At 41.4% G+C, this 72,089-nt stretch overlaps 1 pseudogene; it reads right to left on the reverse strand.

Moving 5' to 3' along the window:
• Positions 1 to 30,495: 30,495 nt before the first annotated feature.
• On the reverse strand, positions 30,496 to 32,540 carry LOC117312770 (rac GTPase-activating protein 1 pseudogene; annotated as a pseudogene).
• Positions 32,541 to 72,089: the final 39,549 nt, after the last annotated feature.

Consider the following 72,089-nt stretch of genomic DNA (forward strand, 5'->3'; position numbering starts at 1 on the left):
TTTATCAATGGATAGTATGTCTGACTGGAAGTCATTTCCCCTACCTAGTATTGTAAAACAGAAGACATAAAACTGTATTAATGGGAAATGCGGAATTGTCTGAGCCCATACAGGTTGTTAATTTGAAACAGTATTGGATGTCTGGTGGACAAAGAGATGACCACTTTAGTGACGTATTAGAAGTTGGAGTCCTGGTACCTAAAAATTCTCTGTACAATAGCCCTGTGTGGCCCATGGAGAAGGAGGATGGCTTGCTTGCTCATGGAGCATTAACACAGACTGGAGCTCATGGCAAAAGCCCATGAGTGCCACCCAGTGGCAACCACTGGGATTTTGGACTGGAAAATTTCCAGGCATGGTGGTACCATGTATTCTGTTTGAGACACAATTACTAGCTTGTGATTTGTTATTAATTGACGCTACCCCTATGAGTGAAGGTATAAAATAATTTTGAAACCTGAAATACCCATAATATGTTGGGTGATATTAGAGACACACTCTAATACAAGAAAGGCAGTGCCCAGAAGAGTTCCAAAATAATACGGAAATGGTTTATACAGGAACGTGCTGTGGGGGAAGGGAAGGAAGTACTCATCATATTCATGGGCAGGTGGCCTTCTTTCCTTTAAGGCAGCTTTGGAACCACCTGAGCACCTGCTGGGTCCACAGCTCTCTATTGACTAATAAAGAGCCATTTAGTTTACAAATGGCAGTGCCAAGGTAGACAGACAGCATAGTGGCTGGAAGGTCAGTGCACTACGATTGACTGATGGAAAAACTCTAGTTGGAGAACAAATCAGCTCAATGGGCTGAACCGCATGCTGTTCTCTTGTTGTAATGAAATAATTGAAACACAAATGATAAAAGCCCTTCAGCGTGGGTTTTTACTGACTCATGGGCAGTGGACAATAAACTTGACATATAACTAGGCAGAAGGGCCATGGAAAATTGGACTATTAAATGTATGTTAATGTAGGGCATGGCCCTATGAAACCACTCTAGGAACTAAAGGGGCACATTAAAGTAGAACATGTTGATGCCCATTTGGAGATCCCACATGCAGCTGTAAGTGGACTATATGAGATCACTGCCAGTATTCTCAGGGGGTATAAATGGGTCCAGGCAGGAATAGACACTGACTCTGGACTGGGCTTTGCTTACCTTTTGGTAGATGCAAATGCTCAAAATACCATAAAGGAACCAAACAGAAGATACTGTATCCATTTTGACTGCCAAGTCACATTTTTCAGACCAAGGAACTCACTTTACGACACACATAAGCAAAGAGACGCCTCAATAAGTGGACATGTAATGTTGCATACAATCCTCAGAACAGCGGTTTAATAGTGAATTGATAGTTCTTTGTTCCTGTAGGAGGGAAAAGCCCTGGTATGTAAAAACACACAAGAGGGATTGGCCAAGATGGCAGAATAGAAAGACGTTGAGCTTACCTCCTCTCATGGGCACACCAAAATTACAACTATTTATAGAACAACAATTGATGAAAAAGACCACCACCTATCAGATAATATATAAAGAAGATATAAGATATAAAGAAGGAACCACAACAAGACAAGTAGGAGGGGCAGAGTTGCTATGTAGTCAGGTCCCATACCCCTGGGTGGGTGACTCACAAACAGGAGAATGATTACAATTGCAAACGTCCTCCCAAAAGAGTGAGAGGGGCCAGCCTGGGGGTCCTGCACTGGGAAGATGAGCCCCCAGAATGTTTGGCTTTGAAGACCAGTGGAGATTACTTTCAAGAGTCCCAGAGAGTTGGGGGAAATAGAGACTCCACACTTAAAGGGTGCACACGAAATCTCATATGCCCCAGGACACAGGGCAGATGCAGTAATTTGAAAGGAGCCTGGGCCAGACCTACCTGCTGATCTGGAGAGTCTCTTAGAGAGGCAGGAGGCAACTGCAGCTCACCCTGAGGACATAGGCACCAGTGGAAGCCCCTTTTTGGAGCTTATTCTGTTGGGACACTGCTGCTGCCAAGTGCCATTTTGGATCTTCCCTCTGGCTTAGCAGCCTCAGACCAAGTCCCACCCTTGCCCTACAGCCTGTAGGCACCAGTACCAGGATGCCTCAGGACAAGCAACTAACTGGTTGGTGACACAGCTCCACCAACCAGCAAACAGGCTGCCTGAAGACTCTCTGAGCCCACAGCTGTCCTTGGACACAGCCTTGGCTACCAGAGGGCCCGGGATCTGGCCCCACCAGTGCACCAGTGCACAGGCATTAGAACTGGGACCTTCAGGGACCTGCAGCCAGAGAACTTAGGACCCAGCTCTACCCACCAGTGGGCAGGTACCAGCTCCAGATCCCTGCCCCCACCAATAAGCCTCTTCTAGCCTCTGAACCAGCCTCATTTAACAGTGGGCAGACACTCACTGCAGGACAAACACGGTCCCGTAACCTGTGGACCAAGCCCACCCACCAGCAGGCCAAATCCTGCTCTGGGACTGTTCTGGGACCAGCTGGGCACAGACTCCACCCAATAAGCAAACCTGTTCTAGTCTCAGGGCCAGCCTCACCCAGCATCAGGCAGACACCAGCCACAGGACAAACATGGTCCCACAACCTATGGACCCAGCGTACTCACCAGCAGGCCAGCACCAGCCCTGGGACTGGCTGAGCCCTGACCCTGCCCACTAGCAGGCCAACACAAGCTTCAGGACACACTGGACCCCACAACCAGCTGTGTCAGAAACCAGCCACACCCACAGCAGTGTGACACCAGCTCTGGGACCCCTGAGCCTTGCAGCCAGATCCCAGGACTTGGCTCTGCCTGCCAGTGGGCAGGCACTAGCTCCAGGCTTCATCCACCAGTGGGTGGGAACCAGCACCAGGATCTCCTGGATCCCAACTCCACCCACCAGTGAGCCAGCACTAGCCCCAGACTCCCCTGGGGTTCTGCAGTCAGCTGCCTTGTGACCTGCCCCTGCCAAACAGCAGCTGGCAGCCTCCACATAAGGCAAGGCCTGGCAACCAACTAGACCAAGGGCCAACAAAGCCTACCAGACTGCCCACAGTAGTCAGCTCACCACAACAAAAGGACCCATGCAGCCCACATAAGGGGCACCTCTAGAACATATGGCTCTGGTGATGAGAGGGGAGTGTGCTGCTGCGATGCATAAGATGTCCCCTACAAGAGGCTACTTCTCCAAGGTCAGGAAACATAACCGACCCTTCCAGATATATAGAAATAAAAACAGCAAGTTAGGCAAAATGTGGTGACAGAGGAACATGCTCTAAACAAAGGAGCAAGATAAAATCACAGAAGAAGAAGTGAAGTGGAGATAGGCAATCTACCCAAGAAAGAGTTCAGGGTAATAATCACAAAGATGATCAAAGAACTCAGGGGAAGAATGGATACACGGAACAAGAAGTTAGAAGTTTTAAACAAAGAGTTAGAAAATATAAAGAACAATCAAACAGAGATGAAGAATACAATAACTGAAATAAAAAATACAGTAGAAGGAGTTAACAGTAGATTAAATGATACAGAGGAACAGACCACTGAGCTGGAAGACAGAGTAGTAGAAATCACTGACACTGAACAGAAAAAGAAATGAGGACAGTTTAAGAGACTTCTGGGACAAGATCAAGCACACTACTATTCACATTATGGAGGTCCCAGAAGGAAAAGAGAGAGGGCAAGGTGCTGAGAACCTACCTGAAGACATAATAGCTGAAAACTTCCCTAACTAGGGACAGGAAACAGACATCCAAGTCCAGGAAGGACAGAGAGTCCCATATAGGATTAACCCAAAGAGGAACATACCAAGACACATTGTAATTAAAATGGCAAAAATTAAAGCTAAAGAGACAATATTAAAAGCAGCAAGGGAAAAGCAATAAGTTACATACAATGGAACTCCCATAAGTCTCTCAGCTGACTTTTCAGCAGAAATTCAACAGGCCAGAAGGGAGTGGGATGATATATTTAAAGTGATGAAAGGGAAGAACGTACCATCAAGAATACTCTACTTGGCAAGGCTCTTGTTTAGGTCTGATGGAGAGATCAAAAGTTTTATAGGCAAGCAAAAGTTAAAAGAATTCAGCATCACTAAATCAGCTTTGCAAGAAAGTTAAAGGGAATTCTCTAAGTGAAAAAGGAGAGGCCACAACTAGAAACGTGAAAACTATGAAAGGGAAAAAACTCATTGGTAAAGGCAAATATACAGTAAAAGGTAGAAAACCATCTATGCACAAAGATAGTAGGAAGAGTAAAAGAAAAAGTAGTAAAACCGTCTTCATCCACAATAAGCACAGATATAGAGAACAAAGTAGCGGTCACCAGTGGGGAGAAGGAAGGGGGAGGGGCAAGATAGATGTAGGGAATTAAGAGCTACAAACGACTATGTGTAAAATAAATATGCTACAAGGATATATTGTACAGCCCAGGGAATATAACCAATATTTTACAAAAACTTAAATAGGGTATAACCTTTAAAAATTGTGAATCACTTTGTTGTACACCTGAAACTTATATAATATTGTAAATCAGGTATACCTCAGTAAGAAGAAAAAGATCACACTAGTCTCAAAAGAAGAAAAGAAGTAATAAAAGCACGCAATGGAAACCAGTCTCAGTCTAGTCTGTCAACGGAGGCAGAGTGACCCACAACATCCTCGTTGATTTGGGACCCAGAAATAATTGAGTCATGGCCAGTTGTAATGACGCCTGTCCATAATGTTATCTGGTATGCGGGCATGGGCCTATTTTGTTGAGAAGGCTTAGTAAATGCCACTGAAATTCTTACTCTGTTTGTTCTTTAGTGAAACTGAATGGTACTACATCCACACTGCAATAAGGTGTCACACTGGCATTGTTGGTAAGATTCAACAACTGTACTCAGATAAATCATGTGATAATCCTCATATTGATGATCAAAAGTATTGGGAAATTGAGTTAAAAACTCCTCAAGATGTAATACCAATGAAAAATGATGGGCTTGAGGAAGAACTGGATTTAGTTAGCTATAAGCTAATTTCTATGCTAAATGTCTATTTCAGATGATCTTAAGGTGCAAATACTGGTGGATCAACAGGAGAAATGTCAGTAAATTAGTACAGAAATTTGAAAATGTATGTAATGGCTTTCTAGAATAAGTTGGTTGTTCTTTCAATCTATCCCTACCCCACACTGACTCCCCCAAATGTTTGGCATATTTGTATTGAGACTTCTGCTATCTGGTTCATAAATGCTATACTAGATACAGATGCTCAGACAAATATGATCATTTTGTTGTAAGAGAATCTAGGCTAAATGTCAGGGGATGGCCTGTGCAGTAAAGGATTAACTCTGAGTATCCCAGAGTTTGGATCAGCCCTGATTCACTCCTGGTTTTGATTCCTAAAACTTTTCTGCATTTATTTATTTAATCTTTGTGGTTTTCTACATATAAGATCATATCATCAACACAGATCATTTTACTTCTTCCTTTCCAATTTGGGTGGCTTTTATTTATTTATTTATTTTTTGGCTTTATTTTTATTTTTTTTTCACACATACACACACACACTGTATTTTATTTTTACAAGAGATAAATAAACAGACACCAAGCATTGTAAATGGATGACCACAACAAAAGCAACAATGATTGCAATTATCAAACACGAAACACACTCACACTATGTCATAATATTGACATTCAGTCCAGTAATCCTCCACTGTAACAGCTTTTCTTTTTCTTTTATTTTTTTCATTTTAACATCTTTATTGGAGTATAATTGCTTTACAATGGTATGTTAGTTTCAGCTTCACAACAAAATGAATCAGTTATATATATACATATGTTCCAATATCTCTTCCCGCTTGTGTCTCCCTCCCTCCCACCCTCCCTATCCCACCCCTCCAGGTGGTCACAAAGCACCGAGATGATCTCCCTGTGCTATGCGGCTGCTTCCCACTAGCTATCTACCTTACGTTTGATAGTGTATATATGTCCATGCCTCTCTCTCACTTTGTCACAGCTCACCCTTCCCCCTCCCCATATCCTCAAGTCCATTCTCTAGTAAGTCTGTGTCTTTATTCCTGTTTCACCCCTAGGTTCTTCATGACATTTTTTTTCTTAAATTCCATATATATGTGTTAGCATACGGTATTTGTCTCTCTCTTTCTGACTTACTTCACTCTGTATGACAGACTCTAGGTCTATCCACCTCATTACAAATAGCTCAATTTTGTTTCTTTTTATGGCTGAGTAATATTCCATTGTATATATGTGCCACATCTTCTTTATCCATTCATCCGATGATGGACACTCAGGTTGTTTCCATCTCCGGGCTATTGTAAATAGAGCTGCAATGAACATTTTGGTACATGACTCTTTTTGAATTATGGTTTTCTCAGGGTATATGCCCAGTAGTGGGATTGCTGGGTCATATGGTAGTTCTATTTGTAGTTTTTTAAGGAACCCCCATACTGTTCTCCACAGTGGCTGTATCAATTTACATTCCCACCAACAGTGTAAGAGTGTTCCCTTTTCTCCGCACCCTCTCCAGCATTTATTGTTTCTAGATTTTTTGATGATGGCCATTCTGACCGGTGTGAGGTGAAATCTCATTGTAGTTTTGATTTGCATTTCTCTAATGATTAGTGATGTTGAGCATTCTTTCATGTGTTTGTTGGCAGTCTGTATATCTTCTTTGGAGAAATGTCTATTTAGGTCTTCTGCCCATTTTTGGATTGGGTTGTTTGTTTTTTTGTTATTAAGCTGCATGAGCTGCTTATAAATTTTGGAGATTAATCCTTTGTCAGTTGCTTCATTTGCAAATATTTTCTCCCATTCTGAGGGTTGTCTTTTGGTCTTGTTTATGGTTTCCTTTGTTGTACAAAAGCTTTTAAGTTTCATTAGGTCCCATTTGTTTATTTTTGTTTTTATTTCCATTTCTCTAGCAGGTGGGTCAAAAAGGACCTTGCTGTGATTTATGTCATAGAGTGTCCTGCCTATGTTTTCCTCTAAGAGTTTTATAGTTTCTAGCCTTATATTTTGATCTTTAATCCACCTTGAGCTTATCTTTGTGCATGGTGTTAGGGAGTGATCCAATCTCATACTTTTACATGTAGCTGTCCAGTTTTCCCAGCACCACTTATTGAAGAGGCTGTCCTTTCTCCACTGTACATTCCTGCCTCCTTTATCAAAGATAAGGTAACCATATGTGCGTGGGTTTATCTCTGAGCTTTCTATCCTGTTCCATTGATCTATATTTCTGTTTTTGTTCCAGTACCATACTGTCTTGATTACTGTAGCTTTGTAGTATAGTCTGAAATCAGGAAGCCTGATTCCTCCAGCTCCGTTTTTCGTTCTCAAGATTGCTTTGGCTATTCGGGGTCTTTGTGTTTCCATACAACTTGTGAAATTTTTTGTTCTAGTTCTGTGAAAAATGCCAGTGGTAGTTTCATAGGGATTGCATTGAATCTGTAGATTGCTTTGGGTAGTAGAGTCATTTTCACAATGTTGATTCTTCCAATCCAAGAACATGGTATATCTCTCCATCTATTTGTATTATCTTTAATTTCTTTCATCAGTGTCTTATAATTTTCTGCATACAGGTCTTTTGTCTCCTTAGGTAGGTTTATTCCTAGATATTTTATTCTTTTTGTTGCAATGGTAAATGGGAATGTTTTCTTGATTTCACTTTCAGATTTTTCATCCTTAGTCTATAGGAATGCCAGAGATTTCTGTGCATTAATTTTGTATCCTGCTACTTTACCAAATTCATTGATTAGCTCTAGTAGTTTTCTGGTAGCATCTTTAGGATTCTCATGTCATCTGCAAATAGTGACAGCTTTACATCTTCTTTTCCGATTTGGATTCCTTTTATTTCCTATTCTTCTCTGATTGCTGTGGCTAAAACTTCCAAAACTATGTTGAATAAGAGTGGTGAGAGTGGGCAACCTTGTCTTGTTCCTGATCTTACTGGAAATGCTTTCAGTTTTTCACCATTGAGGATGATGTTGGCTGTGGGTTTGTCATATACGGCCTTTATTATGTTGAGGAAAGTTCTCTCTATGCCTACTTTCTGCAGGGTTTTTATCATAAATGGGTGTTGAATTTTGTCAAAAGCTTTCTCTGCATCTATTGAGATGATCATGTTGTTTTTCTCCTTCAATTTGTTAATATGGTGTATCACGTTGATTGATTTGCATATATTGAAGAATCCTTGCATTCCTGGAATAAACCCCACTTGATCATGGTGTATGATCCGTTTAATGTGCTGTTGGATTCTGTTTGCTAGTATTTTGTTGAAGATTTTTGCATCTATGTTCATCAGTGATATTGGCCTGTAGTTTTCTTTCTTTGTGACATCCTTGTCTGGTTTTGGTATCAGGGTGATGGTGGCCTCGTAGAATGAGTTGGGGAGTGTTCCTCCCTCTGCTATATTTTGGAAGAGTTTGAGAAGGATAGGTGACAGCTCTTCTCTAAATGTTTGATAGAATTCGCCTGTGAAGCCATCTGGTCCTGGGCTTTTGTTTGTTGGAAGATTTTTAATCACAGTTTCAATTTCAGTGCTTGTGATTGGTCTGTTCATATTTTCTATTTCTTCCTGATTCAGTCTTGGCAGGTTGTGCCTTTCTAAGAATTTGTCCATTTCTTCCAGGTTGTCCATTTTATTGGCATAGAGTTGCTTGTAGTAATCTCTCATGATCTTTTGTATTTCTGCAGTGTCAGTTGTTACTTCTCCTTTTTCATTTGTAATTCTATTGATTTGAGTCCTCTCCCTCTTTTTCTTGATGAGTCTGGCTAATGGTTTATCAATTTTGTTTATCTTCTCAAAGAACCAGCTTTTAGCTTTATTGATCTTTGCTATTGTTTTCTTTGTTTCTATTTCTTTTATTTCTGCTCTGTTCCTTATGATTTCTTTCCTTCTGCTAACTTTGGGTTTTGTTTGTTCTTCTTTTTCTAGCTCCTTTAGGTGTAAAGTTAGATTGTTTATTTGAGATTTTTCTTGTTTCTTGAGGTAGGCTTGTATAACTATAAACTTCCCTCTTAGAACTGCTTTTGCTACATCCCATAGGTTTTGGATCGTCATGTTTTCATTATCATTAGTCTCTAGGTATTGTTTGATTTCCTCTTTGATTTCTTCAGTGATCACTTGGTTATTTAGTAATGTATTGTTTAGCCTCCATGTGTTTGTGTTTACATTATTTTTCCTGTAATTCATTTCTAATCTCATAGCGTTGTGATCAGAAAAGATGCTTGCCATGATTTTAATTTTCTTAAATTTACTGAGGCTTGATTTGTGACCCAAGATGTGATCTATCCTGGAGAATGTTCCATGCGCACTTGAGAAGAATGTGTAATCTGCTGTTTTGGGATGGAATGTCCTATAAATATCAATTTAATCTATCTGGTTTATTGTGTCATTTAAAGGTTCTGTTTCCTTATTTATCTTCATTTTGGATGATCTGTCCATTCGTGTAAGTGAGGTGTTAAAGTCCCCCACTATTATTGTGCTACTGTTGATTTCCTCTTTTATAGCTGTGAGCAGTTGTGTTATGTATTGGGGTGCTCCCATGTTGGGTGCATATATGTTTATAATTGTTATATCCTCTTCTTGGATTGATCCCTTGATCATTATGTAGTGTCCTTCCTTGTCTCTTGTAACATTCTTTATTTTAAAGTCTATTTTATCTGATATGAGTGTTGCTATTCCAGCTCTCTTTTGATTTCCATTTGCATGGAATATCTTTTTCCATCCCCTACTTTCAGTCTGTATGTGTCTCTATGTCTGAAGTGGGTCTCTTGTAGACAGCATATATATGGATCTTGTTTTTGTATCTGTTCAGCAAGCCTGTGTCTTTTGGTTGGAGCATTTAATCCATTCACGTTGAAGGTAATTATTGATATGTATGTTCCTATGACCATTTTCTTAATTGTTTTGGCTTTGTTTTTGTAGATCATTTTCTTCTCTTGTGTTTCCCACTTAGAGAAGTTCCTTTAGCATTTGTTGTAGAGCTGGCTTGGTAGTGCTGAATTCTCTTAGCCTTTGCTTGTCTGTAAAGCTTTGGATTTCTCCATCAAATCTGATTGAGATCCTTGCTGGGTAGAGTAAACTTGGTTGTAGGTTCTTCCCTTTCATCACTTTAAGTATATCATGCCACTCCCTTCTGGCTTGTAGAGTTTCTGCCGAGAAATCAGCTGTTAACCTTATGGGAGTTCCCTTGTATGTTATTTTTCATTTCCCCCTTGCTGCTTTCAATAATTTTTCTTTGTCTTTAATTTTTGCCTACTTGATTACTATGTGTCTTGGGTTTATTCTGTATGGGACTCCCTGCGCTTCCTTGACTTGGGTGGCTATTTCCTTTCTCATGTTAGGGAAGTCTTCAACCATAATGTCTTCAAATATTTTCTCTGGTCCTTTCTCTCTCTCTTCTCCTTCTGGGACCCCTATAATGCGAATGTTGTTGCGTTTAATGTTGTCCCAGAGGTCTCTTAAGCTGTCTTCATTTCTTTTCATTCTTTTTTCTTTAATCTGTTCTGCAGCAGTGAATTCTACCATTCTGTGTTTCAGGTCACTTATCCATTCTTCTGCCTCAGTTATTCTGCTATTGATTCCTTCTAATGTAGTTTTCATTTCAGTTATTGTATTGTTCATCTCTGTTTGTTTGTTCTTTAATTCTTCTAGGTCTTTGTTAAATGTTTCTTGCATCTTCTTGATCTTTGCCTCCATTGTTTTTCCAAGGTCCTGGATCATCTTCACTATCATTATTCTAAATTCTTTTTCTGGAAGATTGCCTATCTCCACTTCATTTAGTTGTTTTTCTGGGGTTTTATCTTGTTCCTTCATCTGGTACATAGCCCTCTGCCTTTACATGTTGTCTATCTTTCTGTGAATGTGGTTTTTGTTCCACAGGCTGCAGGATTGTAGTTCTTCTTGCTTCTGCTCTCTGCCATCTGGTGGATGAGGCTATCTAAGGGCCTTGATATGAGGGACTGGTGATAGATAGAGCTGACTGTTGCTCTGGTAGGCAGAGCTCAGTAAAACTTTAATCCACTTGACTCTTGATGGGTGGGGTTGGTTTCCCTCCCTGTTGGTTGTTTGGCCTGAGGCAACTCAACACTGGAGCCTACCTGGGCTCATTGGTGGGGCTGATGACAGACTCTGGGAGGGCTCATGCCAAGGAGTACTTCCCAGAACTTCTGCTGTCAGTGTCCTTGTCCCCACTGAGAGCTACAGCCCTCCCCCCCGCCCCTGCAGGAGACCCTCCAACACTAGCAGGTAGGTCTGGTTCAGTCTCCCCTGGGGTCACTGCTCCTTCCCCTGGGTCCCGATGTGCACACCACTTTTTGTGTGCCCTCCAAGAGTGAAGTCTGTTTCCCTCAGTCCTGTCGAAGTCCTGCAATCAATTCCCATTAGGCTTCAAAGTCTGATTCTCTAGGAATTCCTCCTCCCATTGCCAGACCCCCAAGTTGGGAAGTCTGAGGTGGGGCTCAGAACCTTCACCCCAGTGGGTGGACTTCTGTGGTATCAGTGTTCTTCAGTCTGTGAGTCACCAACCCAGCAGTTATGGGATTTGATTTTACTGTGATTGTGCCCCTCCTACCATCTCACTGTGGCTTCTCCTTTGTCTTTGGATGTGGGGTATCTTTTTTGGTGAGTTCCAGTGTCTTCCTGTAGATGACTGTCCAGCAGCTAGTTGTGATTCTGGTGTTCTCGCAAGAGGGAGTCTCTTATTTCTTTATATTGCCTAATTGCTCTGGCTGGAAGTTCCAGTACTATGTTGAATAGAACTGGTGAGAATAAGAATCTGTGTCTTGTTCCTGATCTTAGAGGAAAAGCTTTCAGTCTTTCACCATTGTGTATAATGTAGGTTTTTCATGTATGTTGAGGATGTTTCTTTCTAGTTTGTTGAGGGTTTTTTTTTTTAAATCATGAAAGGGTGTTGGATTTTTTTCTATGCTTTTTCTGCATCAATGGAGATGATAAAGTATTTTTTCCTCCCTTCATTCTATTAAAGTGGTGTATTACATTGATTGGGTTTCATGTTTTGATCCACCCTTGCATTCTGGGGATAAACTGCACTTGACATGGTATATAATCCTTTTAAAATGTGACTTGATTTAGGTTTTTTTAATTTTTAATTTTATTTTTGGCTGCATTGGGTTTTGTTGTTGCACACGGGCTTTTCTCTAGTTGCAGCGAGTGGGGGCTACTCTCCCTTGTGGTGTGTGGACTTCTCATTGCAGTGGCTTCTTCTGTTGTGGAGCACAGGCACGAAGCACATGGGCTTCAGTAGTTGTTGCATGCGGGCTCAGTAGTTGTGGCACGTGGGTCTAGAGCACGCAGGATTCAGTAGTTGCAGTGCATGGGCTCAGTAGTTGTGGCTTGCGGGCTCTAGAGCACAGGCTCAGTAGTTGTGGTGCATGGGCGTAGTTGTTCCTTGGCATGTGGGATATTCCTGGACCAGGGATTGAACCCACGTCCCCTGCATTGACAGGCAGATTCTTAACCACTGCGCTACGAGGGAAGTCCGGCTTAATTTAACGTGATAGTATTTTATTGAGGATCTTTGCATCTATATATATTTTTTTCATGAATTATTTTATTTTATTTTATTTTTAACATCTTTATTGGGGTATAATTGCTTTACAATGGTGTGTTAACTTCTGCTTTATAAAAAGTGAATCAGTTATACATATACATATATTCCCATATTTCTTCCCTTGCATTTACATTTATAAAGGATATTGGCCTGTAATTTTCTTGTAGTGTTTTTTCTGGCTTTAATATCAGTGTAATGCTAGACTCATAGAATGAGTTAAGAAGTGTGTCCTCCTTTTTTATTTTTAAGAGTTTGAAAGGGATTGGTATTAGTTCTTCTTTAAGTGTTTGATAGAATTCACCAGTGATACCATTATGTCCAGGGCTTTTCTTTCTGGGAAGTTTTCGATAACTGATTCAATCTCCTTACTAGTTATAGGTCTATTTAGATTTTCTATTTTTTCTTGAGTCAGTTTTCATAGTTCTTTCTAGGAATTTATCCATTTCATCTGGGTTATTCACTTTGTTGTTTGTAAAATTGTTCATAATATTCTCTTATAATACTTTTTATTTCTGTAAGGTCAGTAGTAATGTCCTCACTTTCATTTCTGATTTTAGTAATTTGTCTTCTCTCTTTTTTCTTTGTCAGTCTAGCTAAACATTTGTTGATTCTGTCAATTTGTCAATTCTGTTGATCTTTTAAAGAACCAAATTTCAACTTTGTTGATTTTGTCAGTGGTTTATTCTTTTAGGGCTAACCATATCCTTTCATTTTTAATTTTTTAAATAGTTATTTATTTATTTATTGGCTGCACTGTATCTTAGTTGCTGCATTGGGGATCTTTTGTTGTGGTTCATGGGCTCTTCGTTGTGGCAGGCGGGCTTCTCTCTAGTTGTGGTGCATGGGCTCCAGAGTTCATGGGGTCTGTAGTTGCAGAACTCAGGCTCTGTAGTTGTGGCACGTGGGCTTAGTTGCACTGCAGAATATGGGATCTTAGCTCTCCGATCAGGGATTGAACCAGTGTCCCTTGTATTGCAAAATGGATTCTTAACCACTGGGTCACCAGGGAAGCCCCCTTTTGTTTTTTAAATTGAAGTGTAGTTGATTTACAATGTTGTGTTAGTTTCAGGTGTACAAAAAAGTGATTCATATATATATGTGTATATATATATATATATATATATATTTTCCAGATTCTTTTCTCTTCTAGGTTATTGCAAAATATTGAGTATAGGGCTTCCCTGGTGGCGCAGTGGTTGAGAGTCCGCCTGCCGATGCAGGGGATGCAGGTTTGTGCCCCAGTCCAGGAAGATCTCACACAGTGTGGAACGACTGGACCCGTGAGCCATGACCACTGAGCCTGCACGTCCAAAGCCTGTGCTCCACAACGGGAGAGGCCACAACAGTGAGAGGCCCGTGTACTGCAAAAAAAAAAAAAAAAAAAAAAAAAAAAAAATATATATATATATATATATATATAGAGAGAGAGAGAGAGAGAGTATAGTTCCCTGTGCTATACAGTAGGTCCTTGTTTGTTATTTTATATATAGTAGTGTGTATGTTAATCCCAAACTCCTAATTTGTCCTTCCCCCTCACTCCCCTTTGGTGACCATATGTTTGTTTTCTATGTCTATGGTTCTATTTCTGTTTTGTATATAAGTTCATTTGTATCATTTTTTTAGATTCCACATATAAGCAATATCATATGATATCCTATCATACTCTCTGTTTTGTTTCGCTCCATTCTATTCTTTATTATATCCTTCCTTCTCCTAGCTTTGTGTTTATTCTTTTTCTTTAAAATATACTGTTAGTTTATTGATTTTTTTAGATTATTCTTTTTTAATGTACACATTTAGAGCCATATATTTCCTTTAACACTGCTTTCACTGCATCCCATATGTTTTGTTATGCTGCGTTTTTTGGGTTTTTCACTTGTCTCAAGGTATTTTCTGATTTCCCTTGTGATTTCTTCTTTGATTCACTGTTTATTTACAGGTGTGTTTTATAATTTTCACATGGTTTTGAAAATTTCAGTTTTCTTTATGCTTATTAATTTTTAGTTTTATTTCATTTTGAACAGAAATTATATCTGTATGATTTTAGTCTTTTAAAATTTATTAAGACTTATTTTGTGTTCCTTTGCTGATTTTAATCTGTATCTTCTTGCTGTAATAAACAGTAACCATGAGTATAACAGCTTTCCTGGGTCCTGTGAGTCATTCTAGTGAATCATTAACCTGATCGTGGTCGTGGGGACCCCCCCAACACAAAGACCTATAAAGAAAACTGTTAAGCAGACTTGAAAAAAAGAACAAATACTTGTACAATTGGAAAGTTACTAAGCTCTTGAATAGGGAGATTCAAAATAATAAAAATACTAAACTTCTCTGGTAATTTCCTAGATTAAACTCAACTCAAATAAAAATGTCATTAGGAATATTTGTAGTAGTTGTTGTTTTTAACTATTTAAGGTGATTTTAAAATTTGTATTGTGGGTGGGAAAAATTAATCTGCTAGCTGATAAACTTATTTGTCAGTAAATTATCAGCAAAGCCAATGAGAATATTTTTCAATTTATATCTTTTTGAAAATTAAAAAAAATGATGTTTGAAGTGTGTGGTATATTTATGATGTAAAAACAAGTAAATATATAACTAAAAAATAAGAAGTTAGGATCTAATTTAGTTCAAAGTCCAGGGTCCCCTACATTTAAGAGGTTTCTAAAAAGAAGGATTTGAACTGAGACGTTAAAGGAGATCTTCTAGGAGACATGAAGTTTCTGGTGTCATTCTCTTCTCAGTCACATTTTCCTTTTTTCTGTCTGTCTTTTCTATTGGCTTATTACCTTTCTCCTCCACTTAATAGGTGGGAAGAATAACAGACACTGATATGAAGGGGGGCTCAGTCGTGAGCCATGCAGAGAATTTAGCAGTGGGCATTTTTAATTTTTCGCATAATTTACTGATAAATAAGTTCATCAACTAATAGATTAATTTTGAGAACTCTACTTACAAATAACTCTAGTTTTAATAAATATCTGTTCAATAAATTCTGGTATGCAACTCAAAATAATACTATAATGTGAATCAAATCTTATTTATTTGGGGGAAATGATCAAGAAATTCAGGGATAAATAATTTGTGTAAGTCTGTTTCATTTCCACTTACCTTTTTTTTTTTGTTTGTTTTTGCAGTACATGGGCCTCTCACTGTTGTGGCCTCTCCCGTTGCGGAGCACAGGCTCCGGACGTGCAGGCTCAGTGGCCATGGCTCACGGGCCCAGCCGCTCTGTGGCATGTGGGATCCACCCAGACCGGGGCACGAACTTGTGTCCCCTGCATCAACAGGCAGACTCTCAACCACTGCACCACCAGGGAAGCCCTCTACTTACCTTTTAATGTGTGAAATTTTCATTGGATTGAAATTATAATATTCAGGAAGGCTCAATAAGTGTACTGATTTCTCTATATTGTAGAAAACTTTTGTGATTTTTGAGCATGTATTATTTCTAATACATGTGTCTCAGCTACTGAATTTATTTTTTATTTAAAAAAATTAGTTAGGTTTTTAATCTAGGAGAGATTACCTAGAGAGAATTGATTACTAAAACTGTGGCTAATGTCAAGTGGCTTTATAAGCTATCAAAATAGCAAATTAACACAGATTCTCCAGAATTCTTTGGAAAGAATTCCCTTAAACGTGAATGGATTAAATGCTCCAACCAAAAGACACAGGCTTTCTGAATGGATACAAAAACAAGACCCATATATATGTTGTCTAAAAGAGACCCACTTCAGACATAGGGACACATACAGACTGAAAGTGAGGGGATGGAAAAAGATATTCTATGCAAATGGAAATCAAAAGAGGGCTGGAGTAGCAATACTCATATCAGATAAAATAGACTTTAAATAAAGAATGTTACAAGAAAAAAGAAGGACACTACATAATGGTTGAGGGATCAATCCAAGAAGAAGATATAACAATTATAAATATATATGCACCTCAATACATAAGGCAACTGCTCACAGCTATAAAAGAGGAAATCAACAGTAGCACAATAATAGTGGGGGACTTTAACACCTCACTTACACGAATGGACAGATCATCCAAACAGAAAACTAAAAAGGAAACACAAGCTTTAAATGACACAATAGACCAGAGAGATTTAATTGATATTTATAGGACATTCCAAACCAAAACAGCAGGATACACATTCTTCTCAAGTGCACATGGAACATTCTCCAGGATAGATCACATCTTGGGTCACAAATCAAGCCTCAGTAAATTTAAGAAAATTAAAATCATATCAAGCATCTTTTCTGAACACAATGCTATGAGATTAGAAATGAATTACAGGGAAAATAACGAAAAAAAACACAAACACATGGAGGCTAAACAATACATTACTAAATAAACAAGAGATCACTGAAGAAATCAAAGAGGAAATCAAACAATACCTAGAGACTAATGATAATGAAAACATGACGATCCAAAACCTATGGGATGTAGCAAAAGCAGTTCTAAGAGGGAAGTTTATAGCTATACAAGCCTACCTCAAGAAACAAGAAAAATCTCAAATAAACAACCTAAACTTACACCTAAAGCAATTAGAAAAAGAAGAACAAAAAACCCCCAAAGTTAGCAGAAGGAAAGAAATCATAAGGATCAGAGCAGAAATAAATGAAATAGAAACAAAGAAAACAATAGCAAAGATCAATAAAGCTAAAAGCTGGTTCTTTGAGAAGATAAACAAAATTGATAAACCATTAGCCAGACTCATCAAGAAAAAGAGGGAGAGGACTCAAATCAATAAAATTAGAAATGAAAAAGGAGAAGTTACAACAGACACTGCAGAAATACAAAGAATCCTAAGAGACTACTACAAGTAACTCTGTGCCAATAAAATGGACAACCTGGAAGAAATGGACAAATTCTTAGACAGGTATAACCTTCCCAGACTGAACCAGGAAGAAATAGAAAATGTGAACAGATCACTCACAAGTAATGAAATTGAAACTGTGATTAAAAATCTTCCAACAAACAAAAGTCCAGGATCAGATGGCTTCACAGGCGAATTCTATCAAACATTTAGAGAAGACCTAACACCAACCCTTCTCAAACTCTTCCAAAAAACTGCAGAGGAAGGAACACAGCCAAATTCATTCTATGAGGCCACCATCACCCTGACACCAAAACCAGACAAAGATACTACAAAAAAAGAAAACTACAGACCAATGTCACTGATGAATATGGATGCCAAAATCCTCAACAAGATACTAGCAAACAGAATCCAACAACACATTAAACGGATCATACACCATGATCAAGTGGGATTTATCCCAGGGATGCCAGGATTCTTCAATATACACAAATCAATCAATGTGATACACCATATTAACAAAGCGAAGAATAAAAACCATATGATCATCTGAATACATGCAGAAAAAGATTTGACAAAATTCAACACCCTTTTATGATAAAAACTCTCCAGGAAGTGGGCACAGAGGGAACCTACCTCAACATAATAAAGGCCATATATGACAAACCCACAGCAAACATCATCCTTAATGATGAAAAATTGAAAGCATTTCCTCTAAGATCAGGAACAAGACAAGGATGTCCACTCTTGCCACTATTATTCAACATAGTTTTGGAAGTCCTAGCCACGGCTATCACAGAAGAAAAAGAAAAAAAAAGGAATCCAAATTGGAAAAGAAGAAGTAAAGCTCTCACTGTTTGCAGATGGCATGATACTATACATAGAGAATCCTAAACATGCCACCAGAAAACTACTAGAACTAATCAATGAATTTGGTAAAGTTGCAGTTTACAAAATTAATACACAGAAATCTCTTGCATTCCTATACAATAATGATGGAAAATCTGAAAGAAGAATTAAGGAAACACTCCCATTTACCACTGCAACAAAAAGAATAAAATACCTAGGAATAAACCTACCTAGGGAGACAAAAGAGGTATATGAAGAAAACGATAAGACACTGTTGAAAGAAATTAAAGATGATACCAAAAGATGGAGAGATATATCATGTTCTTGGATTGGAAGAATCAATATTGTGAAAATGACTATACCACCCAAAGCAATCTACAGATTCATTGCAATCCCTATCAAATAACCAATGGCATTTTTTATGGAACTAGAACAAATCATCTCAAAATTTGTATGGAGACAAAAAAGACCCCGAATAGCCAAATCAGTCTTGAGGGAAAAAAATGGAGGTGGAGGAATCAGACTCCCTGATTTCAGACTACACTACAAAGCTACAGCAATCAAGACAATATGGTACTGGTACAAAAAAAGAAATATAGATCAATGGAACATGATAGAAAGCCCAGAGATAAACCCATGCACCTATGGTCACCTAATCTATGACAAAGGAGGCAAGAATATACAATGGAGAAAAGACAGCCTCTTCAATAAGTGTTGCTGGGAAAACTGGACAGCTACATGTAAAAGAATGAAATTAGAACACTCCCTAACACCATACACAAAAATAAACTCAAAATGGATTTGAGACCTAAATGTAAAGCCAGACACTATGAAACTCTTAGAGGAAAACATAGAAAGAACACTCTTTGACATAAATCACAGCAAGATCTTTTTTGATCCACCTCCTAGAGTAATGGAAATAAAAACAAAAATAAACAAATGGGACCTAATGAAACAATAGCTTTTGAAAAGCAAAGGAAACTATAAACAAGATGACAAGACAACCCTCAGAATGGGAAAAATTATTTTCAAATGAATCAACGGACAAAGGATTAGCCTCGAAAATATATTAACAGGTCTTGCAGCTCAATATTAAGAAAACAAACAACCCAATCCAAAAATGAGCAGATGACCTAAGTAGACATTTCTCCAAAGAGGACATTCAGATGGCTAAGAAGCATATGAAATCTGCTAAACATCAGTAATTATTAGAGAAATGAAAATCAAAACTACAGTGAGGTATCACCTCACACCAGTTAGAATGGGCATCATCAGAAAATCTACAAACAACAAATGCTGGAGAGGATGTGGAGAAAAGGGAACCCTCTTGCACTGGTGGTGGGAATGTAAATTGATACAGCCACTATGGAGAACAGTATGAAGGTTCCTTAAAAAACTAAAAATATAATTACCATATGACCCAGCAATCGCACTGCTGGGCATATACCTAGAGAAAACTGTTCAAAAAGACACATGCACCCCAATGTTCATTGCAGCACTATTTACAATAGCCTGGTTATGGAAGCAACCTAAATGCCCATTGACAGACGAATGGATAAAGAAGTTGTGGTACATATATACAATGAAATATTACTCAGCCATAAAAAGGAATGAAATTGGGTCATTTGTAGAGATGTGGATGAATCTAGAGACTGTCATACAGAGTGAAGTAAGTCAGAAAGGGAAAAACAAATATCGTATATTAATGCATATATGTGGAACCTAGAAAAATGGTACAGATGTACCGGTTTGCAGGGCAGAAATTGAGACCCAGATGTAGACAACAAACGTATGAACACAAAGGGGGGAAAGCAGCAGCCGGTGGGGGTGGGAGTGTGATGAATTGGGAGGTTGGTATTGACATATATACACTAATATGCATAAAATGGATAACTGATAAGAACATGCTGTATAAAAAAATAAATAAAATAAAATTCAAAAAGAAATTTTGTTAGGTTTTTGATCTAGGATAGATTACCTAGAGAGATTGATTACTAAAACTGTGGATAATGTCAAGTGGCTTTATAAGCTATCAAGATAGCAAATTAACACAGATTCTCCAGAATTCTTTGGAAAGAAATTTAAAATCACTTATTTTCACTATTGCTCCAGTGTCTTTTAATGAAATGCTAAAGACTCAGCAAGTACGTTTGATTTTTATTCCAACTTAATGGGGAGACAAAGAAAGAAGCCCTACTATTAAATATTACTTTCCTTTTAATTGACTTAAATATCTGTTAGGTAAAATTGACATATTGATAATATTATTTAATTCAATTTTCCACAGACTTCAATTATTTCCTTACACCAACTTTTCTTCAAGTACCTTTATAATTTTGCCATATCCAAGTACTATTTGTACGGAAATGGGATGATTTTTTTAAATGTTTCTCTGTTTTTTACTTCAACATATTTTAAAAAGAAAGTAGGGACTTCCCTGGTGGTGAAGTGGTTAAGAATCTGCCTGCCTAAAGAAGATGTGGCACATATAGACAATGGAATATTATTCATCCATAAAAAGAAACGAAATTGAGTTATTTGTATTGAGGTGGATGGACCTAGAGTCTGTCACACAGAGTGAAGTAAGTCAGAAAGAGAAAAACTATTACCATATGCTAACACATATATATGAAATCTAAAAAAACAAAAAAAGAAAACAAAATGTTCTGAAGAAACTAGGGACAGGACAGGAATAAAGATGCAGACGTAGAGAATGGACTTGCTGACATGGGGAGTGGGAACAGTAAGCTGGGACAAAGTGACAAAGAGAGTGACATGGACTTATATATACTACCAAATGTTGAATAAATAGCTAGTGGGAAGCAGCCACATAGCACAGGGAGATCAGCTTTGTGCTTTGTGACCACCTAGAGGGGTGGGATAGGGAGGGTCGGAGGGAGACACAAGAGGAAGGGTATATGGGGATATATGTATATGAATAGCTGATTCCCTTTGTTATACAGCAGAAGCTAACACACCATTGTAAAGGAATTATACTCCAGTAAAGATGTTAAAAAAAAAAAAAGAATCCACCTGCCTATGCAGGGGACATATGTTAGATCCCTGGTCTGGGAAGATCCCACATGTAGCAGAGCAACTAAGCCCATGTGCCTCAACTATGGAGCCTGTGCTCTAGAGCTTGTGAGTCACAACTACTGAAGCCTGCAGGCTCTATGGCCTGTGTGCGACAACTACTGAGCCCACATGCTGCAACTACTGAAGCCCCTGCACCTACAGCCCATGCTCTGCAACCAGAGAAGCCACCACAGGGAGAAGCCCATGCACCACAACAACTAGAGTGCTCTAGTTGCAGCCCACTCACTGCAACTAGAGAAAGCCTGTGCATAACAACGAAGGTCCAACATATCCAAAAAAAAAAAAAAAAAAGAAAAAAAAAAAGAAAGAAAGAAAGAAAAAGAAGCTATATCCCAACAGTGAAATGAAAAACTAATATCACTTCCACAAATAGAAGTGAGAGAAAGAATATATAAATGAAGCAAAGTAATGGTTTTATTCTTGCTAACTAGTACTGTCTGCTGAAGGTGGTGGGTCTCAAGCTTGATGTTAATTAAAATAAGAAGGGGTGATTGACAAGTGTTAGGTGTTAAAAGTTCACACTAACATGAGGGTTTTCCCCTTAATCAGAAGGATAAATGAGAAATGATTTGATGTTACTGAAGTGCCACCTCCCTCTACTCAACTAAAATCACTTTTGGTCCCCAATATCTGAGAAACATTGTTTTAAACAGTTTCTGTTGGAGATACAGGTATACAGAAAAGAACAATAAAAGCCATTTTGGAACCTAAGACTTGTTTGCTCACAGCAGTGCCTTGTATTGGTAGTTAAGTTGCTAAAAAGTAGGATAGATAAAACATATTTTGGGGGGTCAGAATGAAATGAAATGCTGTTGTATTGAAGAATGAAATGCTGTTGTATTGAAGGAAAGCTTTAGAGGACAGACAGCTTTTCCCCCTGAATTTGTGGGGTGGATAGGAGTTCATTAGTCCTTTGAGGTTCTCTATTGCTGTCTGTCTTTAAGATAATATTTTTCTGATCAGAAAGAGAAATTAAGGAAACAATCTCATTCACCTTTGCAACAAAAAGAATAAAATACTAGGAATAAATCTACCTAAGGAGGTAAAAGACCTGTATGCAGAAAACTATAAGACACTGATGAAAGAAATCAAAAATGACACAAACAGCTGGAGTGATATACCATGTTCTTGGATTGGAAGAATCAATATTGTGAAAATGACTATACTACCCAAAGCAATCTACAGATTCAATGCAATCCCCATCAAACTACCACTGGCATTTTTCACAGAACTAGAACAAAAAATTTCACAATTTGTATGGAAACACAAAACACCACGAATAGCTAAAGCAATCTTGAGAAAGAAAAATGGAGCTGGAGGAATCAGGCCCCCTGACTTCAGACTATACTACAAAGCTACATTAATCAAGACAGTATGGTATGGGCACAAAAACAGAAATATAGATCAATGGAACAGGATAGAAAGCCCAGAGATAAACCTACACACCTATGGTCACCTAATCTATGACAAAGGAGGCAAGAATATACAATGGAGAAAAGACAGTCTCTTCAATAAGTGTTGCTGGGAAAACTGGACAGGTACATGTAAAAGAAGGAAATTAGAACACTCCTTAACATCATACACAAAAATAAACTAAAAATGGATTAAAGACCTAAATGTTAAGGCCAGACACTATCAAACTCTTAGAGGAAAACATAGGAAGAACACTCTTTGACTTAAATCGCAGCAAGATCTTTTTTGACCCACCGCTAAGAGTAATGAAAATAAAAACAAAAATAAACAAATGGGACCTAATGAAACTTAAAAGCTTTTTCACAGCAAGGGAAACCATAAACAAGACGAAAAGACAACCCTCAGAATGGGAGAAAGTATTTACAAATGAAGCAATGGACAAAGGATTAATCTCAAAATATACGAAGAGCTCATGCAGCTCAACACCAAAAAACCAAAAAACCCAACCCAAATATGGGCAGAAGACCTAAATAGACATTTCTCCAAAGAAGACACATGGATGGCAACAAATGCATGAAAAAATGCTCAACATCATTAATTATTAGAGAAATGCAAATAAAAAATACAATGAGGTATCACCTCACATTGGCCAGAATGGCCATCATCAAAAAATCTACCAACAATAAATGCTGGAGAGGGTGTGGAGAAAAGGGAACCCTCTTGCAGTGTTGGTGGGAATGTAAATTGATACAACCACTATGAAGAACAATATGGAGGTACCTTAAACAACTAAAAGTAGAACTACCATGTGACTCAGCAACCCCACTACTAATCATATACCCAGAGAAAACCATAATTCAAAAAGACACATACACCACAATGTTCATTGCAGCACTATTTACAATAGCCAAGACATGGAAGCAACCTAAATATCCATCAACAGAGGAATGGATAAAGAAGACGAAGTACATATTTGCAATGGAATATTGCTCAGCCATCAAAAGGAATGAAACTGGGTCATTTGTAGAGATGTGGATGGACCTAGAGACTGTCACACAGAGAGAAGTAAGTCAGAAAGAGAAAAAAAAATACTAATGCATATATATGGAATCTAATAAAATGGTATAGATGATCTTATTTGCAAAGTAGAAATAGAGACACAGACATAGAGAACAGAAGTAGGGATAGCAAGGGGGAAGAGTGGGTGGGATGAACTAGGAGATCGGGATTGACATACATACACTATTGATACTATGTATATAACAGATAACTAATGAGAACCTAATGTATAGCACAGGGAACTCTACTCTGTGCTCTGTGGTGACCTAAATGGGAAGGAAATCCATGAAAGGGGAGATATATGTGTACATATAGCTGATTGACTTTGCTGTACAGTATAAACTAACACAACACTGTAAAGCAACTATACTTCAAAAGAAAAGATAATATTTTTCTGACTCCTCTTTCAATGTCTGTAGGTTCTGTAGTGTAGTCCCACTTTCATCCCTGATGTTGGTTGTTTACATCTCCTGTCTCTCTCTGCCAGTCTTCCTAAATTTTTCAAAATTTTGTTAATATTTTTAAAGAGCGAGCTATTGGTTTTATCACGTTTCTCTAATGTTTTTGTTTTCAATCTCTTTGAATTCTGCTGTATCTTTTTTTTTCTTTTTTAAAACTGAAATAGTTGATTTACAATGTTGTGTTAGTTTCAGGTGGTCAGCAAAGTGATTCACATATTCCTTTTCAGATTCTTTTCCCTTATAGGTTATTACAAAATATTGAGTTATGTTCCCTCTGTTGTTATCTTTATTGTTTACTTTCTCCTTGTTTTAGAATTATTTTGTTCTTCTTAATCTAGTTTCTCAAGGTTGGAGATCAGATGATGGATTTCAGACATTTCTTCTTTTCAAACATAACCATTCAATGCTATAAATTTCCACATTAACACTATTCTACCTTCATCCAACACATGTTTTTAAACATCTTTTTTGGAGTATAATTGCTTTACAATGTTGTGTTAGTTTCTGCTGTATAACAAAGGGAATCAGTTATACATATATACGTATATCCCCATATGCCCTCCCTCTTGTGTCTCCCTCCCACCCTCCCTATCCCACCCCCCTAGGTGGTCACAAAGCACCGAGTTGATCTCCCCGTGCGATGCAGCTTCTTCCCACTAGCTATTTGGTAGTGTATATATGTCAATGCTACTCTCTCACTTTGTCCCAGTTTACCCTTCCCCCTCCGTGTGTCCTCAAGTCCATTCTCTATGTCTGCGTCTTTATTCCTGTCCTGCCCCTAGTTTCTTCAGAACCATTTAATTTTTTTTTAAGATTAGATATATATGTGTTAGCATACGGTATTTGTTTTTCTCTTTCTGACTTACTTCACTCTGTATGACAGACTCTAGGTCCATCCACCTCACTACAAATAACTCAACTTCGTTTCTTTTATGGCTGAGGAATATTCCATTGTATATATGTGCCACATCTTCTTTATCCATTCATCTGTTGATGGACACTTAGGTTGCTTCCATGTCCTGGCTAATGTAAATAGAGCTGCAATGAATATTGTGGTACATGACTCTTTTTGATTTATGGTTTTCTCAGGGTATATGCCCAATAGTGGGATTGCTGGATTGTATGGTAGTTCTATTTTTAGTTTTCTAATGAACCTCCATACTGTTCTCCATAGTGGCTGTATCAGTTTACATTCCCACCAACAGTGCAAGAGGGTTCCCTTTTCTCCACACCCTCTCCAGCATTTATTGTTTGTAGATTTTTTGATGATGGCTATTCTGATTGGTGTGAGGTGATACCTCATTGTAGTTTTGACTTGCATTTCTCTAATGATTTGTGATGTTGAGCATCCTTTCATGTATTTGTTGGCATTCTGTATATCTTCTTTGGAGAATTGTCTGTTTAGATATTCTGACCATTTTTGGATTGCGTTTTTTGTTTTCTTGATATTGAGCTGCATGAGCTGTTTGTATATTTTGGAGATTAACCCTTTGGCAGTCGCATCATTTGCAAATATTTTCTCCTATTCTTAGGGTTGACTTTTCACCTTGTTTATGGTTTCCTTTGCTGTGCAAAAGCTTTTAAGTTTCATTAGGTCCCATTTGTTTATTTTTGTTTCCATTTCTCTAGGAGGTGGGTCAAAAAGGATCTTGCTATGATTTATGTCACAGAATGTTCTGCCTATGTTTTCCTCTAAGAGTTTTATAGTGTCTGGCCTTACATTTAGGTCTTTAATCCATTTTTAGTTTATTTTTGTGCATGGTGTTAGGGAGTGTTCTAATTTCATTCTTTTACATGTAGCTGTCTGGTTTTCCCAACACCACTTATTGAAGAGGCTGTCTTTTCTCCATTGTATATTCTTGCCTCATTTATCAAAGATAAGGTGACCACATGTGCGTGATTTACCTCTGGGCTTTCTATCCTGTTCCATTGATGTATATTTCTATTTCTGTATCAGTACCATAGTGTCTTGATTACTATAGCTTTGTAGCATAGTCTGAAGTCAGGGCGCCTGATTCCTCCAGCTCCGTTTTCCTTCTCAAGATTCCTTTGGCTATTTGGGGTCCTCTGTGTTTCCATACAAATTGTGAAAATTCTTGTTCTAGTTCTGTGAAAAATACCATTGGTAGTTTGAAAGGGATTGCATTGAATCTCTAGATTGCTTTGGGTAGTATAGTCATTTTCATAATGTTGATTCTTCCAATCCAAGAACATGGTATATCTCTCCATCTCTTTGTATCATCTTTAATTTCTTTCATCAGTGTCTTATAGTTTTCTACATACAGGTCTTTTGTCTCCTTAGGTAGGTTTATTCCTAGGTATTTTATTCTTTTTGTTACAATGGTAACTGGGAGTGTTTCCTTAATTCCTCTTTCAGATTTTTTATCTTTAGTGTGTAGGAATGCAAGAGATTCCTCTGCATTAATTTTGTATCCTGCTACATTTCCAAATTCATTGATTACCTCTAGCAATTTTCTGGTAGCATCTTTAGGGTTCCCTCTGTATAGTAGCATGTCAACTGCAAAAAGTGACAGCTTTAGTTCTTTTTCAATTTGGATTCCTTTTATTTCTTTTTCTTCTCTGATTGCTGCAGCTAAAACTTCCAAAACTATGTTGAATAATAGTGGTGAGAGTGGACAACCTTGTCTTGTTCCTGATCTTACAGGAAATGGTTTCAGTTTTTCACCATTGAGAAAAATGTTGTCTCTGGGTTTGTCATATATACCTTTATTATGTTGAGATAAGTTTTCTCTGTGTCTACTTTCTGCAGGGTTTTTATCATAAATAGGTGTTGAATTTTGTCGAAAGCTTTTTCTGCATCTATTGAGATGATCATATGGTTTTTATCCTTCAGCTTGTTAATATGGTTTATCACATTGATTGACTTGTGTATATTGAAGAGTACTTGCATTCCTGGGATAAACCCCACTTGATCATGGTGTATGATCCTTTTAATGTGCTGTTGGATTCTGCTTGCTATATTTTGTTGAGGATTTTTGCATCTATGTTCATCAGTGATACTGGCCTCTAGTTTTCTTTTTTTGTGACATCTTTGTCTGGTTTTGGTATTAGGGTGATGGTGGCCTCGTAGAATGAGTTTGGGAGTGTTCCTCCCTCTGCTGTATTTTGGAAGAATTTGTGAAGTACAGATGTTAGCTCTTCTCTCAATGTTTGATAGAATTTGCCTTTGAAGCCATCTGGGTCTAGGCTTCTGTTTGTTGGAACATTTTTAATCATAGTCTCAATTTCAGTGCTTGTGATTTGTCTGTTTATACTTTCTCTTTCTTCCTGGTTCAGTCTCAGAAGGTTGTGCTTTTCTAAGAATTTGCCCATTTCTTCCAGGCTGTCCATTTTATTGGCATATGGTTGCTTGTAGTAATCTCTCATGATTCTTTGTATTTCTGCAGTGTCTGTTGTTAATTCTCCTTTTTCATTTGTAATTCTATTGATTTGAGTCTTCTCCCTTTTTTTCTTGATTAGTCTGGCTAATGGTTTAACAATTTTGTTTATCTTCTCAAAGAACCACCTTTTAGTTTTATTGACCTTTCCTATTGTTTCCTTCCTTTCTTTTTCATTTATTTCTGTTCTGATCTTTATGATTTATTTTCTTCTGCTAACTTTGGGGTTTTTTGTTCTTCTTTCTCTAATTGCTTTAGGTTAGGTTGTTTATTTGAGATGTTTCTTGTTTCTTGAGGTAGGATTGTATTGCTATATACTTCCCACTTAGAACTGCTTTTGCAGCATCCCATAAGTTTTGGGTCGTCATGTTTTCATTGTCATTTGTTTCTAGGTGTTTTTGATTTCCTCTTTGATTTCTTCAGTGATTTCTTTGTTATTTAGTAGGTACTGTTTAGCCTCCATGTATTTGTATTTTTTACAGATTTTTTCTGAATTGATATCTATTCTCATAGCGTTGTGGTAGGAAAAGATACCTGATATGATTTCAATTTTCTAAATTTACCAAGGCTTGATTTGTGACCCAAGATATGATCTATCCTGGAGAATGTTCTATGAGCACTTGAGAAGAAAGTGTATTCTGTTGTTTTTTAGAAGGAAAGTCCTATAAATATCAATTAAGTCCATCTTGTTTAATGTGTCATTTAAAGCTTGTGTTCCTTATTTATTTTCATTTTGGATGACCTGTCCATTGGTGAACGTGGGGTGTTAAAGTCCCCTAGTGTGATTGTGTTACTGTCAATTTCCCCTTTTATGGCTGTTAGCATTTGCGTTATGTATTGAGATGCTCCTATGTTGGGTGCATAAATATTTGCAATTTTTATATCTTCTTCTTGGATTGATCCCTTGATCATTATGTAGTGTCCTTCTTTGTCTCTCGTAATCATCTTTATTTTTTAATTTTTTTTCTTTTTTGTGGTACACAGGCCTCTCACTGTTGTGGCCTCTCCCGTTGCAGAGCACAGGCTCCGGACGCACAGGCTCAGTGGCCATGGCTCACGGGCCCAGCCACTCCGCAGCATGTGGGATCCCCCCAGACTGGGGCATAAACCCATGTACACTTCATTGGCAGGCGGACCCTCAACTACTGTGCCACCAAGGATGCCCTCATCTTTATTTTAAAGCCTATTTTCTCTGATATGAGAATTGCTACTCCATTTTTTTTTTTGGTTTCCATTTGCATGGAATATCTTTTTCCATCCCCTCACTTTCAGTCTGTCTGTGTCCCTAGGTCTGAAGTGGGTCTCTTGTAGACAGCATATATACTGTTCTTGTTTCTGTATCCATTCAGCCAGTCTATGTCTTTTGGTTGGAGCATTTAATCCATTTAAGGTAGTTCTCGATATGTGTGTCCCTATTACCATTTTCTCAATTGCTTTGGGTTTGTTATTGTAGGTCTTTTCCTTCTCTTGTATTTCCTGCCTAGAGAAGTTCCTTTAGCGTTTGTTGTAAAGCTGGTTTTGTGGTACTGAATTCTCTTAACTTTTGCTTGCCTGTAAAGGTTTTAATTTCTCTGTCAAATCTGAATGAGATTCTTGTGGGTGGAGTAATCTTGGCTGTAGGTTTTTCCCTTCCATCACTTTAAATATGTCTTGCCACTCCCTTCTGGCTTGCAGAGTTTCTGCTGAAAGATCAGCTGTTAACCTTATGGGATTCCCTTGTATGGTATTTGTTGTTTTTCCCTTGTTACTTTTTTTTTTTTCATTTTGAAAAAAAACTATTTACTTTTTTCCAAATATTATTCCAAATACATGTTTTATAGGCCACTATGGGTCAGAAACATTCTATAAAAAAAAGCATTTTGATAGACATTGGAAATAATTTTCATAGACGAAAAAGCTCACATTTATCTAGATGTAGCTATGTTACACAGGAAGATTTCAGTATCCAAAGTGCAAAGACAAAATGACTGTGGCTTTTCTTGCCACTCAAAATATTGACAATCCTCCCTTATAGCCTACTCTTAATTGTTAGTTGAGTGCCAAACAGATGGAACACTGACTTTTAGAAGCAGGGCTTCTAAATGGACAAGGGGGTGGGGGCTGTCAAGCATCAGAATGAATTCAACTTAAGAACAAACTGGCTTTGACCCCAACCAAACCCAAAGTCCAGCCAGAGGCCAATTAGAAATAAATATAAATTGTAGTATCACTTTTACAAGGTTGTGCCACTTAACACTATTAAACCTAATCAATCCAAATTAAAGCTAAGCACACTCCCATTATTAGTTCAGTCCTCACCGTACCCCATTTCTATGAAGGCTCCGTGTTATAGCTCAGTTCATAATGGGGGAAGGGGAATTTCCAAGTTCTCGAAGGAGCCATCCTAAATCTTCTGTCAAAACCTTTCTTTACCCTGCCCTCCCACTCCCCACCCTGAGACAAGTCAATCTTACCAAAGAGGTAGGGCTTCTACCACTGTCTCATGGAAATTACACCAGAGAAAGGTCATTACATGAGAGAATTTGGCTTTAAGCCAAAGGGATGTATCCCCAGCCCCCAAAAGAATCACAGCGAATTCCATACCCCACTTCTACCCCTGTAAAGACCTCCCATCTAAAAGCTCCCGAAGACAGCACAAGGTGTTGATATTACATTACTTGAGGAGAAGGAGATATAAATAGTTTTCATAAAACCCCCATGCACAATTAAACTCAATTAAAAGCCTGTAGAATGCTAAAAGTAGTAATGAGTACAGGAGGCTGCAGAGCAGAGAGTACAGGTGCGCCCTTCCTTGTAGTCAGTAAACGCTGGCAAGTAAGAGGAGACGTGACTTCACTTGAGCATTGGAGAAGCAAAAAAGTTGCCTTGTCATCCTAGGTTGGTGGCAGACTTGCTTTTGCTCCCAAATCTGGGAGTGTTCTTGGTGAGGGTGGAGCAGACTCTCTGTGACAGGGAGCTGGATGAAGGAGTCTTGAGGAACTGATGCTCAGGAGTGGTCACAGGCCCCAGTAAATTCACTTTAACATCTGGGGTCTGTGGTGTTGAAAAGGCATTTGAGTTTTCGATGTCATGCATGGGGTCAATGTTCTCTTGTTCCACCATCATGAACTGACTCCAGTATTCCAGGGGTAGTGAAAGCAGGTGCTCTATCACCTTGGGTTGACGCTTGATGTCCTGTAACATTATCACTGGATCTGGATTGGGCACAGCATGGGCAACTATTGTAGGGCCAAAGACTTTAGCCAGATTGGCAACATCCATTTTAGTGCTTGGGCTCTGAGCCACTCTCTGCAAGTGAATCATGAGGAAAGCTAATGTGTCTCTGTTGGCCTGGGGCAGTTCACCAACAGCCTGGTACATGGCAGCTATGCTGTTGTCCTCATCTGTGATTTCTGCTGCTTCCATAAAGGTCTTGTTTAGCCGAATGGTCAGAAGGGGTTCTTTGAGGTTTCGAAGGAAGTCTTTCAGGAGGCTACAGGTAGCATGGATGTCATCCACTTTGCTGTGGAGGGGTACAGTTTTCACTCTGAGGAATTTCTCTTTCAGCTCTTTTACTGTCCGGTCACAGCCTGAGATCCGATACAGGCCTGTCTCGGTCAGCTCTCTCTGCTCAATCTCATTTACACAGTGGACAACAATTGAAGGGATCATTGGAGAAGTCTGGGACACATAATCTGCCAGCATTCCTTCTCCGATCTTGACAGGTGTTCCTATCAGGGTAGGAATGCAGGGAAGGGGACAGCGGTCCTGACATTCTGGATGAGTGTCGACAGTCTCGACACTTTAGAGATAGCTTGCCAAACTTTATTCGCTTTCCACATGGTACACAAGATTCGGGTTTAATAACCGTCTTAGAGACAAAGTCATGCAGGCGCATCCCTCCATTGCTTTGTGGAGTGTTGGAGCCGCCTGTGTCGGTTTTGGGCTCTGGCTGCCTGCTGCTCAAGGTGGAGTCACTATTCCAAGGCTGTAAAGTCCCTGTTTTCCTTCGGTTCCTGGTCCAACATGGCACAGTCTCAGTAGTGGACACAGCTTCAATGGGCCCGCCATCATTGGGAACAGTAACTGTAGTTTTTGCAACTATGGATTCATTTCCCTGGTCTGCTGTGGAGCCAATGGAACGAGTTTTCTTTACAGGTCCGGGGGGACCATCAATGAACTGTTGGCTACTAGAGCGCCTCTTTTCTCTCTTCTTCAGTTTAAAAGTCTTTACCAAAGAAGAATCCCAATCCAGCGATTCATCAGTCTTGTCAAAGCTGATATCTGATAAAATGGAGCCAGATTCATCAATGGTTGACAGTCTTTTGTTCCCAGCATTGCCGCTGGACGGTTGGCCTCTGTTGAGAAAAGCCAGAGCTGATCTTTGCTCCTCGCTTAGTTGAATGCTGCCAGATGTGTCACACATGAGCATCTCTCGAATCAGCTGAATCTGTCTTTCCAGCTTTTCACAGTCAGCCTCAGCTCGCTGTCTCCGTTTGATCTCTACCTCCACCTGATTGCGTGCATGCTTCAGCTTAACATCCAGAGCACTACGCTCAGTCTCTACTTTCATCAAAAGATCCTTGTGTTTGCCCAGCTCGTGATCTGTTCTCTGCCACTTTTTACGGAATTCTTCAAAGTCCTTGGCCAACTGGATAAATTGGACTTCATTTCCTTCACTGAGAATCTCCATCCGGCATACAAGCTGCTCAAACAGATTCTGCATATTCAGCATCAAAGTACCCATCTTTATTTTGCACTTAATAAGTGCCTGTTGAATGATTAAGCTATAGGAAAAGCGTCTTCTCTGAACACTTTCGATAACTCGAAAAGCTCACCTTCCACATTGAAGAGTATGATGACGTTTCTTTTCTCGCAACTCCCAGCACCCACTTGGCCGGGTCCCCCGGGCCCCACCTGGGCGGCCTTCCACTTCCCTCCGCGCCTCACCCAATGGCAGAGAACTTCCCTTGTTACTTTTAATATTTTTTCTTCATATTTAATTTTTGATAGTTTTATTCATATGTATCTTTGCATGTTTCTCCTTGGATTTAACCTCATGGGAGTCTCTGTACTTCCTGGACTTGATTAACTATTTCCTTTCCCATATTAGGGAAGTTTTCAACTATAATCTCTTCAAATATTTTCTCAGACCCTTTATTTTTCTCTTCTTCTTCTGGGACCCCTATAATTCGAATGTTGGTGCATTTAATGTTGTCCCAGAGGTCTCTGAGACTGTCCTCAATTCTTTTCATTCTTTTTTCTTTTTTCTGCTCTGTGGTAATTATTTCCACTATTTAATCTTCTAGGTCACTTATCCTTTTTTCTGCCTCAGTTATTCTGCTATTGATTCCTTCTAGAGAATGTGTAATTTCATTTACTGTGTTATTCATCATTGTTTGTTTGCTCTTTAGTTCTTCTAGGTCCCTGTTAAACGTTTCTTGAATTTTCTCCATTCTGTTTGCAAGATTTTGGATCATGTTTACTATCATTACTCTGAATTCTTTTTCAGGTAGACTGCCTATTTCCTCTTCATTTCTTTGGCCTGGTGGGTTTTTACCTTGTGCCTTCATCTGCTGTGTGTTTCTCTGTCTTCTCATTTTGCTTGACTTACTGTGCTTGGGGTCTCCTTTTTGCAGGCTACAGTTCGTAGTACCTGTTGTTTTTGGTGTCTGACCCAGTGGCTAAGGTTGGTTCTGTGGGTTTTGTAGGCTTCCTGGTGGAGGGGACTGGTGCCTGTGTTCTGTTGGATGAGGCTGGATCTTGTCTTTCTGGTTGGCAGGACCACGTCTGGTGGTGTGTTTTGGGGTGTCTGTGGGCTTAGTATGATTTTAGGCATCCTCTCTGCTAATGGGTGGTGTTGTGTTCCTGTCTTGCTAGTTGTTTGGTACAGGGTGTCCAGCTGTGTAGCTTGCTGGTCATTGAGTGGAGTTGGGTCTTAGCATTGAGATGGACATCTCTGGGAGAGCATTCACCGTTTGATATTACATGGAGCTGGGAGGTCTCTGGTGGACCAATGTCTTGAACTAGTCTCTCCTAACTTGGAGGCCCAGGTGTGACACCCGGCTGGAGCATGAAGACACTCTCAGCCACATGGCTCAGAATAAAAGGGAGAAAAAAAGAAAGAAAAAATAAAATAAAGTTATTAAAATAAAAAGTAAAAATATTATTAAAAATAAGTAAAATAGGGCTTCCCTGGTGGCGCAGTGGTTGAGAGTCCGCCTGCCGATGCAGGGGACATGGGTTCGTGCCCCAGTCTGGGAAGATCCCACATGCCGTGGAGTGGCTAGGCCCATGAACCATGGCCACTGAGCCTGCGCGTCTGGAGCCTGTGCTCCGCAATGGGAGAGGCCGCAACAGTGAGAGGCCCGCGTACCTCAAAAAAAAAAAAAGTAATTTAAAAAAAGAAAGAAAGAAAGAAGAGAGCAGCCAAATCAACAAACAAATCCACAAGTGATATCAAGTGCTAAAAACTATTTTTAAAGAAAAAGGACAGACAGAACCCTAGGACAAATGGTAAAAGCAAAGCTATACAGACAAAATCACAAAAAGAAGCATACACATACACGCTCACCAAAAGAGAAAAAGAAAAAACTATATATCTATATATAAAAAAGGAAGAGAGCAACCAAATCAATAAACAAATCTACCAATAATAGCAAACTCTAAATACTAAAGTAATATAAACATAAGACCAGAAACAAATCAGATGCAGAAAGCAAACCCCAAGTCTACAGTTGTTCCCAAAGTCCACTGCCTCAATTTGGGGATGATTCATTGTCTATTCTGGTATTCCAGAGATACTGGGTACAACAAGTTGATTGTGGAGATTTAATCCATTGCTCCTAAGGCTGCTGGGAGAGATTTCCCTTTCTCTTTTTTGTTCACACAGCTCTTGGGGTACAGCTTTTGATTTGGCCCCACCTCTGCATGTAGGTTGCCTGAGGACATCTGTTTCCCGCCCAGACAGGTCGGGGTAGAGTAACAGCTGATTAAGGGGCTCTGGTTCACTCAGGCTGAGTGGAGGGAGGGGTACGGAATGCGGGGTGAGCCTGCAGTGGCAGAGGCCGGTGTGAGGTTGCAATAGCCTGAGCCACACTGTGTGTTCTCCAGGGTTGTCCCTGGATCACAGGACCCTGGCAGTGGCAGGCTGCACAGGCTCCCTGGAGGGGAGGTGTTGATAGTGACTTGTGCTTGCACACAGGCTTCTTGGTGGCTACAGCAGCAGCCTTAAACTTTCATGCCCATCTCTGGTGTCCTTGCTGATAGCTCCGGCTTGCGTCCGTCTCTGGAGCTCGTTTAGGCGGTACTCTGAATCCGCTCTCCTCGTGCACCCCGAAACAATAGTCTCTTGCCTCTTGAGCACGTCCAGAGTTTCTCCTGGACTCTCTCCTGGCTAGCTGTGGCACACTAGCCCCCATTCAGGATGTGTTCATGCAGCCATCACCAGTCCTCTCCCTGGGATCTGACCTCTGAAGCCCGAGCCTCAGTTCCCTGCCCCGGTGGTTGAGCCAGCAAACCTGTGAGGCTGGTGAGTGGTGGTTAGCACCAATCCTCTGTGCGGAAATCTCTCCGCTTTGCCCTCTGCACCCCTGTTGCTGCACTGTCCTCCGTGGCTCTGAAGCTTCCCCCTCCGCCACCCGCAGTCTCCGCCCACGAAGGGGCTTCCTAGTGTGTGGAAACCTTTCCTCCTTCACAGCTCCCTCCCACTGGTGCAGGTCCCGTCCCTATCCTTTTGTCTCTGATTTTTCTTTCTTCTTTTGCCCTACCCAGGTACGTGGGGAGTTTCTTGCCTTTTGGGAAGTCTGAGGTCTTCTGCCAGCCTTCAGTAGGTGTTCTGTAGGAGTTGTTCCACAAGTAGATGTATTTTTTTAAATAAATTTATTTATTTTATTTATTTATTTTTGGCTGCGTTGGGTCTTCATTGTTGTGTGGGGTTTTCTCTAGTTGCAGGTAGCAGGGGCTACTCTTCCCTGTGGTGCATGGACTTCTAATTGCAGTGGCTTCCCTTGTTGTGGAGCACAGGTGGGCTTCAGTAGTTGTGGCACACAGGCTCAGTAGTTGTGGCTCGTGGACTCTAGAACACAGGCTCAGCAGTTGTGGCACATGGGCTTAGTTGCTCCGCAGCATGTGGGATCTTCCCGGACCAGGGCTTGAACCTATGTCCCCTGCACTGGCAGGTGAATTCTTAACACTGTGTCACTAGGGAAGCCCTGTAGATGTATTTTTGATGTATTGTGGGGAGGAAGGTGATCTCCACGTCGTACTCCTCCACCACGTGGAAGGTCTCCCCCAACACATTTTGAGATGTATGAATAGTTTTATTTTCTTTCAGTTCAAAATATTTCTAATTCCCTTTGAGATACCTTCTTTGACCCATGGATTATTTGAAAGGTGCATAGTTTAATTTTCAAGTGTTTGGAAATTTCCCTATTGTGTTACTCTTATTGATTTCTAGTTTAATTCCATATGGTCTGAGAAGACACTTTGTGTTATTTCAAATTTAAAAAAATAATCCTTGCTTTGTGACTGAGGGTAAGATTTATCTTTGTGAATGTTCCATATGCACTTGAAAAGAATGTATATTCTTCAGCTGTTGGGAGGATTTTTCAATAATGTCAGTTCCATTTGGTTGATGGTGTCATTCATTTACTCTATATCCTTCCTGATTTTCTTTTTTTTTTTAAATGGAAGTATAGTTGATTTACAATATTATATTAGTTCAGGTGTACAACATACTGATTATACTCCACTTAACGTCATTTCAAAATAATGGTTCTACTTCCCTGTGCTGTACAATATATCCTTGTTGCTTATTTATTTATTTATTTATTTATTTGCGGTATGCGGGCCTCTCACCGTTGCGGCCTCTCCCGTTGCGGAGCACAGGCTCTGGATGCTCAGGCTCAGAGGCCATGGCTCACGGGCCCAGCCGCTCCGTGGCACGTGGGATCTTCCCGGACTGGGGCACGAACCCGTGTCCCCTGCATCGGCAGGCAGACTCTCAACCACTGTGCCACGAGGGAAGCCCACTTAATTATTTTATACATTGTAGTTTGTATCTCTTAATCCCCTACCCCTCTCTTGCCCCTCCCCACTACCCTCAACCCACTGATAACCACTAATTTGTCCTCTATATCTGTGAATCTATTTCTTTTTTTGTTATATTCACTGGTTTGTTTTATTATTTAGATTCCATGTACAAGTGATAACATAAAGTATTTGTCTTTCTCTGTCTGACTTATTTCACTAAGCATAATACTCTCCAAATCCATCCATGTTGTTGCAAAAGGCAGAATTTCATTCCTTTTTATGACTGAGTAATATTCCATTGTTTATATATGCTCCACACCTTCTTTACCCATTCATCTGTTGATGTACACTTATGTTGTTTCTATATCTTGGCTGCGGTAAATAATGCTGCAATGAACATTGGGGTGCATGTATCTTTTTTGAATTAGTATTTTCATTCTCCCAGATATATACGCAGAAGTGGAACTGCTTAATCATACGGTAATTCTATTTTTAGTTTTTTTGAGAAACCTCCATACTGTTTTCCATAGTGGCTGCACCAATTTACAATCCCACCAACAATGTACAAAGGTTCCCTTTTCTCCACGTCCTCTTCAATGCTTGTTATTTGCAGACTTTTTGATGGTAGCCATTCTGACAAGTGTACAGTGGTATCTTGTTGTGGTTTTGATTTCCATTTCTCTGATAATTAGCAATGTTGAGCATCTTATCATGTGTTTGTTGGCCATGTGTATATGTTTTTGGAAAAATGTCTATTCAGATCTTCTGCTCATTTTTTAATGTTGTTGTTTTGTTTTGATATTGAGTTGTATGAGCTGTTTATATATATCTGGATATTAACCCCTTATTGATCATATCATTTGCAAATATTTTCTCTCATTCAGTTGATTATCTTTTCATTTTCCTGGTTTCCTTTTCTGTGCAAAAGCTTTTAAGTTTAAATAGTTTCCGTCTATTTATTTTTTTTGCTTATGATTCCTTTGCCTTAGGATACAGATCCAAAATAAATTTTGCTATGATTTATGTCAAAAGAGTGTTCTGTCTATATTTTCTTCCAGAAGTTTTATGGTGCCATGTCTTATATTTAGGTCTTTAAACCACCTTGAGTTTTTTTAAAATATGGTGTGAGGGAGAGTTCTAATTTCATTCATTTACATGAGGCTGTCCAACTTTCCCAACACCACTTGCTGAAGAGATGGTCTTTTCTCCATTGTATATTCTTGCATCCTCTGTCACAGATTAATTGATCATGTAAGTGTGGGTTCATTTCTGGCTATCTATTTTATTTCATTGATATATGTGTGTTTTTTCATGCCCATATCATACTATTGTAATTACTGTAGCTTTGTAGTATAGTCTGAAGTCAGGTAGCATGATACCTCCAGCTTTGTTCTTTTTCTCAAGATTCCTTTGACAACTTAGGGTCTTTTGTGGTTCCATATAAATTTTAAGATTATTTGTTCTAGTTCTGTGAAAAATGTCATGGGTATTTTGGTAGAGATTGCATTAAATTTGTAGATTGTTTGGGGTAGTATGGACATTTTTACAATATTATTTCTTCTAATTGGTGAATACTGGATACATATGTTTCTTTGTATCACCTTCAATTTCCTTCATCAATGTTTTATAGTTTTCAGAGTACAGGTCTTTCACTTCCTTGGTTAAGTTTATTCCTAGATATTTTATTTTGGGGGGTTAAAAATTATCCCAATTTTAAATGGGATTGTTTTCTTGCTTTCTCTTTCTGATAGTTCACTATTAGTATACAGATAACCAACAGATTTCTGTATATTAGTCTTGTATTCTGCAACTTTACTGGATTCATTTTAGTTCTAATAGTTTTTTGGTGGAGACTCTAGGGTTTATATATAGTATCGTGTCATCTGTAAATAGTGACAGTTTTACTTCTTTCCCTCCAATTTGCATTTTTTTACTTCTTTTTCTTGTCTGATTTCTGTGGCTAGGACTTCCAATGCTATGTTAAATAGAAGTTGCAAGAGGGGCATCATTTTCTTGTTTCTGATTTCAGAGGAAAAGCTTTTAGCTTTTCACCATTGAGTATGATGTTAGCTGTGGGTTTGTCATAAATGGCCTTTATTATATTGAGATATGTTCCCTCTATACCAAGTTTGATAAGAGTTTTTATCATAAATGAATGTTGAATTTTGTCAAATATTTTTTTGCATCTATTGAGATTATCATGTGGTTTTTATTCTTCAATTTGTTAATGTGGTGTATCATGTTGATTAATTTATGGGTATTGATCCAAATCTGCATGCCTGGAATAAATCTCACTTGATCATGGTATATGATCCTTTTTATATAGTGTTGAAGTTGTTTTGCTAATATTTTGTTGAGGATTTTTGCATCCATATTTATCAGCAATATTGGTATGTAACTTTCTTTTTTTGTAGTGTGTTTGTCTGGTTTTGATATCAGGGTAATGATGGCCTCATAGAATTAATTTGGGGGTATCTCTTCCTCTGCATTTATTTAGAATACTTTAAGAAAGATAGGTATTAGCTCTTCTTTTTGTGTTTGGTAGAATTTCCCTGTGAAGCCATCTGGTCTTAGACTTTTGTTTCCTGAGAGTTTTTTGATTACTAATTCAATTTCACTGCTAGTAATCAGTCTATTAAAAAATGTCTATTTCTTCCTGATTCAGTCTTGGAAGGTTGTATGTTTCTAAAATTTGTTCATTTCTTTTAGGTTGTCAAATTTGTTGGCGTATAACTGTTCATAGTATTGTTTTATGATTTTTTGGTATATCTGTGATATCAGTTGCTATTTCTCCTCTTTCTTTTCTTATTTTGTTTATTTGAGTCCTCTCTCTTTTTTCTTGATAAGCCTGGCTAAAGGTTTATCAACTTTATCTTTTCAAAAAGCCAGCTCTTGGTTTCACTGATCTTTTCTATTTTTTGGGGGATGTGTGTGTCTCTATTTTATTGATTTCCTATCTGATCTTTGTTATTTCCTTCCTTCTGCTGACATTAGGATTTTTTTTTTATTCTAATTCCTTTAGATGGTAGGTTAGGTTGTTTATTTGATCTTTTCTTGTTTTTTGAGGTAGGCTTGTATTGCTATAAACTCTTTGAACTGCTTTTGCTGCATCCCATATATTTTGGAAAGTCGTGTTTCCATTTTCATTTGTCTTGACGTATTTTTTGATTTCCTCTTTGATTTCTCCATTGACTCATTGGTTTTTAAGTATCATTCTGTTTAGTCTCCACGTGTTTGTGTTTTTCGTATTTTTCTTCCTGTAATTGATTTTTAGTTTTATACCATTATGGTTGGAAAAAATCCTTGATATAATTTCTATCCTCTCAAATTTGTTGAGACCCATTTTTCAGCCTAGCATGTGATCTGTCCTAGAGAATATTCCACGTGCATTTGCAAAGAATGTATTTTCTGCTGTTTTTGGATGAATGTCTTATAGATACTTATTAATTCCAACTTGCCTAATATGTCGTTTAAGACCATTGTTTCCTTATTGACTTTCTGCCTGGATGATCTGCCCATTGATGTAAGTGGAGTGTTAAAGTCCCCTACTGTTATTGTCAATTTCTCCCTTTATGTCTGTTAATACTTACCTTATATATTTAGGTGCCCCTGTATTGGGGCATATATGTTAATGAGTGTTATAACCTCTTCTTTTATTGATCCCTTTATCATTATATAGTGACCTTCTTTGTCTTTTGTTATAGATTTTGTTTTAAAGTCTATTTTGTCTGATATGAATATTGCTACCCCTGCTTTCTGTTGTTTTCATCTGCATGAAATATCTTTTACCATTCCCTCACTTTCAGTCTGTGTGTGTCTTTAGCTCTGAAGTAAGTCTCTTGTAAGCAGCATATAGGTGGGTCCTGTTTTTTATCCAATCACCCACTCTATGTCTTTTGATTGGAGCATTTAGTCCATTGGCATTTAAAGTGATTATTGATAGGTACGTACTTATTGCCATTTTGCTACTTATTTTCTGGTTGTTTTTGTCACTCTTCTCTGTTCATCTTTCAGTTTCTTCCCTTGTGGTTTGATGATTCTGTTTAGTGGTATGCTTGTGTTCCTTTCTCTCTAGTTTTTGTGTGCCTATTGTAGGTTTTTGATTTATGGCTACCATGGGGTTTATATATGTTGGTCTATAACTATATCCATTTGTTTTAAACTGGTAGTGATTTAAGTTCAGATGCATTCTAAAAAATCTACATGTTTTTACTTCCCTCCCCCACATTTTGTGTTTTTGATGTCATTTTACATCTTCATATTTATCCCTTTACTGTTCATTTTAGTTACAGTTGATTTTACAATTTTGTTGTCTTTTAGTCTTCAAACTTGCTTTTTTAAGTGTCCAATTCTCAGCTTTTACTATATGTTTGCCTTTACTAGCGGGATTTTTCCTTTCTTATAGACACTTCGTGTTAAAGCCTTTTCTTTTCCACTTAGGGAAGACTCTTTAACATTTTTTAAGGTAGTTTTATTATTGATGAACTCTTAGTTTTTGCTTGTCTGGGATGTTCTTTATCTCTCCTTCGATTCTAAATGATAATCTTTCTGGGTAGAGTATCCTAAGTTGCAGATTTTTCTCTTTCAGTGCTTTATATAGATCATGCCACTTTCTTCTGGCCTGTAAAGTTTCTGCAGAAAAATCAGCTAATAACATTATGGGGGTTCCCTTGCATATGACTCTTTATTTTTCTCTTGCTGCCTTTAGAATTCTCTTTAACTTTTGTCATTTTAATTATTATAAGTCTTGGTGTGGGTCTGTTTCAGTTCATCTTGTTTTGGACCCTGTTTCCTATATCTGGATATCTGTTTCCTTTTTCAGGTTCAAGCTGTTGTCAGCCATAATTTCATTAACTACATTTTAACCCCTTTCTCTCTTCTCTTTCTGAGACCCCAACAGTGCAAATGTTGGTGTGCTTGATGTTGTCTCAGAGGTCCTGTGAACTGTTCTCATTTTTTTTTTTTACATCTTTATTGGAGTATAATTGCTTTACAATGGTGTGTTAGTTTCTGCTTTATAACAAAGTGAATCAGTTATACATATACATATGTTCCCATATCTCTTCCCTCTTGCGTCTCCCTCCCTCCCACCCCTCTAGGTGGTCACAAAGCACCGAGCTGATCTCCCTGAGCTATGCGGCTGCTTCCCACTAGGTATCTATTTTACGTTTGGTAGTGTATATATGTCCATGCCACTCTCTCACTTTGTCACAGCTTATCCTTCCCCCTCCCCATATCCTCAAGTCCATTCTCTAGTAGGTCTGTGTCTTTATTCCCGTCTTACCCCTAGGTTCTTCATGACACTTTTTTTTTCTTTTTTTCCATATATATGTGTTAGCATACGGTATTTGTCTTTCTCTTTCTGACTTCACTCTGTATGACAGACTCTAGGTCCGTCCACCTCACTACAAATAACTCAATTTTGTTTCTTTTTATGGCCGAGTAATATTCCATTGTATATATGTGCCACATCTTCTTTATCCATTCATCCGATGATGGACACTCAGGTTGTTTCCATCTCCTGGCTATTGTAAATAGAGCTGCAATGAACATTTTGGTACATGACTCTTTTTGAATTATGGTTTTCATTTTTAAATCTTGTTTTTCTTTTTGTTGCTCTGATTAGGTGATTTCCATTATTCTATCTCTCAGATCATTTAAGCACTCTTCTGCATCATCTAGTTTGCTGCTAATTCCTTGTAGTGTGTTTTTCATTCCAATTATTGTATTCTTCTGTTCTGACTGGTTATTTTTTTAAAATAAATTAATTAATTTATTTTTGGCTGTGTTGGCTCTTTGTTGCTATGTGTGGGCTTTCTCTAGTTGCGGTGAGAGGAGGCTACTCTTCGTTGCAGTGCCTGGGATTCTCATCATGGTGGCTTCTCTTGTTGTGGAGCACGGGCTCTTGGTGTGCAGGCTTCAGTAGTTGTGGCACGCAGGCTCAGTAGTTGTGGCTCACGGGCTCTATTGCGCAGGCCTAGTAGTTGTGGCACACGGGCTTATTTGCTCCATGGCATGTGGTAACTTCCTGGACCAGGGCTCGAACCTGTGTCCCCTGCATTGGCAGGTGGATTCTTAACCACTGCACCACCAAGGAAGCCCCCGACTGGTAAATTTTTTATGTATTTTCTTGTTCCTTGTTAAAATTCTCACTCTATTAATCTATTCTTTTCCCTAATTCAGTTTGCATTCTCATTACTAATGCTTTGAACTTTTTATCTGATAAATTATTTATTTCTGTTTCATTAGTTGTTTTTTAAGGGTTTTTTCTTTCAATTCAAACAATTTCCTGTTTTTTTTTTTCCATTTTGTTTGACTTTCTCTTCTCTATGAAATTAGGTGACACAGTTATCTATCCTTGTGTGGGAGTATCCCTATACAGCCTGCACTTGCTCAGTGGCTTCTGTGTGAGAGAGCTGGATCTGATGTGAGCATGATTTACATCTTTCTCCAGAGTGTCCTGATAGCTATCACCTTGGTGAGGTGAGGCTGGAGAGGGAGGGGCTAAAGCCAGAACCAGGTGTGAGCAGGTGCTTTTCTTCTGCTCAGTGGCCCACATCACCTATTGGGGGTGGGGGTGGGTCCCAAGTTGCTGGAGGGGAAGCCCTGAGGGTCGGGTCCAAGCTGGCTCTGTTCCCTAAGTGTGTGCTCCTCCACCTCCCAGCACTGGCACTCTCATCCAGATAGGAGGAGTGCTGCAGTGGGTGCTTGGTGTGGATCTGGGCATGGGCTGTGTCAGTCTCAGCTCCAGTCAGAGTCTCAGGCCACTTCTGATGCACTGCCTCCGTAGGTGCCAGTAATAGCTGTCTGTGCCCCATTCAGATGTTGTTCTGGGTTAGAGTTGGCTCCATCCCTCACAACTGAGCACTCCTCTTGGTCACTGCAGCCTTTGCCCTAGTGTGGAGCTATGCCAAAGAGCAAGTGGGACTGGAGTGGTGCTCAGCTCTGGCTAGGGCACATGCCAGGGTGGTTGCAGGAAACCATCCAGAGTCCTATGCAGTTTCAATCAGCTTTCTCCGCCTTGTTTCAGGAGTAAGCAAGTGTGTGTGCACTCCTCTTGGATGGAGTCTAGGTTTCTTACAGCCCTCTTCTTAGTCCCACTGGTTTTCTAACCAGCTATAGGGACTAGTCTTCCAAGTGTCAGACCCCAGGTCTGGGGTGTCTATGTGGCTCCAACTGCTCACTCCCTAATGGAGGATCCCCCCCCCTCACCCCCGTGTAATCCCGTCCTCTTCTTTATCTCCTCCCAGGGGCACAGGTCCTGACCTGATCACTTATTTTCCCTTCCTACCCAATTCTGTGTGGATCTTTCTTACAGCCTTGGTTGTACAACAGTCTTTCTGCCAGTCTCCAGCTAGTTTTCAGTGAGTATTGTGCCACATGTAGATGTATTTTTGATGTGTTCATGGTGGGAGGTGAGTTCCTCTTCCTCCTAATCCTCCATCTGTTTTTTTCTCTTGATCCTCCATCTTGACCTCCTTCCTGTCCTTGTAGATTTTCTGATACTAGTTCTATCTATTACTAAATAAGAAATACTGAAATTTCCAGCTATAATCCCGGATTTGTCTATTTCTCCTTTCAATTTTGTCAAATGTTGCTTCTATATTTTGACACCATTTTTTTTTTTTTTTTTTGGCGGTACACGTACCTCTCACTGTTGTGGCCTCTCCCGTTGTGGAGCACAGGCTCCGGACGCGCAGGCTCAGCGGCCATGGCTCACGGGCCCAGCCGCTCCGTGGCATGTGGGATCTTCCCGGACCGGGTCACGAGCCCGTGTCCCCTGCATCGGCAGGTGGACTCTCAACCACTGCGTCACCAGGGAAGCCCTTGACACTATTTTTAATTGCATATACATTAGGATTGTTATGTATTGATAAAATGACCCTTTTATCATTAGGTAATGTCCCTTTTTTTCCTGATAACTCTGTTTTCTCTGAAGTCTGTTTTATCTGGTATTAATATAGCTACTCCAGTTTTTGTTTATATGATAAATCTTTTTCCATAATCTTACTTTTAGTCTTCCTAAATCACATATTTTAACATTTATATTATTTATTTATTTTATTTTTATGGTTGTATCAGTTCTTAATGTGGCAAGTGGGATCTTCGTTGAGGCACGTGGGATCTTTCACTGGGGCACGCGGGCTCTTCGTTGTGGTGTGCGGGCTTCTCTCTAGTTGTGGCATGTGTGTTTTCTCTTCTCTAATTATGGCGTGCTGGCTCCAGAGCACGTGGGCTCTGTAGTTTGCAGCATGTGGGCTCTCTATTTGAGGCGCATGAACTCAATAGTTGTGGCACACGGGCGTAGTTGCCCTGCAACATGTGGGATCTTAGTTCCCCGCCCAGGGATTGAACCTGCATCCCCTGCATGGGAAGGCAGATTCTTTACCACTGGACCACCAGGGAAGTCCCCCCTAAATCACATATTTTTGAAGGGAGTTTCTTGTAGACAGTATATAGTTGGGTCATTTTAAAAAATCATTCTGGGCTACCCTGGTGGCGCAGTGGTTGAGAGTCCGCCTGCCGATGCAGGGGACACGGGTTCGTGCTCCGGTCCGGGAAGATCCCACATGCCGCAGAGCGGCTGTGCCCTTGAGCCATGGCCGCTGAGCCTGCGCGTCCGGAGCCTGTTGCTCCGCAACGGGAGAGGCCACAACAGTGAGAGGCCCGCGAACCGCAAAAAACCCCAAAAAAACCAAAACAAAAAAACCATTCTGACAATGTGTCCTTTAATTGGTGTGTTTATACCATTTACATTTTATGTAATTATTGATATGTTTGTATTTAAGTTTAGTTTTATATTATTATATATACATTATATATTATTTGCTTTCTACTTATTATACCTGCTTTTATTTCATCTTTTCCCTCTTTCCTACTTTCTTTTGGGTATTTGAGCACTCTTTAGTGTTACATTTTGACACTAATTGTAATATGCACACTTAACTTCTCAGTCTATTTAGATTCAGAATTTTACCACTTCAAGAGGAGAATAGAAACTTTACCACCACATCAATCCCTTTTTCCCTCCACTCTTTATATTATAGTTATCCTATATTTTACATCTATATATTTTGAAAAATCTCATCAATGTTTTTTTTTCAATTATTAAACATGTTTTAAAGAATCCAATAGTCTATTATTTTCACCCATTTCTGTTGCTCTTCCTTTAGCCCTGATGTTCTCAGGTTCTTTCTGATATCGTATCCCTTCTGTCTGAAAACCTTTCTTTAGTAATCCTTTTAGAGCAGGTGTACTAGATATAAATTATCTTAGTTTTCCTTCATGGGAGAATGTCTTTATTTCATCTCCATTCCTGAAGGATATTTTCTACCAGTAGTTATAGAATTCTTGGGTAAAAGTTCTTTTCTTTCAGCTCTTTAAATATATTACACCAGTTCCATCTGGTCTCCATGATTTCTGATGAGAAATCCTATCATTTACATCTTTGTTCCTTTGTAGGTAACATATTGTTTTTCTCTGTTTTCAAGATTTTTTCTTTGTCTTTAATGTTTAGCAGATTGATTATGAGTCTAGGCATGGATTTCTTTGGGCTTATCCTTTGAGGTTTGTCAAATATTTCAGGAGTCCTTGAGATCAACTCCACTCCTAGAATCTCTCTAGCTGAGCTTCACTGGAAGGACTCAAGCACTCAGTTTCTGCTTCTGCTTACCACTAAGACTTGTCACAGAAGTGCAGTGAGGACAGACTGCCACTGAGTTGCTCCCCTCACTGCCACATCCTCATCCCAGCTCTGATGTATCCTGCCTTTATTTAAGATTTGGATATTTTGCTCATCATGGATTTTTCTGCATTACTTTTGAGGAGAAACTCCTTTTTGTCTCTTCTTAAATTCACAGAAAACTTCTCAGCAACCCAAAGGAAACTGTGCTGGCCAAGGCTGGACACATGCCCAGGCCTAAACTACCATTTCAGCAAGGCTAGACAATCAAACACAACTGAGGCTGGAGGAGATACATAGGTGGATCAGGGGATAAATTCCAGATAAATTCCTTTCTGAGAAGAGCAGGCACCTGAGATGGAGGCTTCTGTTCCAGCAGCCTTCAGATACCAGGTAGGATGTCCAGCATAGTTTTAAAGAAATTGAATTTCAAGCAAGCCAAACATTACTAATAAAAATAGATTATCTTTAATCTACAGCACTTAACATTCTTGTACTTTCCCCCACATTTCCTGTGTTGCTAAATATATGAAAATACTTCATTTCCTATGTATGAGGTGTACTGTATACGTTTTACATATGCTATGTGTGTAGACAATGTGTACATATAAGTGTACTTCAATATTCATGTCAGTGAAACATTAAATAAGGAAGCTCTCTTAAAAACATATAGAAAAGAAATAATGGGCCAAAGGAAAAAAATTAAAAGAGGTATGTGTGAACCATATATTTTGGTAAAGAATAGTCCAGATTTAGAGTTGGCACTGTTGAAATGCAGTTTTTTGTCAATACATTTTTATTTAAGGAATTCACATGTTATGATTTCTTCCACTGTAAACTATATCACTGTAGTTCCTCCAATGGTTGAATCCTAATCTTCAAGATAGCCCCTTTAAAAAGAGTTTTTGCTCAGCCCATAGTTGTCATGTCAGTCAATGCTTCTTTGATCTCCACTTGAATATGGACATACTGCAAAAATTCCCCGCCTGTAATCTTTGAATCCAATTTCTTCAAGTAATTTTCTTTAGGGCCATGCTTAGGGTCAGAGTAGATGGATCTGCCTCATTCTGAATTTCAGACACCCTCTTACCATTCATAAATTCAAATTATATTCACGCCTAAGCTATCACACCATAGTACAGATAGTTGGAGTATAACAATACCGAAGAATAAAAAAGTTTGACTGTTAGGTCTTTAATAGTTTAGTAGCTCTGTCTTATAGTTCTTCCCCACAAATCTAACACATGGTTCTATGAGTAAAGGAACCACCTAGTGACTCTATGAAGTGTCCAGCTGAGGCAGGAGATAGATGGGCCTCAGTGTGAGCAGCTGGAGTTTGTCCCCTATGGACAGATACTCCAAAATAGCGGGAGTGAGAGAGGAGCTGAGCCCTGCCCAGATAAAAGAAAGAGACCACATATTTCTCATTCTCAAGGTCAAGGAGACCTTCCCAACTGCACACGCACAGAAAGGCTCCTTGGAGGTCGAAAAGGGAGTGATGTCAACCTACCCATAAGCCTCTTTGCTAGAATCCAATCTTGGCTAAGAGATGCACATGCACACATGGGAGGACCCTGAGATAAACCAAATACGGACTCAGAACCAGGCAAAACAAGATGTTTGGCCAAAGGAAACCTGGAAGAAATAAATACCCCATGTAAGTGATTCAAACTACACAAGGGCGGGACTCTCTCTCTGAGTCTGCCCGTATGTCTATCCACACATACTCTTTTCCCTCCTAATAAACACTTGTTTCACTACTTTCTGTTTCTTTGTGGAAATTCATTTTCTGCAAAGCCATATGGGCCAGGGCCTTGTCACTGGCCACTGTCAAGTGGCTAGGATTCAGCGCTCTCACTGCCTTGGCCTGACTTCAATCTCTGGCCAGGAACAAGAAATCCTGCTTCAAGCCACTGCAGGCTGAGGCCACCCGAGATCACAATGATGTAAGTCTACAGAAGAAGCTCCATCAGGATAGCACAGAGATTCTTAACTCATGAATATCTGAGTTGATAAACTGAGGTTAAAAACAAAGCTTTCAACTAAAAAAAAAAAAAATCAACTCATAAAATTTTTTAGTTTAATTTACAATCAACCTAAATATTTTATTTCTTAAATTTATTTTAGGTTTTGCTTTTACTTTTCAAATGGGCCACATAAACGTGCTCCTTAGTGTCTTCTAATCACAAACAGATACAGAAAAGCCTGTAGACCTTTGTTTCCCATTGTTGACTAAAAAAGTTTTCACAACCTAAAAGTTGAGAGTTATGTTTTACTCGGTGGAAAGTTTTAAGACTTCAAGCCCGGGAGGCAGCATCTCATGTAACCCTGAGAGAACTCCTCCAAGGAGACGAGGAGGGAGCCAGGATATACAGGAATTCTGCAACCAAGAGCAGGTAGTCTGATCGTCAAAAGATCATTATTAATGAAAGAAAACCAGACATCTCAAGTTAAGGAATTTAGAGCTTTTCTATGTATGGGAAGATGCAAGAGTCTGGGCTCACTGAAACAGTTCCTTTGATATGCACCTCAGCTATCTGGGGTCAGTATCCTATGTTTTCATATCCTGAGTTTCCTCAGGGCTCACCACAGGGAGTGCCTGCAGTCTGGTGGCTGCTAGATGGCAGGTGTTCTTTTCCTTCCTGAGTTCCCTCAGGGCTCACCGCTCACCATTGGCAGTGGCTGCAATCGCTGAGGACTGTGTCATTCTTTGTTTACTGATACAGCAGGCAATATTCCATTTCTCACCATCATCAATAGACGCAAGGTGCTGTTTCCCTACATCTTTGCCAACATGAAGTATTGGTCTTTTTAAGTTTTGCCCATCTGATGTGGAAATAGTATTTTGTTGTTTTGATTTGCAATTCCCAGGCCATAAGAGGAATGCATCCTGAAACACTGAAAGGTTTAATTCTGAGAGAATCAGGTCACAATTGTGTGTAGAAATAGCTGACTGTCATAAATCTCTTCAGAAGGTACTATATTGGATTCATCCAATTTATTGACCTCCATTAGCATAGATCAGTTTGACTTAAATAGAATTAGACAGCAGGGACCTGGTCTAATTACTTACCAACTGCATTTATCAACCAATGGTTAATAAGCACCTTTTACTTGCTGACCTTCCAAGCTGAGCCAACCACAGCCCAGAGCCATTCCCTTGAGTATGTCTGGAATGTCAGAGATGACTGAAAATGACTGTCTGCAGACCTGAGGGCTTGACGACTCCAGGTTGGTATGAGTTATTTCTTAGATTCAGAAACTATCTTGGCATGTTTTCCCCCCTCTCTCCCCACACTCACAGGGTATAAACACGTGTCAGTCTTAAATGCTCTCCTAAACTGTTCCATGTGGCACTCATTCCCTCAGCCGCTCCTGGGTAAAAGGGACTAGTCACAAAATTCTGGGAGCAGCTACTTGGTGATTCTCCTTCTTGGAGACATTTGCATAGTAAAGGCCTGACAAGCCTTGCAAAACCCAGTTCTCCCAAGCATATGTTGTGGGGTATGGGGCTTATTTATACTTGGCAGAAGGAATCACTTTGAAAGACACTATTTTGATGTATTATTAGAAGTGTTTCAGGTTTCTAATGCTGAGGACCTGACCAGGGAGAAAGGTTAGGTATTAAATGCTACCAGGATCTCAGGCTTATTACTAAGGCTGACCTTGTCACTCAGCTGTAATTAACACTTCAGTTCTGGGCTGATGTCTAGCTAACGTCCTCTGCTCACAGGGCCCATCTCAGGAACTCATCTTGTGGTTAATACTATAACCCTAGAAGTCACAAACAGTATTTCTTAGCTGCATGACCTAGGGAAGTTGTTTAAGCTCTTTAATCCTCAGTTTCTCCAACTCAAATGGGCTGATAATGGAGCCCATCTCAAAGAGCAGGGTTGTGGGGTTCTAATGAGACAGTGCAGGTGAAGAGCTCAGTACCTCTTAACCATGACCACTCCCATCCTTCGACCACACAACTTTGCTACAAGAGTTGGAACTTCCCCACTTTGAAGAGAGGATGTTTGCTTCCTCCCTTCCAGGAGGCATCACAGCTGAGTGATTGAGGCACAGAGGGGAGGCCAGCTGCCTTGGTACTCTGCTTCCTGGCTGTGTGACCTGGGTGCTCTGCTTCACCTTTCTGAGCCTCTACAACCCTGAGAACAGGTGCCTCCCTAGCTTTGGGGAAGGCGCCCAAGTTTTGGTTTTAAAGCACCAAGTACAGGGCAGATGCAGCTTGAGTGTTATCTAGGTGTGAGCCAGCTTTACCATTTGCTCTTATCTGTTGGGAAAAGCACTAAGCAGAGAGTATTTTGATTCACTGGAGAAGGAGGTGGCCACAGTCTGGCCTGACATCTTTTTGGTATTTGGAAGTCACTGTGTGCTCCCTAGTCTCCTCAGCTGGGCTTTATGTGGCCTGCATTTCAGAGGGGCTGGACACAGAAGCATGTGGGCACTCGCAGTAGCCTGGAGCTCGGGGGTGGGGAGCAGGAGACCCTGTGCTGAGAACACTGACCAGGACATGGGCCTGGGTCCTGGGAAGTGGCTGGCTGTCCCTGTGCTGGCTCAGGGCCTTGAGCAGGGTTTGTCCCCAAGCACGAACACTGGGCCAGCAGTGTGGGGCAATGCTGGGGCCTGAAGACCCCATTTAGGCTCTGGTAAGGTATAAATGATCATCTTCACATTACAGATGAGGAAAATGAGACGCTTGACCAAGGCTCTGTGTTTGGAAAGTACAGGCAGTGCTGGGTTCGCTGGGCAGGTGCAGCCCCACAAGTGAGGTAGCAAACCTAAGGCAGGTGCCCAGGACCCAGCTGGGGGACTTGGAAGTGTATGTGTGTTTCTCAGCAGGACACCCACATCAGAACCATTGTCGTGTCTGCCTTCACTTACAAAACACAAGGTTAAAGGTGAATGTATTAAGATCACAGATGGTGACAGCAGAGCATTGTCAACTTAAAGAAGTGCACAATGTGCAAAATGAGGGCTATATCCCAGGAGACAGCATTTCAGATAGTTCTGAGAAACTGCTCCAAAGAGGTAGGGGGGAAGGTCAGTATGTATGTGATTTTGGTGAAGAGGGAGTACATGTAATCCAGCACGTATTTTTTGTAGAAGGTTTCTGCGAGTCTCTTGAAGGTTACTGCTAGTCACGAGGAGCAGATATCACCATGAAGGATTTTAGTGCTTTTCTAGACATGAGGAGGTATAAGAATTGGGCTCATAAAATCAGCTCCTGAAACTATCTACCTATCTGAAGACCTGTCTGCCAGTTTTTCCCAGAGCACAGAGTGCCTCATTTCTGCTCTCCACCCCGAACTCCTTTCAGGGGGTGTTGAAGGTCAGCAGCTGCAGCAGCACATGATTTAATCCTTGTAGATGTAGATGGCAAGTGCCCATAGCGAGCGCCAACTGTAGTTGACAACATTCAGTCAGGTGCAGGGACCTCCTGAGTAGCACAGAGGCCCGATGACTATGCAGGTTGCAGCCACCCTGACTAAGCAATGAGGAGAGAGGATGGGGTCCCGACCCCCAGTACTCGCTAACAGAGCAGGTAATAATACAATCGGATGGTTGTGAAACAATGGGAATCATGGTGCATCAGGGGGGTAATGGGTGCCACGCCAGCCCAGCGAGGCAGCAAGTCTTCCCAGGGAGAGGCTCCTGAGTCTTGACTGATGAGGGAGAATCAGCCAGAGGAAGGGTAGAACAACCACGCTGGGGTGGGAACAGAATGTACAAAGACAGAAGACAGGTGAATGCAGGCTTGAACTGGCTGACAGGTGGGGGTCATTTTGAGGGCAACCTTGACCAGTACTGGCTGCCTTGATAGCTGTGCGAGGGATTGCAGTTCTCTCTTAGGCCTAGGCAGGGATCAATTCGCCGTTTCTGCCTTGGACTCTGCAGTTTCCTATGCAGCTTGTGCCAGGATCAGCTAGCAGTCATGAGAACAGGAGCAAGCAGGGGTGACAAGAGCTCTTTCTAAGTGTGATTCTGAGGAGCAGCTGCTCAGGGAACAGTGGGATGTGAGGCAGGAGATGGGTAGGTTACGGATCATGATGGGCTGGCGGAACCCATTGTTTCACAACCATCCAGTTGTATTATTACCTGCTCTGTTAGAGGAGTACTGGGGGCCGAGACCCCATCCCCTCTCATTGCTTAGTCAGGGTGGATGCAATCTGTGTAGTCATCAGGCCTCTGTGCTTACTCAGGAGGTCCCTGCACCTGACTGAATGCTCTGCTGTCACCATCTGTGATCTTAATACATTCACCTTTGACCTTGTGTTTTGTAAGTGGCGGCAGACATGACAATGGAGCACGTGTGTTGTCTCTAGTGGTCCTACCACTGACTGTTCTCCTGCTTCCTTGGGACAGGTTCTTCCTGGTGCCCAGGCCTTGCCCAGCCTCCCCTGTCACCTTCTGCCTGGCATAGCAACAGGTCCTGTTGGCCGGGAAGGCTGGGTATGGGTGTGGTGGATTGGGGTCAGGTGTACATACCCTGGGGCGCGGGGGCAGGAGGATGGGAGGTGCTGCAGCAGTTCAGGCTCTGAGCGTGACTGAGGTTTAAAAACGTCTTGGATGATGGCCATGGGGAATGGAGAGGCCCTGATTTCCTCAGAGGCCCCCCAAGCAGGCAGGAGGGCGGCCCGGGTACCCATGAAGGTCTGTACCCCTGCAAATACCTTGAGCCCAGGAGCGTTCACTCAGCTGGCTCTGAGCTCGGGACCCTCTCTTCCTCTTTCCAACCTTCCTTGGTCCAGCTTGCAGTGCCATCCGTCAGGAATGAGCTACAAAATACAGATTGTGTGAATTTGTATAATTTTGGTGAGTTAAATGCTCTTATATTTGCATTTAAAACTGGCATTATATACTATAAAGATTAACAGTAAAAGTCATGCTAATAATTTAAATTTTGAGTTTTTCTTTATTATAAATGAAATTATATAGCAAATATAAGACATCATGATAAGTTAAGAGAGAGACCATGGAAGAAAAGAAGTTTTGTACAGTCCTCTTCTCCTGCTTTTTAAATAATAGGCCCACATTTTCATTTTGCACTGGGCCCTACAAATCATATAGTGCATCCTATTCTTGCCCATGGTACCTAGCAAAGAGGAGGCTCCAGGGAATATTTGCTGAATTAAGTTGAACTTGGAATGAAAGTCTCATCTAGTCACACTTGAGCCAGCCCTGCCCTCGGCCCAGGGAACTAGATGCCTCCCTGACCTGGGCAGGATGCGATTGTCCTGGCCCAGGGCTCTACAAGCACTCATAAGGGGCGGGTTTAAGTGGGCTGCCTCTGGTAACTCAGTGAGGTACCATTTGCAAGGATGCATGAAGGTGGCTTTTCCCTGGGACTGACTTGGCAGAAGTGAGAGCCCAGGTGGGTGGTGTCACCTCCAAAGCCACCTTGGCAAAGCCAGAGAGCCGGGACTGCAGGCCTAGATCCGGTGTGCCAGCACGGAGTCAGTGCCCTACAGCTCTGTCAAGAGGGACCAAGCCCAAAAGAACTGCCTTTATTAGCCAGGGAGAACCTTAAAATAAAAAACAAACAACCAATCAGTTTCTATAACAGTTAGAAGTCGTCTGGGGAAAAAGAAAATCTGTAGGAACATAAAACTGCCCCAAATGGAAAACTTTAGGCTTAAGTGAGAATCATTTGTTCCTGTAAAATATTTTCCACTACATTTTGTGCCGCCCCTCTCTCGCTGCGTCATATTTACTTCAGGTTTTCTTTTGAGAACCAAGTCATTCCAAGGCTGCAGTGCCCAAGCTCCACTCCCAGGCCACACCCCTCCATCTCCAGAAACAACATCATCATGAATTTGCTCTCCTGCAGCCCATGCTTTCTTAGTTTTTCAATGTAAGTGCAAGCGTTCATTTCTAAATTCACACGAATGACTTCATACAGTATATAAAGCCTGGAACTCGCTTTGTTCATCCAACTGTGTGTTTATTAATTCATCCGTGTTGATATGTGTAGATTTAGTTCATTCCTTTTTATTGCTGTACTGCATTCCATTGTATTAATATACCACAGTGCATTAATTTCCTCTCCAAGTTATGGACATCTGATTTTTGACAATTAAAAGCAAGGCTTCAGTAAATATCGCTGCACCAGTGGCCCTGTTAGTAAGTTCCAGCTCTTCCTGCTATTTTATTTCTATTTACAAGAGATAATAATACCACAAACAGTTAAAAAAATTAAAATTAGCCAGAGGTTATTAAAAATATCTTTATGCCAGTAAATTTGAAAGCCGAGATGAAATAAATATCTAGAAAAATATGATAGCTAAGCTGGCTCAATATGAAATATTCCTGAATAATCTTATAGCCACTAAGAAATAAAATCAGTAATTAAAAATCTTCCCACACAGAAAAAAATCCCAGTATGATTTTATCAGAAAGTGCTACCAGCCTGGGAAGGAACCCATAATTCTAATACTTCACAAACTTACCAACATATATACATATACAAAAGGAAGAAACACTCGCCTTTCATTTCATGATGCTAACATAAGCTTAATGCTAAACTCTGACAAATCCCACATAATTTGCCTTATGTGGGAAAAGCAAATTACAGGCCAATATTCTCATGAGCAAAGTTGCAACACTTCTGAACAAGCATTAATAAGCCATATCCAGCCATGCATAAGAAAGATAACACCTCACGATCGAGCTGAGTTCGTCTCCCCAGGTTTACAGAGCCATATCTGTGTGATAAGCGCTTTTCATTCCACACAGGTATATGCCAAGGCGTTCTGGTCTGATCTGTTTGTCATTTGTCTCTGTCTGTGATAATACATCAGTACTATGTATAACACATCTTGGAATTTTATAGCACATGTTCCCCTACTGTATTCGTTTCTGGTGGCTTCTGCAACGAATTTCCACAAACTTGGGGAGATAAACAGAAATTTATACTCTCACAGTGTGGAGGCCAGAAGCCCGAGATCAAGGTGTCGGCAGAGCTGTGCTCCCTCCAGAAACTCTAGGGGAGGTTCCTTCCTGCCTCTTCCCACCTTTTGGTGGCTCCAGGCGTCCCATGGTTTGTGGCCACATCACTCCCAACCCTGCCTCCGTACTCACACAGCCTTCTCTCTATGTGTCTCTCTACACTTTCTCTTGAAAGGGAAACTGGTCATTGGATTTAGGGCCCATCCTAATCCAGGATGATCCCATCTTGAGATCCTTCACCTAGTTATATCTGCAAAGACCTTATTTCCAAATAAGGTCACACTCACAGGGATATGTCTTTGGACATACATTTCTGAGGGACATGATTCAACCCACTACACCCACTTGTTCACTTTTTCACCACTTGGTCTTCTTTTCCAAATTTGTCTTAGTTTTGGGGCTTTTAGTATTTTAGATAAAATTTTCAATAAATTCTCTAGTTCCAAGAAAAATCCTGTATTAGTTTTCTATTGCTGCTGTAATAAATGTCTACACACTTAGTTGCTTAAAACAAGACAAACTTAAATCTCATACAGTTCTTTAGGTCAGAGGTCGGGTTTAGGCCTCAAGGGGCTAAAATCAAGGTGTCGGCAGGGCTGCGCTCCCTCCAAAGACTCCAGGTGAGAATCTGTTTCTTTGTTCATTTGGGTTGTTGGCAGAATTCAGTTCCCTGAGGTGGTGGGACTGAGATTTCCATTTCTTTGCTGGCTGTCAGCTGAGGATCCCTCCTAGCTCCTAGAGGATGCTGCTTTCCTTGGCTGGTAACCCCTTCCCATATTAAGAGGCAGCAATGGTGCGTGGAGTCTCTCAAGTCTTTGCATCTCACCTGCCTCCTCATCGGTTGTCACATAGCTCTGACCCTTTCATTTAAATCTCTCATTGTAGATCATCATAGTACCCAGCTAAACTCCAAAGCTAAAGTTGATGTGAAAAGAGAAAAGTCTCCCAGAATTGCAGGAAATTAAGCCTGAGTTTGTACCTGTCAGGTGGGAGCAGCCCTGGCTTGTCAGCACCATCCTGTGAAAGACCCTCAGCAAAGTCATTAGGTCCCAAAGAGAAATCCTAAATGCAAAGCCATTTCTGCACCTGTGTCCTGCCTTAGTGCTGATGCGGACGTCAGCTAAGCCACCTTTCATTGCTGAAGCCACCTTTGAAGTGTGGAAATAGAAGCAGCAAAGCTGTTTCCTGCTGTAGAAAGTGTTGTTTTTCACAACTGAGAGAGAACAGACTCTCGAAGGACTTGGCCTCAGAAACCACAGAAGCCGCCTCTGCTCTTGTCCCTACCATCCTCACTCCTCCTTTCTGTCCCTCTGTCTCCCTCACCCTCAGCGTTTTGTGGCCAGCATCATTAGACATCTGTATCTGCTGATGGATATCCAAGCAGTGGGAAGGGAGTGGAGAGAACTGGATCTTTCCCTGCAGTATGAAGATGTCCCTGGAGGAGAGGACAGAGGATCACAGCTGGAGGGAGGAGGAGTTAATGCTACCCTTGGGCTCTGGGTGGGAGGGTCCTGCTCTGCAGCCACCCCTCCCCTCACAGAGATCCATTCCTGTGAGATGGTAATCTGAGCTTGCAGAGACCATCCCTTGTGTTCATTCATTCATTCATTTGTTTCACACACACCATGGATCCCTGCTCTGTGGCAGGCACCATCTAGTTCTTGGGATGAATTTATAAGACGTCTCTGTGGTCAGGGTGTACTTGCTATGCTGGAAGCAGGGTGATGGCCTCCTTCTCACAGCAGCTTTGCTAGAGCAAGATTACCACATGACCCCCACTCTGTAGATACAAAGCTGGAGGCTCAGAGCACAGGGACGTGTCTGAGGCCATGCAGTGGTCAGCGGCAGGACCCCGAGCGGAACACAGGTCATGTACTGCCACTTCCCCACGTGGCCCTCCAGCTCTCAAGGGCCTGTACTCTAAAGCTGAACTCCTACCCCGTCTCTGGCAGGCAGGCCCCATGAAGTATTTTAAAGCCCAGAGGCTGTTAGCACCTTCTCATTCAATAAACACACTGTCTGCCACGTGCCACGTTCTAGGGAAGCAATGTGATGGAGTGGAAAGAGCTAGAGTTGGACTCTCATCCAGGCTTTATCACATGATAGCAACTGGGTTCTTCTCTCTAAGATGACACACGTCCTACTGGGACAGGCAGGGGAATTTTGTGCCACTGACTTATTGAGGAGGGCTCTCTGGAGGAAGTAGTACAGGGTGGCATAAAAGAGGGAGTTATGCCAGGTTAGGGTCTCTGCCAGGGCCAAGCCTCAGCCCAATCCACAGGGTATGGTAGAATGAATGACACAACACAGATACCCCATCAGTCATTGGCCAAGGTCTGATGAGGGGTGAAGTGTAATGGGCAGTGCAGGCTGAGAGCAGCCAGCACTCTCAATAGTGGGAGGCTGGGGGTGAGGGGGTGAGGGCCACTGGCGGGTGAAGGGAATCTGGGTAGGGCCCCAAGTTAAAGGATCTCAGCTCCAAGTTCTAAGGACCTCCTTGTTTGTACTTTTCTAGCCAGAGAAGTGGCCACCGTTCAATGGTGTATAACAAATCTAGTGATGTGTAACAAATTATCCCAAAATTTAGTAGTTAAAACAACAGTAAACATTTATCATCCCCCCAGTTTTTATGGGTCAAAAATTCAGAAGCAGCTTGGCAGCATGGTTCTGGCTCTGTGTCTCTCGTGAGGTACAGATGTTGGTCAGGGCTGCAGTCTCACTTGAAGGCCTGGCTGGGCCTGGGGATCCATTTCCAAGGTGATTCACTCCCTCATGGCCAGCTGTTGGCTGGGGGCTTCAGCTCCTCCCCACTCAGGGCTCTCTTCAGTGTTGCTTGGGAGTCCTTATGACATGGCATTTGGCTCCTCCAGAATGAATAATCCAGGAGAGAAAGGCAGAAGGTTTTCCTATGACCTAACTTTAGAAGACACATCACCTCACTTCCACCACTTTCCTTTGGTTAAAAGTGAATCACTAAGCCCAGCCCACACTCAAGGGTAGGGGAGCTAGGCTCCCCCTTTTGGAGAGGAGAGAGTCAAAGAACTGTGGATATATATTAAGCCACAACAAGTGGCATTTCTGAGTCAGTTTCCTCCCCAGAGGCCCTGACTCTGCCGAAGCCCCAGCACTGTAATTCTATTGGGTAAGAACTTGGCGAAGGGTTTTTTGAAAATCCATCAACCGTTTTGCCTCTTGCAACTTTTCCAACTTGGTAATAAGGTTGGATGTGTTTCAGCTATTGAGCAGTTCCTAAAACCATTTCTTTTGGGGTTTCAAATATGTAGGTTGACCTAAATCAGTGACATAACGGGAAGATTTAATTGTGAAGATTTAAACAGTGAATAATTGTTTCACCTGAGCAAAATGACTCAGGGGTCAGCAGGGACGGGGCGGAGGGCAGTGCACAAGGTCACTTTGGTTCACCCCGTGTGTTCATTCACTGTCTTTGAGTCACAAGGCTCTGCGGTCTTTTAACTCATTTCATGAGAGTTGGCCTGAGATGCCTTAACTATAAATGTTGAAGGGAGCTTTGATTCTAAAGGGTCTTGTCAAAACCATGTGTTAGATGTAATTTTAGGAGTAAAACTAGTTCATTGGGAGCTGCCTGCAGGGCCTCAACACCTCTGGCTTGGGGTTGGCGCAGGCTGAGGACTCTGCTCTTGACACTGTTGTGTGGGGTGCGTGTGACTGGATCAGCCCCAGTCGCCTATTGAACTTCCCAGGCCCGGCACTGGGCGGCTCAGTGTGTATCTGGTAAACATATGTGCCCCCTGGGATGGGAGCCTCTTCTGTTGGTAAAAGGACAGTCTGTGAATGAATCTAAGGAGATGAAGGGAAGTATTCATTGAGCACTTACGGTATACCAGGTGCTTTAAGAGGCATTGCCCATCAACTCCTCCACAATGATAGGGACAGGATCCAGGAGGCATGTGGTCTCCACTTAAGGGGGAGGGGCTTCTTGGGGAGTATGGACAGGTGGGACAGTGAATGAAGGGGTGGTATGGGGTGCTCACTGCAGCAGGCACTGGGCCTTCCAGGTGCCAATTCGTATGAGTCTCTCATCTGCCCAGGCCACAAAACAAGGGGCAGAGCCAGGGCGGGAACCCCGAGGGCCCTCACCCAGCCTTGGGATTGGCTTATTACTTTTCTTCTGACCCAGAGTCACGAAACTGGGGGTGTCAGTTCTGTCTTCACAAAGGTGCATGTCTGCAGGGTCAGGCAGGGGGAGCAGGTCTCCATCCCTCCCTTGGTGTGAAGAATGCACCTACATCCCCAGGGTGCTGCCAATCTCACTGGATCCACATGGCTTCTTCTCAAGTGCTCAAGGTTAGGGGATGCCCATTTTACAGACAGGGAAACTGAGGCTTTCCTAAGGCCACTGAGCTCATTGATAAAGGGCTGGGGCTCAGGCTCAGGGGCCTTTTGACAGTCAACAGTGAGTGTTGTGGCAGCTCTGTGCACAGAGCTGGGATTCCCTATGAGAGAGGCAGGCAGGGCCCACAGTCATGGCCGCACAGTCCCCTATCAACACTGACAGCACAGGTCTCAGGACACCTCCCTGTGGGTCCAGAACCTGGACTCAGAATGCTTTTTAACACCGCACTCCATCCAGGGGCTCTTTGTGATGACTTCCCTTTCTCCCCTTTCCTTTTGTCCCTCTCTGTCTTGCCCCACCGTCTCTGCCCTCTCCTCTCTCCTCCTCTGCCATCTGGGTCAACCTCAGGAGATGGGCAAAGCCTCACGCTGCTCAGCCCCTTTCCTGCTTCCCATCACGGTCAGGATGAATTTTATCCTTCCCTATGTTCAAGTTGGGAACTTTCGGTTGGTCCCCAGCTCTCACTCCAGGCCACTCCCACCACCTCTGCACTGGCCCCCTTGACTCATGCTACCTTTTCCTATGTTCTGCTGCTTATACCCTCATCCTTCAAGGCTCCCTGCAGTGCATCCCCACCCAACAGCCAGAAGCCTTTCAACCTGTAAGTCATCTGTCCTCCCTATAAGGGCTTTCCACAGCTCTTAGAACAGAACCCAGACTCTTCTAGGCTGACAAGGACTCCAGGACGGCCTCAGCCTCCTGCTCAGGTCACAAGCATCTCTGTTCCTGCCTCGGGGCCTTTGTGCCTGCTGTTCCCTCAGCCTTTCCCATTCTCTGCAGGTCAGAGCCTCCCTCCCTCCCACGTCGCCATCACCTTCCCTTATTTTGCTTTCTTCATTGAACTTTCAGTCTCCAGAAATTCTGATATGAGTATTGCTACTCCAGCTTTCTTTTGATTTCCATTTGCATGGAATAGCTTTTTCCATCCCCTCACTTTCAGTCTGTATGTGTCCCTAGGTCTGAAGTGGGTCTCTTGCAGACAGCATATATACGGGTCTTTTTTTTGTATCCATTCAGCCAGTCTGTGTCTTTTGGTGGGAGCATTTAATCCATTTACTTTTAAGGTAATTATCGATATGTATGTTCCTATTACCATTTTCTCAATTGCTTTGGGTTTGTTATTGTAGGTCTTTTCCTTCTCTTGTGTTTCTTGCCTAGAGAAGTTCCTTTAGCATTTGTTGTAAAGCTGGTTTTGTGGTGCTGAATTCTCTTAGCTTTTGCTTGTCTGTAAGGGTTTTAATTTCTCCATCAAATCTGAATGAGATCCTTACTGGGTAGAGCAATCTTGGTTGTAGGTTTTTCTCCTTCATCACTTTAAACATGTCCTGCCACTCCCTTCTGGCTTTCAGAGTTTCTGCTGAAAGATCAGCTGTTAACCTTATGGGGATTCCCTTGTGTGTTATTTGTTGTTTTTCCCTTGCTGCTTTTAATATTTTTTCTTTGCATTTAATTTTTGATAGTTTGATTAATATGTGTCTTGGCGTGTTCTTCCCTTGGATTTATCCTGTATGGGACTCTCTGTGCTTTCTGGACTTGATTAACTATTTCCTTTCCCATATTAGGGAAATTTTCAACCATAATCTCTTCAAATATTTTCTCAGTCCCTTTCTTTTTCTCTTCTTCTTCTGGGACCCCTATAATTCGAATATTGGTGCATTTAATGTTGTCCTGGAGGTCTCTGAGACTGTCCTCAGTTCTTTTCATTCTTTTTTCTTTATTCTTCTCTGCAGTAGTTATTTCCACTATTTTATCTTCCAGGTCACTTATCCGTTCTTCTGCCTCAGTTATTCTGCTATTGATCCCTTCTAGAGAATTTTTAATTTCATTTATTGTGTTGTTCATCACTGTTTGTTTGCTCTTTAGTTCTTCTAGGTCCTTGTTAAACGTTTCTTGTATTTTCTCTATTCTATTTCCAAGATTTTGAATCATCTTTACTATCATTATTCTGAATTCTTTTTCAGGTAGACTGCCTATTTCCTCTTCATTTGTTGGGTCTGGTGGGTTTTTGCCTTGCTCCTTCATCTGCTGTGTGTTTTTCTGTCTTGTCATTTTGCTTAACTTACTGTGTTTGGGGTCTCCTTTTCGCAGGCTGCTGGTTCATAATTCCCATTGTTTTGGGTGTCTGCCCCCAGTGGCTAAGGTTGGTTCAGTGGGTTGTGTAGGCTTCCTGGTGGAGGGGAATAGTGCCTGTGTCCAGAACCGTCTGGTTCATTTGTTTATTCTGTCTCCCTCGCAAGAACATGAGCCCCATGCTTGAGGACAGGAACCTCATCTGTCTGGTTCCTCATTCTTCTGTGGCCCCATTTCCTGGCACAGGCTGGCTGAGATGGGGGATAAGTGTGGGAGTAATGATTTCTGAAAGCCTCCCTGACCTCTTTTTCCAGCCCCCTTGCAGGGTGCTGTGATGACCTCTGACCTTGAAGCTGCACATTGTCATGATGGCCTCTGCTGACCCTGGAACATCATTCTAGAAGCAGAGGCTCTTGCTGTGTGGAGGTTTTGGTGGTGTGTACAGCCTGGAGCTCTGAGCTCACTGGTGCAGTGGCTAGTTTTACATATATCTGCCTGCATGCTTGCAGGGCACAACACTACTAGGGTATGGGCTCTGGAAAGCAAAACACCAAGTGACAAGAAACCCCACCCTGCCAAGGGCAGGGGCGCTGGTAAGTGTATGGCCTGCTCTCGGCCCAGCCCGCACACTTCAGTCCTCCCTGCATTGCACATCCCATGCACCATCCTCCTGGGGCCACCTCTTTTCTCCCCACACTCTCCCTCCTCTCCTGAGAGCTCATCAAAGTCACACCCCTCACCTTGGTCTGGCATTGGTGATGGTGATGATGATGGTGGTGGTGGTGGTGGTGATGGTGGAGGTAAAGGTTGATGGTTGATGGTAATGGTGGTGATGACAAGGGTAGGAGTCCCTCTCAGGACAGGCGTGTGCTCAGCATGCTCCTTTAGTCCCATAATGCCCTGTGCTGGCTGCTGATGTGATCTGTCCACAGGGGTGGGGAGATGAGAGAAAGTGGGACAGGGGAGGGCAGCCCAGGCAGGGGATGGGGCTCTGGGGGGAGAATGGGGGAGGGTCTGGCAGGAGTTTCCCCCCAAGGCCCTTCTCACCCTCTCCTCCCCTCCTTCAACCTCCTGCTCCCTCCCCCCACAGCAAGAGGGCTGAGGAGGAGGGCTGAGTCCCTGTGAAGTTGAGTGAGGGAGAGGCCCAGAGAAACTGAGAAGGGAGAGGGGTCAGAGTAGGTCTGCAAAACCCCCGCCCCCACCTAAGAACCCTAGAACCTGGCTGGGAGGTGGTGGAGGGGGTTGGATTTGGACCCCAGTGGGCCACCCACCTTGGACTCAGTGACCTGGCGCAATCTGTGACTTGTCTGAGAGCCATTCAGCCTCTGGAGGTTGTGAGGGTCCCCAGGTGGGGACATGTGGGAGGTCACATTATCAATGACCCTGCCACCACTGAGGAGAGCATCACTGGTGGATCACCTCTGGCTCTGGGAAGGCCTCTAAGGTCAGGGAACCCTCACACATCCACACTGGCTGTCCAGCTGGACACAATCAGAATCACTGGGTCTTCTAGGCTGGCAGGGAGCAGCAGTGGCCATACCTGATCATTGAACACTCAGCCTGCTGCTCTGGCCCTGGGATGCCACAGAGCTTACATTTTGGAAGAGGTGGGAAACAAGTAGACAAGATAAGGCTGGCTTTGGAGAGCTTGTGTGGAAATGAAACAAGGCCCTGGATGGGAGGAGTGGCTAGGGGAGACGAGCGGTCAGAAGGATCTCCCTGCTCAGTGGCAGGGAAGAGCTGGTTGGTTTTGGTAAGATTAAGGGCAGTGGAAGTAGACAGTGACAAGGACAATTGGGTGTGATGGGGGCTCTGTGGAAGATCTAGCTCAGCTGCCCACATGGCGGAGTATAGGTTGTAAAGGAAGCAAATAAACAAGATTAGATCAGATGGTGATGAGTCCTGGGAATAAAAGAGGTGATGGGGTGGGAAGTTCTGGATGGGTAGAAACCAGAGTGGCCCCAGAAGGCCTCTGTGAGGGGTTGCCCGTAAGCTGATACATGTGACATGCCTCCTTGCAGGGCATTTACACTCTGAGGTAGGAACACATGTGCCTCATCAGGGGGATTACAAGAGGAACAATATCCCTGCAGCACAATGGGTTGAGGGGAGTCCCAGGAGAAAAGGTAGGGGAGGTGTCTACAGCCAGCTCACTGGGGTTCTTCTGGGCCACAGTGAAAAGGGAGGAGCCATGGCAGGGTTTTGAGGAAGGGAGGGACCTGTTCTGTTTTTTAGAAACATCCCATTTAAGAAACTTAAGAAACAAAGCAAGCAGAAGGAAGGAAATAATAAAGGTTAGAGCAGAAATATAAGAAATAGAAAATAAAATAGAGAAAATCATTGAAACAAGAAATTGGTTCTTTTAAATGACCAGCAAAATAGATGAACGCTTAGACTAAGAAAAAACAGAAAGAAAAATCATATTACTAAAATCAGAAATGAAAGAGGGGATATTACTGCCAATCTTAGAGAAGTAAAAAAGATTATAAAGGCATACTATGAACAATTGTACACCAACACATTGGATAACCTGGAAGAGATGGACCAATTCCTAGAAAGACACCAAACTGACTCAAGGAGAAATAGGAAATCTGAATAGACCCCTGACAAATAGAGAGATTGAATCAGTAATCAAACCCATCCACGTAGAAAAGCCCTGGACCTAATGGTTTCACTGGTGACTTCTACCAAAAATTTAAAGAATTAACACTAATTCCTCACAAACCCTTCAAAAATTAGAACATGAGGGAACAATTCCCATTTCATTCTGTGAGGCCAGAATTACTCTGATACCAAAACCAGAAAAAACTATCACAAGAAAACAGAACTACAGACCAACATCTCTTATGAATATACAGTCATCCTTCAGTATCCTTGGGGTATTAGTTCTAGGACACACTCCCTCCAGCCCCCCCACCCCCATGGATACCAAAATCTGAGGATGCTTCAGTCCTGTATATAAAATGGTATAGTATTTGTATATAACTTACACACATCCTTCTGTACACTTTAAATCATCTCTAGATTACTTATAATACCTTATACAGTGTAAAGGCTATGTAAATAGTTGCTGGTGCAGCAAATTCAAGTTTTGCTTTTCAGAATTTTCTGGAATTTTTTTCAAATATTTCCCATCCTCGTTTGTTTGAATCCACTGATTCAAACCCTAAGATATGGTGGGCCAACTATAGATTCAAAAAATCCTCAGTAAAAAACCTCATAAACAGAATCCAGCAGCACATTTAAAGGATTCTACACCATGACCAAGTTAGACCTATCATAGGAATGCAGGTTGGTTTAATATACAAAAATCAATCAATATACAGTCAATCCTCATTATTCATGGATGCCATATTTGCATATCCACTTGCTTGTTAAAATTTATGTGTAACTCCAAAATCAACACTTGCTGTGCTTTTGTGGTCATTCACAGAAATGTGCCGAGCAGCTGACATCTGAGTGGCCAACACAAATGTTCCCAGCTGAGGTCAAACAAGGGGACACTTTTCCTTCTTATTTCAGCTCTCATACTGTAAACTCCTTTTCGATGTCTATTTAATGCCACATTTTAAGCATTTTTGTGCTTTTTGTTGGTGATTTTACTGTTTAAAGTGGCCCCCAGAGTAGTGCTGAAGGGCTGACTGGTGTTTCTAAGTGCAAAAACACTACGATGTGTCTTGGGGAGAAAATATGTGTGTTATACGAACTTCATTCAGGCATGAGCTATGTTCTGGTGACTGAGAATTCATGAACGAATCAACAGTATAAATTAAATCAGGTGTCTTTAAACAAAAATACATATAAAAAAGACTATGTATGGATTGGTTGATGGAAAAGTGTCATATGAGACTAGTGGGATCCTAACCCTATATTTCTCTTAGGAACAGCAGTTCCGTATTTGCTGATTCGGTGTTTGAGTTGACTTTGTAGAACATAACCAACTGTAAGTAAGCAGAATTTTATGTCTTAGTTTATTCAGGCTGGTATGCAAAATACCATAGACTGGGTGGCTTCTAAAGAACAGATATTTGGAAATTTCTTATAGTTCTGGAGGCTGGGAAGTCCAAGATGAAGGCACAAGCAGATGTGGTGTCTGGTGAGAGCCTATTTCCTGCTTCAGAGACAGCTATCTTTCACTGTAACCTAACCTGGAGGAAGGGATGAGGAAGCTCTCTAGAGTATCTTGTATAAGAGCACTAATCCCATGAGGACACAGCCCTCATGACCTAATCACCTTCCAAAGGCCTCACCTCCAAGTACCATCATACTGGTTTCAACATATGAATTTCAGTCTACGGCATTTCAGTCTGAGGCATTTAGATGGGAAAGGAAGAAGTGAAACCATCTCTATTTGCAGATGATGTGGTTTTGTATGTAGAAAATTCTGAGAAGCCTACAGAAAATCTTTTAGAACCAATAAACACTATGTTTTTTGGGTTTTGTTTTTTTTTTACTGGAGTATAATTGCTTTACAATATTGTGTTAGTTTCTACTGTACAATGAAGTGAATCAGCTATATGTATACCTATATCCCCTCCATCTTCACCCCCCCTCCCACCCCCCCATCCCACCCATCTAGGTTGTCACAGAGCACTGAGTTGAGCTCCCTGTGCTATACAGCAAGTTCCCACTAGCTATCTATTTTACACATCATAGTATGTTTATGTCAAACCTAATCTCCCAATTCGTCCCACCCTCTCCTTCCACCCCTGTGTCCACATGTCCATTTTCTACATCTACATCTCTATTCCTGCCTTGCAAATATGTTCGTCTGTACCATTTTTCTAGATTCCACATATATGCATTAATATACAATATTTGTTTTTCTCTTTCTGGCTTACTTTACTCTGTATGACAGACTCTAGGTCCATTCACATCTCTACAAATGACCCAATTTTGTTCCTTTTTATGACTGAGTAATATTCCATTGTATATATGTACCACATCTTCTTTATCTATTTATCTGTTGTTGGACATTTAGGTTGTTTCCAGAATTAGAACTAAAGATTTTACAATTTGTATGGAAACTCAAAAGACCATGAATAGCCAAAACAATCTTGAGAAAGAAAAACGGAGCTGGAGGAATCAGACTCCATGACTTCAAACTATACTACAAAGCTACAGTAATCAACACAGTATAGTACTGGCACAGAGATAGAAATATAGATCAATGGAACAGGATAGAAAGCCCAGAGATAAACCCACACATATGGTCACCTAATTTATGACAAAGGAGGCAAGAACATACAATGGGGAAAGGACAGCCTCTTCAATAAGTGGTGCTGTGAAAATTGGACAGCTACATGTAAAAGAATGAAATAAGAACACTCCCTAACACCATACATAAAAATAAACTCAAAATGGATTAAAAACCTAAATATAAGACCGGACACTATAAAACTCTTAGAGGAAAACATAGGAAAAACACTCTTTGACATAAACCACAGCAAGATCTTTTTTGACCCACCTCCTAGAGTAATGAAAATAAAAATAAACAAATGGGACCTAATGAAACTTAAAAGCTTTTACGCAGCAAAGGAAACCATAAACAAGATGAAAAGACAACCCTCAGAATGGGAGAAAATATTTGCAAATGAAACAACGGATAAAGGATTAATCTCCAAAATATACAAACAACTCATGCAGCTCAATATCAAAACAACAAACAACCCAATTAAAAAATGGGTAGAAAACCTAAACAGACATTTCACCAAAGAAGACATACAGATGGCCAAGAGGCACATGAAAAGATGCTCAACGTCACTAATTATTAGAGAAATGCAAATCAAAACACCATGGTTTTTTTAAATAAATTTATTTATTTTATTTATTTATTTTTGGCTTCATTGGGTCTTCGTTGCTGCATGCAGGCTTTCTCTAGTTTCGGTGAGTGGGGGCTACTTTTCGTTGCGGTGCGCGGGCTTCTCATTGCGGCGGCTGCTCTTGTTGCGGAGCATGGGCTTTAGGCACACGGGCTTCAATAGTTGTGGCACGTGGGCTCTAGAACGCAGGCTCAGCAGTTGTGGCGCATGGGCTTAGTTGCTCCACGGCATGTGGGATCTTCCTGGACCAGGGCTCGAACCCGTGTCCCCTGCATTGGCAGGCGGATTCTTAACCACTGTGCAACCAGGGAAGCCCTCACCATGGGTTTTTATACGTCCTTTTCAAAAAACAAGCTTGGTAAGATCCAGTCTTCAGAATGTCCAATGCCCTTACTCTTCTAGACTTTCCAGATATTTCTACAACTTAGAATTTATAGGTGTTCTAAAGGGAAGTTGACTGGGGGTCCCTGGGCCTTTAAGCTTGGGGTTAACCTTAGGACCTGCGGTGCTAAGGCCTTGGTTCTGTGATCCTATAGGGGATTGTGAGAGCATAGTCCCATTTGGGGGCGAACAGTCCCAACCAGGTGGAGTTAAATGCTAGGTCTGGGCACTTCATTAAAATCTGTGTTCAGAGAATTTTCACTTTTTGAAAAGGTAACATGATTCACACAGATATGAAGTGAGCACATACCAAAGATCTGATCTGAGAATCACAAAGACACTCCAGCCCTCTAGCTCAGGCACCGCCCCACCCTCCACTCCCCTGAAATTTCCCAATGGAAATGGTTCAGCAGCATATGTTTAGGCAGTAAGGGGAGCCCAAGTGAATGTACAGATAAGTGCAAAGCCATTTGTCCACGGGGCAAAAATCCATTGCCTTCCACCTGCAAGGTTCATTTTTATTTCTATGGAAAAGGATCGTTTGAATTATTATTAGTTGTCTCCTACATTCACAGTTTTCTACAGTCTTTCCATAGATTTTCCTCACACTTCATCAAAAAGATGAAATAGCATAGATTCTGAAGAAAAATTGTTGGGGGCAGGAGGGATATTCATTATCCCAGCCCTTTTTGGCCATCTTTGTGACATTTTCAACATAAACGTGGTGTTGAACTGTGGGTTTGCATTTGGATTTTCCCCCTATTCTATGTTAAATCTAAAAACTTTATACAGACTTTGCCATGATTTAGATTATTTATAATGTTGCATCACAATTATGTATACCCTGATCAGCTGGTGCTAAGACATTTTATTCAGATGTGTTTACTATTGAAGAGGTGCTGCAGGGGTAGAGCTTTGCTGCTGTTGATTTTCACTGAGAAATCTCAGGGGTGCAGGGTTGGGGGTGCCTGAGCTGAAGGGCAGGGATGTCCTGCCCTTGGCACACGTTGGCAGGCTAGACCAGTGGCTGGCTGCTGTAGTTACAAATGGCCCTAGTTCATCTGTTTCACCAATCTTTCCTGGCTTGGCTATTGTTAAAAACAAACAAACAACAACAACAAAAACATTTAAAATAATTCAACAGGTATGAAATGAAGAGGAGGTGTGTATGAATTAAATGATTCTAGAGACCTCTTAAGAGTTCTGAGATCATTCATTCCACAAATTTTTTTTTTAGACATATTCATGTTTATTTTGCTAAGCATTAATAAACATATCATAGCTTAGTATATACAATGAATGAGTCTGCGGGTGTACCTTGCATCTATCATCGTAGGATTTGGTTTTTGAGACAAGTACAAAGCACTTTAGAATAGATAACATCTATCTGATTCCTCCAAAGGGTTGGGTTAAGGAATTGGATTAATATTGATTTTTTTTTTTTTAAAGAAGATGTTGGTGGTAGGAGTTTATTAATTAATTAATTAATTTATGCTGTGTTGGGTCTTTGTTTCTGTGCGAGGGCTTTCTCTAGTTGTGGCAAGTGGGGGCCACTCTTCATCGCGGTGCGTGGGCCTCTCACTATCGCGGCCTCTCCCGTTGCGGAGCGCAGGCTCCAGACGCGCAGGCTCAGTAGCTGTGGCTCACGGGCCTAGTTGCTCCGCGGCATGTGGGATCCTCCCAGACCAGGGCTCGAACCTGTGTCGCCTGAATTAGCAGGCAGATTCTCAACCACTGCGCCACCAGGGAAGCCCCAATATTGACTTTTTTTTTTTTTTTTTTTTTTTGGTACGCGGGCCTCTCACTGTTGTGGCCTCTCCCGTTGCGGAGCGCAGGCTCTGGACGCGCAGGCTCAGTGTCCATGGCTCACGGGCCCAGCCGCTCCGCGGCATGTGGGATCTTCCCGGACCGGGGCACGAACCCGTGTGCCCTGCATCGGCAGGCGGACTCTCAACCACTGCGCCACCAGGGAAGCCCTGATTTTTTATATTAATAGACTTTACAAATTTTTGAGTGGCTGCTCTGAGCTCAGTGCTGTTCCGGACCCACTCTCCCCCAGAGAGCCTGTGGAAGCTTTGTAAACAGGCTCCAGGGTCACTCAGAAAAGCAGCCTTACCTCCTTGGGGGTGGGTTTTGTGCAGTTTCTGAGTTTCTGACAACCGAAAATTGGAGTGTTTTCACTTCGGGTTTACTCCTAGATGTATCTGAATGCGAGCTTAGTAATGTTAGGAGTGATGTGATGTGAGGCCACATACTTGCTCCAGGGTGCCTAGGATGTGCTGTGGTCTATTTAAATTCACTTCCAGGTTCAAAGGGGTTGTGATGGTGGCCTGGGGAGATGTTGTTAGGTGCCGTCCAGACAGTCCCAAGGACACCAGCTCCAAGGAGAGATGATATCGTTGTGGCACCAATAAGAGGCACTGTACTAAACCTTTGCCTGTGCTGCCTCTTTTAATCCTTCCAGTAACCAAAAGAGGTTGGTTCTTTTATTGTTCTTATGATATAGATGAGGAAATAGAGGTTCAGAGAGGGTAAGTATCTTGCCCAAGGACACACAGTCCCTAAGCGCTCCATCTTCCTGCCTCTCTAGATGAGATGTGGGCACAAAGAACAGTCAAGAGATAGTCACTGCTGTTGGGCATCCACCAGGGTGCCCCAGGGCTCAGACAACAAGGAGTCTTATCCAACATGTGGGTGGTGGGGCAGGAGGGTGTCCCTGAGGACAGGCCTCTGAGCTGGATGGGTGTGAAGGGTCGAGGAGACAAGGTGTGGCCCTCGACCTTACTTTAACTAGAACAGCTTTCCTCCTAAAGGCCGAACTAAATGCCCTGTTACTAGAAAAAAGAAAATGTGTTTCTGGTCCCAGAGAAGGCTGGAGCCATACTGAGGAGCCTTGAATGCCAGGACTTAAAGAAAAGTTGAAACACTACTACTGAGTTCCCAAGTACACTTCACCCATCTCCCCCTAATATAGACTCTTAATGACCATAGTACAATGATCAAAACAAGCAGATTTACCATAGAATGATATTATCAACCAAATGCCAGAACTTTTCTGAATGTTGCCAAACTGCTCACTGACATTTTTTCTTATTTTGGGATCCCACACTACATTCGTTATTTCTCCTGAATCTCCCCCAGGTTGTCATGATACCTGGGGCTTTCCTTGCCTTTCTGATCTGGATTAAAGATTAAACCGATCTCTGTTTTTACAGAATGTCCCTCAGTTTGAGCTTGTCCTCCATTTTCTCATGGTTGGAGTGAGATTATGCATTTTGGCAAAATATCACAGTCACGATGTTGTGTCCTTCTCAGTGCATCCTTTTAGGCTGTGTTACACAGCCAACCCCAGTCCTCTCACTGGGATCTGACCTCCGAAGCCCGAGCCTCAGCTCCCAGCCCTCACCCACCCCCGGGCGGTGAGCAGACAAGCCTCTCAGGCTGGTGAGGTGAGTGCCGGTCGGCACCGATCCTCTGTGCGGGAATCACTCAGCTTTGCCCTCTCTGCAGCCCTGTTGCTGCGCTGTCCTCCGTGGCTCTGAAGCTTCCCCCCTCCTCCACCCGCAGTCTCCGCCCGCGAAGGGGCTTCTAGTGTGTGGAAACCTTTCCTCCTTCACAGCTCCCTCCCACTGGTGCAGGTCCCGTCCCTATTCTTTTGTCTCTGTTTTTTCTTTTTTCTTTTGCCCTACCCAGGTACATGGGGATTTTCTTGCCTTTTGGGAAGTCTGAGGTCTTCTCCCAGCATTCAGTAGGTGTTCTGTAGGAACTGTTCCACATGTAGATGTATTTTTGATGTATTTATGGGGAGGAAGGTGATCTCCATGTCTTACTCCTCTGCCATCTTGAAGGTCCCTTAGTGCATCCTATTAGGGCATCTGTGACTCAGCATATCCCTGGTTACATTAGCTTGATCACTTGGTTAAGTTGGTTAAATTTCTCTGCTGTAATGTTCCTCCCTTGCCTTCGTAGTTGATGAGTATATTGGGGGAGACGGTGCACATCCTGTTTCTCTTCACATTTTCCCCATTGCCTTTTGCCTCCACTGGGACATTTTGTCTACAGCATTTGTTCCTAGTGTTTGCCTGATGGAGATTCTCGTGTCCCTCTTCCCATCTCCATTTGTTGCTTGAAA

The sequence above is a fragment of the Tursiops truncatus genome, chromosome 6, assembly GCF_011762595.2.
Source record: "Tursiops truncatus isolate mTurTru1 chromosome 6, mTurTru1.mat.Y, whole genome shotgun sequence".
In the NCBI taxonomy this organism is placed as follows: domain Eukaryota; kingdom Metazoa; phylum Chordata; class Mammalia; order Artiodactyla; family Delphinidae; genus Tursiops; species Tursiops truncatus.